General features: G+C 33.9%; 5 protein-coding genes, 1 non-coding gene and 1 pseudogene across 7 annotated transcripts; 3 read left to right on the top strand and 4 right to left on the bottom strand.

Annotated features, from left to right (window-relative positions):
* Positions 1-14,608: 14,608 nt before the first annotated feature.
* LOC115695634 (uncharacterized) lies at positions 14,609-16,334 on the top strand. Its single transcript, XM_030622686.2, has one exon. The coding sequence runs from the start codon at positions 14,884-14,886 to the stop codon at positions 16,126-16,128; it is 1,245 nt and encodes a 414-aa protein (XP_030478546.1). The 5' UTR covers positions 14,609-14,883; the 3' UTR covers positions 16,129-16,334.
* A 2,652-nt stretch (positions 16,335-18,986) lies between these two features.
* On the bottom strand, positions 18,987-20,294 carry LOC115694954 (uncharacterized). Its single transcript, XM_061117989.1, has 3 exons — positions 19,824-20,294; positions 19,590-19,746; positions 18,987-19,438 (listed from the first exon to the last, which is right to left on the bottom strand). Exons 1-3 carry the CDS (start codon positions 20,292-20,294, stop codon positions 18,987-18,989), a joined length of 1,080 nt encoding a protein of 359 aa, XP_060973972.1.
* Positions 20,295-20,472: 178 nt separating this feature from the next.
* On the bottom strand, positions 20,473-23,770 carry LOC115724735 (L10-interacting MYB domain-containing protein-like). The gene is made up of 3 exons (XM_030654070.2): positions 23,395-23,770; positions 21,260-21,613; positions 20,473-21,173 (listed from the first exon to the last, which is right to left on the bottom strand). The coding sequence occupies exons 2-3, from the start codon at positions 21,611-21,613 to the stop codon at positions 20,574-20,576; spliced, it is 954 nt and encodes a 317-aa protein (XP_030509930.1). The 5' UTR covers positions 23,395-23,770; the 3' UTR covers positions 20,473-20,573.
* Positions 23,771-31,046: 7,276 nt separating this feature from the next.
* LOC115696123 (small nucleolar RNA R71) lies at positions 31,047-31,153 on the top strand. Its single transcript, XR_004007718.2, has one exon. It is a non-coding gene; the product is annotated as a small nucleolar RNA R71 (small nucleolar RNA).
* Positions 31,154-42,605: 11,452 nt separating this feature from the next.
* Positions 42,606-47,488, bottom strand: LOC115724746 (translocase of chloroplast 90, chloroplastic). Of its 2 annotated transcripts, none has more exons than XM_030654085.2 (3): positions 47,007-47,488; positions 46,200-46,330; positions 42,606-45,379 (listed from the first exon to the last, which is right to left on the bottom strand). In XM_030654085.2, exons 2-3 carry the CDS (start codon positions 46,324-46,326, stop codon positions 43,113-43,115), a joined length of 2,394 nt encoding a protein of 797 aa, XP_030509945.1. In that variant the 5' UTR covers positions 46,327-46,330; positions 47,007-47,488; the 3' UTR covers positions 42,606-43,112. The 2 variants fall into 2 exon arrangements, with proteins under 2 accessions (XP_030509945.1, XP_030509944.1); XM_030654084.2 differs by lacking the exon at positions 47,007-47,488 and adding an exon at positions 46,428-46,748.
* Positions 47,489-50,023: 2,535 nt separating this feature from the next.
* Positions 50,024-55,548, top strand: LOC115725689 (ubinuclein-2-like; annotated as a pseudogene).
* On the bottom strand, positions 52,937-57,018 carry LOC115725690 (ubiquitin C-terminal hydrolase 22). The gene is made up of 3 exons (XM_030655280.2): positions 55,702-57,018; positions 55,421-55,545; positions 52,937-53,794 (listed from the first exon to the last, which is right to left on the bottom strand). The coding sequence occupies exons 1-3, from the start codon at positions 56,655-56,657 to the stop codon at positions 53,022-53,024; spliced, it is 1,854 nt and encodes a 617-aa protein (XP_030511140.1). The 5' UTR covers positions 56,658-57,018; the 3' UTR covers positions 52,937-53,021.
* Between the last annotated feature and the right edge of the window lie 3,930 nt (positions 57,019-60,948).

The following is a 60,948-nucleotide window of genomic DNA, read 5'->3' as shown; positions in this document are numbered from 1 at the left end:
GCAAATTAAATAGGTCCATATATGGGCTTAAGCAAGCTTCTCGCTCATGGAATAAAAGGTTTGATGAGATCATCAAGACCTACGGCTTTCATCAGAATGAAGATGAACCTTGTGTTTACCAACTCAAGGAAAACCAAGTGGTAGTATTCCTGGTCCTTTATGTTGATGACATTTTGATCATTGGAAACAATATCAAGAAAATGACTCACATCAAGGAATGGCTTGACACTCAATTCGACATGAAAGACTTGGGTGAGGCAGCCTATGTTCTTGGTATTCAGATTGTCAGAAACCGGAAGAACAGATCCCTTGCTCTCTCTCAAACAGCTTACATTGACAAAGTTCTAGAGAGATTTTCCATGACCAATACCAAAGGGGCAAACATGCCCTCTAGACATGGTATCCGTCTATCTAAGGAACAGTGTCCTACTGATCCTCAAGAGATAGAAGACATGGCAAAAATTCCTTATGCTTCTGCAGTTGGAAGTCTAATGTATGTTATGCTATGTACTAGACCTGACATATGCTATGCAGTTGGAATCGTGAGCAGGTATCAGTCAAATCCAGGAAGGGTACATTGGAATGCTGTTAAGTATATTTTGAAATACTTAAAGAGTACAAGAGATTATGTATTAGTCTACAAGGGTGGTGCTTTAAATCCCTTAGGCTATACAGACTCAAATTTCCAGGGATGTCTTGAAGACAGGAAATCTACATCTGGGATGGTGTTTACTCTTGGGGGTGGAGCAGTGGTTTGGAGAAGTGCTAAACAAACTGCGATTTCGGATTCTACCATGGAGGCAGAATACATAGCTGCGGCTGAAGCAGCTAAAGAGGTTGTCTGGCTTAGGAAGTTCTTCACCAGTCTTGGTGTAGTTCCTGGAATATAAAAGCCTCTAGTCCTGCTTTGTGATAACACTGGAGCTATAGCCAACAGTAAGGAACCTCGGAGCCATAAGAGAAGTAAGCATATAGAAAGAAAGTATCATATTATCAGAGAATATGTGGAAAGAGGGGATGTACTGGTGGAGAAAGTGGATACGCAGGATAACTTGGCTGATCCATTCACCAAAGTCTTGGCAGTAACTTCATTCGAAAAGCACCGTCAGAATTTAGGATTAATTGAAATGTACTGATTTGTTTTATATTAGTGCAAGTGGGAGTTTGTTGGGTTTTATGCCCTACATAAAACTCTGTTTCAATGTAATCCAAATTATTCAATATCAATAAAGTAACAGAAGTAATTTTTCATTCACTTGTGTATGTTTTGGTTCACTTAATCAATTGCTTGTCTATTTGATTTATAAATTCATCCAAACCCCTTTCACATACTTGAACATGTTTATTGTGTTGTCAACACAGTGGAAAATAAACATGACTATGTGAATAAAGTATTCCTAGATTTATCAGAACACTGGGTTTCACTGATATGACAATCTACAACAGAGTTTACTTACATTTGGAGAAATGTTATGTTCTTTCCAGAACATAGGTTAAAGTAAAGCTCAGGTTGGATGCATGGAGTATGCATTGGAATAGACCGATATTGAACTTTGAATTAGATTTTGAAACTTACCGTAAACATCTATTCAATTCAATATCATAAGTTGATCCTAGATCACATGATCGAAATCCTGATATGGTTAGGCTTAATTTCAAGAGTATTATTCGTGTTCTTTGATTTGTTAGTTAAGCCTAATCTTTAGTCTGGGCAATACATACATTTTGGGAACACGGTAGTGCGATTGAGTGGGAGCGCTAACATAAATATGGAATCTATAGCTTCTATCTGGCGAATAGTAAGCAAATGGTGATTTCCTTCGAGCTTAACCAAACGAGATAAATGATTGAGTACTCATTTCACTTAGTTGAAATATCATTTATACAGGGTTAAGTGTTTTAAGGATAAAATACATTGTAGGGTGTTACGGTAATTTAAGTCCCTTTACAGTGTAAATCATCCATATAGAGGATCATTGATCACATTAGGATTATAACAATGGATAACTAATAATGTGTCTATATGGTGGAACATATAGAGCATTCTATATACTGAGAGTGCAATTCTGAGTTCTATGTGTGGATTCAACGAAGAATTAATAAGTCGGTGAATTTAAGTGGTAAATTCTAGATCTGTTTATTGGAAGCTCGGATATATAGACCCATGGTCCCCTCACTAGTTGAGATGATATTACTTGTAAGACTCATTTAATTGATTTTAATTAATCAATTAAAAATTCTCAAGATGGACTTGTCTATTTGAGAATTTATCACTTATTAAGGGCAAAACAGTAAATAGAGATTTTGAAGGGCATATTTATTAATTAGGAAACTTTAATTAGTTTCATTATTAATAAAATAAATGATAATATATTATTTGATAATTAATTTTAATTATTAAATAATTAGATTTGTCATTAATGTGGTTGAACAATGGAATTGGCAGTTTTTCACAAAACAGGAAACTATCAGTGTAGGAAAAGGAAAGTTAGAAAAGTGGCAAGCCTTGTTTCCACAATGCCTAGGCCGGCCACTTAGCTTCCTTTTCTCTTTGATTTTTTCAATTCCAAATGTCAATCATAGCCCTTGGTGGTCTTCTATAAATAGAAGGCAAAGGCTTCAGAGTTGCATACAACTGTACAACCTTTTCACAGCATTATTCTGAAAGAATTTTCTCTCAGAAAATTCTCTCTGAGCCGCCACCCTCTCTCTCTCTCTTCCTTCACTGTTTCGAAATGTATAAGTGCTAGAGTAGTGCCCACACACATCAAGTAATACCTCAATCATAGTGAGGAAGGCTGTGTAGAATTCAGAAACAACAAAGAAGGACTATCAGGCTCAGATCTTGATTATACTCTGCTACAGAAAGGAATCAAGGGTTAGAGATCTGAGTGGGAGGAGACATATATTCCGCTGCAATCACTGTAAGATTTCTGATACTCTTATGTGTTTAATTTCATATCATTTTAGAAGTTCATATTTAGGTTGTTAAATCAACATACTTGTGAGTAGATCTAAGTTCCTAGTAAAATAACTTCCAACAGTTATGTCGCCAAAATTTTGGTTTTTGTGGTTAAGTGTTACAAAACGTAAAGTTCAGGTGGTTTAGCCGCCAATATCCCTTAAAATAAATATTAGATAAAAATACACTTTAAATAATGAGCTTTATTATAAGGATATTCGATCCCCATTGTTGGTTCTACATAATTCTTGTTTTAGTGAGATTCATCCCTAACAGATGGACGTTTATTAGAAATTTAACGTCGTAGAATCTTGAAAGATAAGTATTATTGTAAGTGTTTTATTCTTAGTAACGTCCATTCGAATAGTGGCTGCTAAGAGTAGGACTTATAAGGTATGAAACAATGGTAGAAGCTCATGAAATAAGAATGACATTGACTCTCAACTAAAACGAAGCAACGTCAGATTCTCTTTTCGATTGAATAAAATGTTACTAGAATGGTGTCCATTTTAGTTGAGCTGACTGCTCTATTCAATGATTGATATCTTTGACTCTCGCCCAATACGAAGCACTGTATCAGTTTGTTGAAAACCTTAGAAATTATTTAGGATTGTTTGTTTTTGTATTTTCACTTGGCATTCCTACTTGCTAAGCGCTTAATAATTTCTGAATGTGTATGATTTTGTATTAAACCTTATTTGATTTCTATAAATTGATATTTGTAGTACCCAATATGACTATGAACAACCCCATGGTGTCACTGTTGACTGACAACAAGATCTCTGGAGCTAACTTTGTCAAATGAAAAGAGAACATTAATATTGATCTCATAGGTTAAAATGCCTTGTTTGTGTTGACTGAAGAGGCTCCTGAGCAGCCAGGTGAGAATGCGACCAAGGCAGTCAAGGAAAAGTTCGAGTGTTGGCAGAATGATAACAACAAAGCTCGATACTTTATGCCGTCTAGCATGGTCGACACCTTGAAAACAAGGTTTACCAATACTCTCACGGCTGCAGATATCATGAACCAGTTAACTGAACTTTTTGGGATGGCATCAGATCAAGCTTGGTTTGAGGCGACCAAGAATTTTATCAATGCACGGGTGAAACGTCATCAGATGGTGCGTGATCACCTGCTCCAGATGGCAAGTTACTTCTAGGAAGCTGAGAATCATGGAGCTATTCTAGATCAGGAAACTCAAGTGAGTTTGATCTTGAATAGTTTGACTCCAGCTTTTCTGCCCTTCACCTTAAATTATGTCATGAACAAGTTGAATTTTGACTTCCACGAGTTAATCAACAACCTTCAGACATTTGAGAATTTGATTGGAGGACCACAGAAAGGAGGAAACAAAGCTCCTAGTTCTGGCACTGGTAATGGTACGGCCAAGGCTGAGGCAAACATTGCCTCAACTTCGAAACCCAGCAAAAAGAAGAAGTGGAGGAATAGAAAGAAGCATCTTAAAGTTGTTAATACATCTAATAAGAAAAAAGTTTCTAATCCCAATGCAAAGCAAAAAGGAAAGTACTTCTATTGCAACGAAAAGGGCCACTCAAAACCCCAGTGTCCTAAGTTTTTGGCAAAGAAACAAGGTATTTCTATCTTTGTTATAAAATCATGTGTTTTAGAGAATTATTATTCTCTTTGGTTATTAATTCTGGATCTACTAACCATGTTCATTTTCTTTTTATTTCAGCTTCAGCCGCTTAAACTTGGATTGCTATCCCAGCGAGTTGAGTCGGATGGTTGGACAGGAGGATGGAGATTGTCCAAGTGAAGATGAAGCTCGAAATCTTCTTTAATTTTTGAATTAATTGTTTTAGTTTATGAACAATTTAGTTTCAATTAATTAGTTTGGGATTCTAATCCCTATTTCATATTATTACAGACAATTCATTATGACATTTTTGAGATTATTAATAAAAAATTTCTTTAAGAAATTTTCGTTGTGAATTGCTTTTATGAAATTGGGCTTCATATTTCTTTAACTTGTATGCCAATACCAATTTTATTTATATATTTATCATGATTGTATGTGTTTGTGTTTTATTATTGATGCAAAATCTATGGTATAATATTCTCTGCAAAGAGATATATCACATAAACACTCAGAATTTAAATTCAATATTTATGAATAATTATTTATTCTCAAGAAATTTTTAAGGTTTTTCTTAATAAAAAGATCTTTTGATTTGATAGGGTGGAAGAAGTTAAGAAGTAATATATGCAGTTCAACGATCTTTTATATCTTTTGAACTCTAGATTATATTCATAACTGCACAGGATCTCTACAACACTTAGGGGTGGAAGAAGCTATTGACATATGTAGTTCATTTTATTTTAAACTCTAGACTATACTCAATACACCACAGTATCTCTATGACACACATATTTTGATTAGACATGGATTTAATATAATAAATAAATTAGCAAACTATTAGAACTTATTCTTGATCCTATAATTGTTCCAATTAATATGTTACCGTAGTAATAGAAATTGATACCAAGGAAGTTCTTGGACATAGTATCACAGTACCTTATCTGAGTGGGAAAATTTTAAAATTCTAGTCCATCTTTATTTGGATGACACTAGTGATAGATACTATGTTATGATCATGATAAGAAATTTAGAATATAACTGAGAAAGTAAATCTAACCATTCATATGGATGGAAATAACTTATTAGAATTATGAGGATAAGATAGGAGAATTTTGCAATGTCTATTCGAATGATTTAGTCAAAATCTCTAATCCTTATGAAAAAATTTATGGTATCTCTTTTATGATTACTTAATCTTAAGCAAGTATTTTACTTTCATGTTAATACTAGAATGCTATGTTGGTGACTTAGTCTAGAAGGAACCTATAGTTTCAGACTAAGATAAAATGTCACAACAAGATGTCCCTGAGAACCAATAGTAAGAGGCTAAGTGTACACTTGTGTACGAACTTAACTAGACTCCTACTGTTGATTGGGAGTCATCTAAGATGTAATCAAACAAGGAACATTAGGAGACAATCAAGGAAGAAATTCTGAAAGTTACATATATGTGAGATAATAGGGGTGTATATTAGAATCCTTTTATCTACGCCAACTCATAACTTATTAGAGATGGTGGTTACTCTGGGGGTGGAGGAATTATTCTAGACGGATGTAAAAACTCATCTATAATAATTTAGTTCCACCAGTGAAGCTAAATAACTTAGTTTTTTTTGAAAGCACTGGAAAGTTATTCAAACTGAAGACAGTTCTTAACTGTGTTATCTCTATTCCATTTTTGAATAGAATTAGAGATTTGTCTTCTATATATTCAAATGCACTAAACAGTATAGAAAAAAAAAACTTGTTGCTCAATTTATAATCACTACGCAAGTATACGCAATCAAGTAGTAAACTCACACAGGTGAGGTCGAACCACAGGGAATTGGACTAATTACTACTAAATTATACTATTGATTCTATCTGGTAAAAGAATGCTTTTTATGAATTAAATAAGACAATTCAGAAAATTAAAAATAATAAAGGAAGATTAATCAAGATAAGAAAATAGGGAGACGAATCCTGCTGTTAAGTTACCAATGTTAATGTTTAAATGCTATCCTTCTCTTGAAGTGAATGACAGATTATGAATTAACCTAGCTCTTTTCAGATCTTCTAGGTTCTAAATCTCATGCTCTCTAATTAATTTCTTAATTAAACCAACATGAAATCAGCATTAAGCAATAATCTAAATGTCACAAAGGCTATGTAAATACTTTCGTTTCACATCAAAACCTAGACTATCCGATTTTAGCATTCTCAATTCTCACTTTTCAGATTTTGAATTGAGATCATAAAACATGTAAAAGGTGATCAATCTTGCACATGGAAATTAAACACAAATATGAATAGTGTTCACAATCAAGATGGAGGAATGGCAATTAATCATTAACTAGGAAAACTTAAACAACATTCATCATTCTCCCTAAATAGGAGTTTAGTTCAAAACATCCATAATCAAATCCATAATTAACATTGAAATAGAAAAGAACATAGAAAAATTAAAGAGAAGAGAAAGAACTAGTTGAAGCAATTGATTCGGGTCGCCACAAGCCGCTCTTCTAGCCTCCTCCTTTGTTTCTAGGGTTCCAATTCTGAATAAACCCTAATTTTCACGAACTCCCTCTATTTAAACCAATTCTCATCTTTAAAATTCGTGAAATTACGAAACTACCCAAAAATCCCGTCACTGGGTCCCCGTCGCGACTGGCAAAGCCCCCGTCGCGACGGGAGTTCAACTTTGAATTTTTTTGAAACTTTCTGCCAGTTCCCGTCGCGACTGGCAAATTCCCCGTCGCGACGGGAACAGGCAGCGACACCAATTTTGGTTTTTCTTCTCGATTCTTTCACCATTTTTCCTCAATTCTTGTACATACTTTCTTTAAATGCCCGAGGACCTGAAACAAACGAATCAAGCGTAATATAGCCCTAAAACTAGAAACAAAGAGTGAAAACTAACCGAAATATGACCCGAATCTTAGACTAATTTTAGCCTAACAAATTCCCCCAAACTAGATTCTTACTCGCCCTCGAGTAACATAAATACTACTAACTACTAACTACTAACTACGCTATCAGATAATCATAATACTACTGCCTCATGTGTTGTTCTCTTCTATTGCGCAAACTAGAATTTCAATTCTACCAACTCTAACAATTAATTTAGATGCTCAGTATATAACACTTATGTACAACTGCAGAAATTTATTCAAATGTGAAACATCGTTATAAAAGTTTTACTCTTTCTAACAGTTCCACAACCCGATAACTCATAAGCTTGCATGCTTACCTTTCTCCACTAATGTTGACTGTATTCTTTGGAATCATTAGGTCTTTTCAAGGCTTTAGGTAGTATGGCTCAGATATTCAGGGATAGGCAAAAGACAACTTTTGCTCAAGATATCATAAGCACACGAACAGAACCCACAAGCTTCTTACTTTTCTTTCTTCTAAGATCCCATAATATTCCCGAATTCACCAAGATTGATAGAAGACATCTCTATTATTTTTCAACATCACTGAATTTTTTTTTTTCGCTTTTTTTTTTCTTCACACATATTTTTACTTTTTATTGTGTTTTTTTTTTCATATTTTATTTTTTCTTTCAGTGACATTGAATGACACAATTTTTTTTCTTCTCAATCTTACAAGCTTTTTTTTTTCTCCCTCTCACTATTTCCTCCAACTAAATGTTTCTCCTCCCCCAAACTAATTATGTAGCTTATGATATCATGGATAACATGGTGAAGAAAAATTAATAGCGTGGTTGCAATTTTTCAAATCGATGGGTGAAAAACATAACAGGTTTAGGCTCAAAAGGTTAACTAGGGATACATCTTATTACGATAGGCTTGAAAGGCTCAAACTATCCAACAAATGCCTAAATCATATTCCAATTGAACACTATCAAGGATTTCGTCTCAAAAGAATAAACATGCATGTAATATCCCGATAAGTTAAATGGTAAATAATTAGGGTTTATATTGATATTATGAATTAATCAGGTAATAAGTGGGATTATGATCCTACTAATTTATTTCAGCATAAAATTTAAATTTTGCTATAAGTGAGTAAATAATCGTAATTTGTTAATTACGGAGATTTATATAGCATGTGTGAATGTAATATGAGCTATATGTGGAATATAGAAAATGAGTAGTTAATGGAGGCATCGATCTAATTGATTCAAATAACAAAATCTTTTGTTTAGAAGTGATCTAGCGTTACCAAAGGTGAGACAATTTATGAGTATTGTCTGGAATCCCAGATGAATTGAAGGTGATGATTGTGTAGTAATTTTGAGATTATGTAGTCGTGGGACTACCTATGTTAGCAAGAAGCATCTTGTTTTTCGGTAGCCCATCTCGAAAGAACTCCACAGTTAAGCGTGCTTGGCTTGGGGTAATTTAAGGATGGGTGACCTCCTGGGAAGTTTTCCCAGGATGCGTGTGAGTGAGGACAAAGCACGCTGAAAACACTCGTGTTGGTCTGTAGGGTCAGTCATCAGTCCATGAAGCAGCCAGAGTGACGTACTCGTGTATAAGAGCCATTCATTCCGTGGGTGTAAGGACCCAATGGAGGCTTGAAACGGGGACGTTACAATGCAAGTTCTAAACTATCCTGTCAATCTTACCACAAACCATAGTAAAACAATTATAACAATTTTCACAGATTGAATATTTGCAGATAAACACAGGTTTCTAAGCATCCAAACTAATCCAAAGAGTTAACAGAATCAAGCACACAGTTATTTTACAATTTCAGATCACATCACACTAATCAACAGTATACAACTATCGTCAAGCTTATTGCCATTCCTTAACTAAAACAGAAAAAAAAAACTAACACAAAAAATTAAAGTGCAGAAAATAAAATTTTTAAATCTCTCCCCCCAAACTAAATATGACATTGTCCCCAATGTGTTAAAATAAAATTGTGGTTGAGAGATACTTACCTGCGCACCACATCAACAAGCGGTTGACGCCCGTAATAAGCATCATGCAAGATAACTTGAAAATTATTGTTGTACTCGCCCTCCAGCTTGGCAAGCGATGAGTTTGAACAAAAGTCAGCACCAACAACATAAGACTTTGGATGATGTGCTTGGGGAGAAGCCTTTAGTAACTCGAAGAGAATACAATATGGAGAATGTGGCATTAGTGGAAAATAAGGGTCCATTGGTGATTCATAATATAGTGGTGTTGACAACCTCAAATCAACAACTACAAGTGATTCTTCTACCACCAATGGCACCTCTTTCTTGCTTTTCTCAAATAACCTCTCAATTGGTTGTTCAGTTTCCTCATGACCATCTACATCCTTGACTATGATTTGATCTTCAATAATTTCATCATTGAGGATGGATGTTTCTTCATTCACCAAATTGAGTTCATCATTTGTTGAGCAAGCATCCAATGTATCCAAATTGTCAACCACTTCAAAGGATTCTTTCTCTTCAATTCTAGGCTCAGTCTCTTCTATGTATTCATCTGATGGTGCTTCTACTGTATTCAAACAACTCTCATAACTTTCGTTATTTGAGTTATTATCCTTAAAACTCTCTGAATCCTGCGCCATTAAATTATCACATAGAGCTTTTACCATGTCCGCCAATCGATTAATCTCTTTTGGAAGTGATAGTATATCCTCCTCTTTTTCAATTGGTTGGGGTGAGTTTGGACAATAAGGAGGGTATTGATGACTCCAACCTTGAAGTGATGGATTCCAATGCCAATCATAATCAAAATCTGCCATATCATTCAACAAATTTACTACTTCATGGCCTCTCCTTAACAAAGGCTCTCCAGTAACCTCTGCTCCATAATCCACCCAACTTTTTGTTTCATCATCAAGTCCATTATAAAAGAGCCACGTAAAACATCCACTTGAGAAAGTGGGATAACATCTCTCTCCAAGCTCTTTAAATCTCCTCCAAGCAGAATAGAATGATTCATTGTGTTGTTGGGCAAAATCCTCAAGATATAGCATCTGGATTTATCTTGCAGGTCAAACTCATAAGTACAACATTAGTAAAATAAAAAATAAAAATAAAATAAAACTAAATTAGTACTAAAAAGATAAAAATTTGAAACAATAAAATTAATACTAAAACTAAAAAGAAAAACCAAATCAGAACAAAATTTAATTTTTAATAATATTACAAAATTTAATCTAAAAGGAACAGATTAGAAATAAGCAAAAAGAATTAACCAAAGTAGAAGTTAGTATAATTTTATGTAATATCAATCTTTATACAATTCCCCGGCAACGGCGCCAAAAACTTGTTGCTCAATTTATAATCACTACGCAAGTATACACAATCAAGTAGTAAACTCACACAGGTGAGGTCGAACCACAGGGAATTGGACTAATTACTACTAAATTATACTATTGATTCTATCTGGTAAAAGAATGCTTTTTATGAATTAAATAAGACAATTCAGAAAATTAAAAATAATAAAGGAAGATTAATCAAGATAAGAAAATAGGGAGACGAATCCTGCTGTTAAGTTACCAATGTTAATGTTTAAATGCTATCCTTCTCTTGAAGTGAATGACAGATTATGAATTAACCTAGCTCTTTTCAGATCTTCTAGGTTCTAAATCTCATGCTCTCTAATTAATTTCTTAATTAAACCAACATGAAATCAGCATTAAGCAATAATCTAAATGTCACAAAGGCTATGTAAATACTTTCGTTTCACATCAAAACCTAGACTATCCAATTTTAGCATTCTCAATTCTCACTTTTCAGATTTTGAATTGAGATCATAAAACATGTAAAAGGTGATCAATCTTGCACATGGAAATTAAACACAAATATGAATAGTGTTCACAATCAAGATGGAGGAATGGCAATTAATCATTAACTAGGAAAACTTAAACAACATTCATCATTCTCCCTAAATAGGAGTTTAGTTCAAAACATCCATAATCAAATCCATAATTAACATTGAAATAGAAAAGAACATAGAAAAATTAAAGAGAAGAGAAAGAACTAGTTGAAGCAATTGATTCGGGTCGCCACAAGCCGCTCTTCTAGCCTCCTCCTTTGTTTCTAGGGTTCCAATTCTGAATAAACCCTAATTTTCACGAACTCCCTCTATTTAAACCAATTCTCATCTTTAAAATTCGTGAAATTACGAAACTACCCAAAAATCCCGTCACTGGGTCCCCGTCGCGACTGGCAAAGCCCCCGTCGCGACGGGAGTTCAACTTTGAATTTTTTTGAAACTTTCTGCCAGTTCCCGTCGCGACTGGCAAATTCCCCGTCGCGACGGGAACAGGCAGCGACACCAATTTTGGTTTTTCTTCTCGATTCTTTCACCATTTTTCCTCAATTCTTGTACATACTTTCTTTAAATGCCCGAGGACCTGAAACAAACGAATCAAGCGTAATATAGCCCTAAAACTAGAAACAAAGAGTGAAAACTAACCGAAATATGACCCGAATCTTAGACTAATTTTAGCCTAACAGTATCCCTAGATGAGTAATGCATATAGAAAAATGATGTTGCATAATATTTTATGAACACAAAGGAAGTAAGGGTAGAGAGAGCAGTTGCTTACCACAGACTTACAGTTTCTGTAATTTGGGTTTAGGCAAGTACACTACACTTGATATGGATATCAAGGCAATAGATTGATTAAAATGCACTACTTGTTTTATGTTAGTGCAAGTGGGAGTATGTTAGAGTTTTATGCCCTAAATAAAACACATTTCAATATAATCTGGTTTGTTATCAATAGAAGATTAAAAGTCATTTATGTTTATATGTAGTTTTCATGTTTATGGTTTAATGTGTACAATTTCTGTTGAGTCAAGAACATATAGTTATTCATAATTACAGTGATGCCAACACAGTGGAAGATAATTGTGATTATATGCTTCAAAAGTTAATGTCCCATAATTCATCAGTGCACTAGATTTACACTGATGTGATAGTCAGCTATAAAGCTTACTTACACCTTGGATAAGTGTTTATCTTCTTTTCAGAACACTGGTAAAGTATGCTAGTATCAAATGTATGGAGTATACATTGGACTGCGACCGATATTGAACTTGGTAAAGATATTATAATCTTACCGTTGTATCTATCTAAGTCAATATCACTGGTTGATCTTAGATCAAAAGATCTTAATCCTGACATGGTTAGGTTCGATCTCAAGAGTATTATTTGTGCTATTTAAGTTGTTAGTCAAAGCCTACCATTTGGTTCAGGTCACACGTACATCTTGGGAACATGATAGTACAATTGAGTGGAAGCGCTAGTCATAAATATGGAATTTATAGCTTCTATTTGGACATAGAAGTGAATTGATGATTTTCTTCGAGCTTGGCTTAATAGAGATAAATAGAAGAGCTCTTATTTAAGTGATTATATTAGAACGATGGTTAAATTTTCATAGCATATCTATATCGTGAAACATATATAGTGTTCTATATCATTGAGCGTGGAATTCCAAATCTACAGTGGTGTAAGGAGGAATTAATAAGTTAACAAATTTACTTGGTAAATTCTAGATCTGCTTATTAGAAGCTCGGTAATATAGGCCCATAGTCCACATACTAGTTGATATAATACTGCTTGTAAGACTCAGTTAGTTGATTTTAATTAATCAATTATAATTCTAAATTAGACTATGTCTTATTTATGAATTTTCACTAAGCTATGACTTAATTGTGAAAAAAAAAGAGATTCTAGAGTTTATTTGTTAATTAAGAGACTTTAATAAGTCTAATTAATAAATATATTAAATGACAATATTATTTGATAATTAATTTTAATTATTAAATAAATAGTTTTGGCATTTAAGTGGTTGAATTGGAAAATATGGCATTTATGAAAGAATAGGATAAATAGTTAAAAATGGCAAAATTACAAGTGGTGGGCCCACATCCTATGGTCGGCCACTATTGGTTATTTTTACCATTTATTTATCAACTTTTTAATGCCAAATAATTCAAACCTAAACCTAGAAGGATTCCTATAAATAGATAGTGATGGACTCAAATTGAAAGATGATAACAGTTGATGCACTTAAGCCTTTCAGTCAAACTTTGAGCCTTCTATCTCTCTTCAATTTTGAATCCTTCTCCCTCTATTTCTCTTCAATATTTCGAACCCTATAGTGATAGAGTACATGCCCACGCATAGCAAGTTGGTACTCAATCATAGTGTGTAAGACTGTGAAGAATCCAATCAACTGAAGGAGAATCGGGCTCAGATCTTGGTGATACTCTTCTACAGAAATGATACAAGGGTTAGAGATCTGAGTGGAATGAGTCATTTAATTCCGATGCAACCAATGTAAGGTTTCTTGAACTTTATATGTGTTTAAATTCTATTGTTTTAGAAATTCATATTTAAGATGTTAAATAACATACATGATAGTAAATCTAGATCCTAGTAAAATAATCTCCAACAAAAACAAACTTTATTTATTTAAGAGTTCCTTGTAGCTAAACCTTCTCAACTATCACTTCACTTGCAATTAACCCTCTAAGCTCAAATTTTGACGGTAAAACCCTCCAAATTACTGAACTGCTTGCAAATTTAAGGCGTCATCTATTTTTTACAATTAACTGTCAATATAGACTACTTATGGGTACACTTTTGTACATGGGTCAAATTTATATTGGTACACCTAATATTGTTATTTTAAAAATATAAAAATTATTTCAAAATTTATAATATATATTTTTTAAATATTTTATTTTTATATTTTATAATTTTATTTAATTTTAAAAATAATTTTCAAATAACAATATTAGTTGCACCATTATAAATGTATTATGTATACAAGAGTGTCTATATAAACAGCTCATAGTGACAGTTAACCGAATGACACCTTAAATTTGCTAATAGTTTAGTAGCAAATAAATACAAGAGCTTAGATGACAATTGAGAGGGTTTAACCGAAAAAAAAAATATATATATTTATTTAATTAATTTTTGAAAGTTCCACCATATTCTCCTTAAAACCTTTTTAAAATCTTCAAAAGCATTATCATGTCATGATTTACCCGTTTCATTTTTGTTTGTTTTAATATGTATAAAATAAGACAGAGAGAAAGATAGGAAGGACTAGAAAGCACATAAAAAACCAAAATTCTATCATTATATATAAAATTAAAAGAGCAGAATCCAAGTGGCTGTCTTATTAATAGCCAAAAATAATACTAATAAATAAACAAAAAGAAGCTTATTAACAAACGTGTTTGGTAGTTCTACTTACGAAAATAATATTATTAAAATTAAATCAAATAAATAAAAACATGACTGGTTGTTGAGAGAGAAAGATTTTGGAGAGAGAAGAGTCAAGACCAAAACAACTGTGATAAAATTCTGTGTAGAAGAAGAAGAAGAGCTTAACATCCATGGAGGACTCGCAAAAACAAGAGCCCCCATCAGTCTTGAAAGTCCTCGAAGCTCTAAAACAAGCTTCCCACGACTTACAAAACAATCCGAGTCTTGACTCGGACGATTCCAACTCGTCCTCCATTAAACCTCTGCTTGAGCTCGAGACCGAATCCGACAACATCCTTTCCAAAGACCCAAATCTCTCTACTCTATCAAAACACCTCTCTCACCTCAAAGCTCTGGTCCAGTCCCTCCAAAGCTCCCGTGCTCGCCACGGACTTGCCTCGTTCGTAACTCGCCGACTCACGACTCACTCCCTGTCCCGAGTCGCCGCCGCAATCGAGTCGGAAATCCAGTCCTGGATTGACAGAGAGAGCGTTGAGTGTCTAAGCCGATGTCTACGAGAACCGTCTCAGCACAACGAGGACGAGTTAGTGAAGCTCTTGACTCAGTTCGAGGACCGAGTCTCTCAAGGGTTCAATCGCGAGTTACAGGATTTGATACTGAAATCGAAACTGTTCTCTTCTCTTGAATCGGTTCTCTGTAACCCTAACATTTCCGTATCCATGATGATTCGGGAACACTCCGCCATGGCCATCTCGGCTCTGATTCGATTCAACAAAGACGTGTTTGTTGGCCAAGTGTTGATGGGTCAGACGATCAAAGCTCTGATCACAACAATGGCGTCCGCAAACTCGATCGGAGTACTCTGTTCTCTGATTCGTTCAATCAAGTCCCCTTTGGTCGATGAGATCGAATCCAACGGCCAAATCCCCAAAATCATTAGCTTCCTGAGCAGCCCAGACCTGCAAATTCGAGTCCTGGCCTTCGACTGCGTCCTCGAAATCGGTTACTTTGGACGCAAGGAAGCCATTGACGCCATGCTCGAGCAAGACCTGATAAGAAAACTGGTGGAGTTGCAGAGATCGGAGCTGGGTGGGGATTTAATCGATTTGGGTCGGTTCGAAATGGACGAAGAAGATAATGAAAGTGAAAATGAGAATGAAAAGAGAGAAGTGAGCGTTGGCAGAATTGAGAGTAGGATAAGAGAGAATAGTAGAGAGAAGAGGTTTATGGCGAGTCATCCATTTGCGAGCTGTGTAGCTAGGTTTTGGGTTCAGCTAGAGGTAGGAGAAGGTCTGAGACAGAGAGAGAAGAGAGCTCTGAAGCAATTGATTTTGGTTAGAGTGAGAGAAGCCTCTGCTTCTGATGCTGAAGCTGCCACCATTGTTGCAGAGGTCTTATGGGGTTCTTCACCTTAGAGATTCCAAAAAGAAGAAAGAAAAAAAAAGCCAAATTCATTTTTGTTTTTATAACTTAATTAGATTGTTATTTTGGTTTATGTAAATTCATATGTGTACATTTTTTTTTTTGTTCATAGATGTAAATTATTAGTTTTTAGAATATTCTTTTCTATGGTTCAAAGATTAAAAGAATGAATAGAAGGAGGAGAAGCAAATTTTGTTGATGGGGTTTTGTTTTTTAGATTGGTTCACATGCAAAATGCAGCAATTCTGAACTTGTTTATCTTGTGAGTTTGTAAGTTTCAAACTTGGTCAAACCTTGGACTGGTTTGTACAAAATATTATATTGGGTAAATAGCTTTAGATTGTGATTTACAAAAGTTAATAATTTGATTTTTTATTTTATTAAATAATAAAATAGACAGGATATGTTGAAAAATATTTTTTTTTTATCTATTAATTAAAAATACTCTTATATTATATTTTATTAAAATATACTTACTTTTTTTGGGTGGGTTGCCCAATATACTTTCATTCTCTATTTAATTCTAGCATATAATTTATATTAACTTAAAGAATATATAAAAAGAGATAAAAATTAAAACAGATAAAATAAAGTGGGTATATAATATACAAAATGGACCATATGTTTTCCAAAATTGTACAAATAGGACCTTAAACTGATTTTTTGTCAAAACAAAACTTGATAATAATCTAATCTAAAGATGTTATGACAAAACTAGTTGTATATGTTCGTATTAGAAATTGTCTAAAAGTTGATTATATTATAAAATAAAATTGTTAAAAATTGAACTCAGGATCCTATTTTACTGTTTTGGAAAATATAGGGTCTATTTTGTCATTTAACAAAATAAAAGGTTTAATTAATAATTTTTGCAAAACAACGGGTCTAAAATAGTATTTATCCCATTATATTTAAAGTTAAAAAAATTCTATGACTAAAAGTATTACGTTAAAAAATAGAGATTATATCACAAATACACAATAACAACAAAAAAATTACAAAAATACGATTTCACATAATTTTAAATATTTTACGATTTTTTTAATTTTATTTACAGAAAATACGTTCTTTTAATGTTGTACTCTTGTTAATTTGTTGTTCATTTTTTGTTATTTGTATGTTATTTTTTGTTATTGTTTTGATGTTATTTAGATATTATTTTAATGTTACTTTTATGTAGTTTTTTTGTTATTTTAGTGTTGTTTCTATGAAAATCGTAAAAATATAAAAATATAATTTTTTTTACAAAAAAATAGTATTTTATGTAATTATCCCTTATATATATTACACGATCATTTAGATCAATGCAATTACTATAATATTTTTTTTTTTTTTTACATTTTTACAGCATTTTATAAAATAACACAAAAATAATTATAAAACCATATAAGAATAACAGAAAAATAACATTCAAATGACATTAAAATAACAAAAAATAACATACAATAACAAAAAATCAATAACAAAATAACAAATGTAGAATATAAAAATACATTAAGGGCTTGTTTGTAATGTCGTATTAGGTCGCATTGTATTGTATTGTATTATATATCATATTTTTATATAATACTATGTTAAACTTACATTATACTAAAATATTATATATTTAGGTGTCCATAAAAGTTAATATCACATATAATTTTACATAAAAATATTACATAAAGTACAATTCAATATAATGTTATACAATATAATATGGTGTAATACGACGTACCAAACGAACTCTAAAAGACTATATTTTTCTGTAAATAAAATTATAAAAATATTTAAAATTCTATACAACTATATTTTTGTAATTTTTTTTATTATTTGTATGTATTTATGAAATAATTCTAATAAAATTTAGTATTCACTAAGTTTTTTTTAGCACACCGAGTTTCGGTATACCCCTACCAGTTTTGGAATTTTTTTTTTTTTTTTTAATGGTATTATATGTAGACTTTCCCTACCTTCTTTTAATCTTATTTTTTACTCTCCAACTCTTTAAAGAATATGTTCTTTTAGAAGATAGAATATTCTCTTTGTTATTTTTCTTGACTAAGTCTAAGAATTATTTGTTATTATTTTATTAATGAATTCAAAATACAAACTCACCCATTAAAATATTTTGATATTATATGAATTAAATATCGTACATACATAGGGTGTTTATAAAATAGTTGACTAAATTTAATTTGCACGATTTAATCCAATCAATCAATTCATAAAGTGCGGATATATGCACTCTACGGATTGGATTAGATTGAAAAATTCAAAATTCACACTTGTACGGATTGGATATTGATTCACATGTAAAAGTAACCGATCCAATCCAATCTATACATATTTATAAAAAAGTAAAAAAAAAAAAATTATATGTACAATTACCATTTTAATGTGAGGAAAATAGTTGTTTAAAAGTCTAAGGGCCAGTTGCTTGTGTCTTGTGGCAAAAAGCAGTAGTATCTTTGTGAGAAAAAGCATTATGTAGTGCTGTGAGAAAAAGCTGCTGAGTGTTTGGTAAATATAATTTTAAAACAACTGTGAGTTTAAAAAGTTTTATAAAAGTGTTTGGTAAACTAAATGATTATATAGTTGTCAAATATACAATGACCAAAATAGGTATCATATGTATTTATTCAAATAAATTCATACATATTAACATATATTTATAATTTTTTTTTTTATTTTATTGAAAATAATAATAATTTTTTTATAATATTTAATTTTTGTATATATAATAAAATAATTAGTAGACATTTAAAAATAATTAAAAAATCAACATAAATATTATCTATTAAATAATTTTAGATTATTACAAATTTTGCTCATAACAATCAATTTAATTTGACAAAATATATATGAATATATTTTAATTATGTCCCATTAAACTTGCAGCAATCATATCTCTGATATTGTTCATTTCATTTAAATTTGAAGTTGTAATGGTCTCATCTTCATCTTCAATATTCGTTTGATTATTTGCACAATAATCTGGATTGTCTCTAATTTTCTCAAAATGTCGATCACGTTTTGCATGCCTTCGAATGTAATTATGCAAGGCCATTGATGCAATCACTATTTTTACTTGCTTCTGGTATGGATAACTAGGCATATCTCTTAATATTTTCCATCTCTTCTTCCATACTCCAAAAGTTCTTTCAATAACACTTCGAAGAGAAGAATGTGCCTGGTTGAATACCTCTTTATAGCCAGTAGGTTTGCTACCTCGTTGAAATTGTGGAAGATGGTATCTTTGGCCTTTATATGGTCCTAAAATACCTGTAATTTGTGGGTATCCCGCGTCTACTAAATAATATTTTCCTGTTAAATAAAATATAAAAACATAATTAAAAAATTATAAAACTTTAATAATTTATAAATGTGTTTAGATGGCAACCTTGGGGAGGTTTTGGAAAATTTGAAGTTGAACTACGTAAAGCTAAATAAAAAATTCTTGTATCATGAGCAGAACCTTCCCACCCGGCATATGCATATATAAATTGCATATCAAAATTACATACTGCCATGACATTCTGAGTTGGTACCCCTTTTCTACCAACAAACGGTACTTGATCTTCAGGAGGAATTACGGCATTCACATGTACACCGTCTATTGCGCCAATACAATTCTAAAAAAAGAACACTAAATTATAAAAATATACTATAGCTAGAAAAAAAAAATGTATAATTTTAAAGTATGACTTACCTTAAAATGAGGCATGTATCTAGAATCTCTCAATATCTCTTCAGGAACATCTTTAGGTTTTAATACATCTACACTCATATGACATAAAACATCTAAAACCTTATTGAAATATCGACTAACTGTCTCGCCTGTGTGCTGGAATCGCTCTTGTGTCAACCGGTTTCCAGCACCGTGACCTAATGTAAATAAAAACATGCCTAATATTTCAAGAGCACACATTCTCTTCGAACCCTTAAATCCATAATTAGCTTCCAATTCATTGCATAATTTAATGAAAACACCCTTCTCCATCCTAAACATTCTATGACATCTACTTTCATTTCCTTGTAATATTTCCATCAACCACATATGACCAGTTTGAGAAGAATTCATACAATGAGTCTTTTCAATGTATGTTGTATAATAATGTTGAACTAGATATGTAGCTAGATACGCCGATTGTAACTCAATCTCCTCATCAGTTTCTGCCATTATTTCTAATTTAAAATTATCCTGTAAATATTAAAGAGTATATGAAATACATATGAAATAGCCATAAAGTCTTTATAGCAAATGCAAGTTAAAAAAAATAATAAAGCATATTCATACTCGTGATAACACCAAGTCTGAAGAACAAATACAATTAAAGAAAAAACATAACAAACATATATTAAAGTCTTGAGAGCAATACGATTAAAGAAATAACATAACAAAAATATATTAAAGTCATTACACAAAGTTTAGAAAATAAAGGCTACTATTCTGAACGATTTAAGCATTATAATTATATTCCAGAGTATACTCATTCTTGAGCCAAGTAAGCATTAACTCAGGTTCTTCCAATGAAGCAAACATCTCTCTCTTCTCTTTCATGATAAACAAGCGCGTTGCAAATAAATACAAGCTGCTCCCTTTCTCGATTTCAGGCAAAGAATTTAACATTTTCATAACTTCGGCAATACTATTCTCTTTTCTAGCTATTTCAATATTTCTACTTCTTGTCTCCACGGCATCAGCAAGGCGACCAATTTGTTCAAATATCATTACGGGCCCTGTCTTCTTCATTTTTCCTTTTCCATTTTTCATTTTTTTATTTTGTTTCTCAAGTGGCTCAGTTGTTCTCTTGCTAGTTTTCTCTTTAGAAAATCTATCAATATTAGGCATCTCTATATCATCATCACTACTCTCAAGTTGTTCATGTAAGGTTTCAGTATCATTAAAAGGCTTTTCAGACTCAGATGGAATTATTCCAGATGAAGGTGTCCAAGCATACTCTCCTGTAGCAACAGTGTTCATAAAAATCTTATCTAATTTTTCCTCTACTTCTGGTTCAATTCCCCGAATGCGAAACTTTGCAGCATCGGGATGAGTCTACAAAAGAAAGTTTGTTGATTAAATGTACCATTCATAAAAAAGTCTTTTAGTTCATATAAATATTTAACAAGATTATAATGTACCTGTAATTTACTATTCCACCAATCTTCAGTTGCATCAATTGTATTCTTTTGCATACTCCATCCTAAACCAGTTTCTTTTCCCTTGAGTTGCTTCCAAAGCTTCCATTCATTTTTCAATCCATCCCATTTATTTTTTAGCTGGGCTCTAGTGTAATCTCTTTCAGTTGCTTTTTTCATATTTGTAATCAAGTTTAGATATCCAATTTTATCTAAATAAGTAGTAGGACGATGTCCATCCTCAACCTCTTTGATACAGAATTCCAAGAAAAAATTCACACTCTCAGAATTCCATATTGCTTTACCTCGTGGTACTGCTACATCACCTTTAGTACAAATATTTTTTTCTTTCTCCATCTAATTAAATTAAAATAATAAGTTTTATTAAGAAGTAAAAAGTAAAATAATGAGTCATAAAGCTAAAGAATAATCCAACACGAAAAACACATAATAATTATGATGATAGCCTCATCATCATTCTATTCTATTTGGGTACTTAAAATTTTTATCATAAAGTAGAATTTTAAAGTGAGACCAAAGTAATGTAAACACTGATTTTCTAATATTTATATGTATATAATATATATATATGTTCTTGCATAGTTTTTTGTTAGTACTCTCATCAAAATATAGTACCAGTACTATAATTAACTAGTTATTATATAGATATGAGTAATACTATGATGCCAAGAGTTAAGGTCAGTCTATCTAGTTTACAGTAGTGGTAAGCTTAATTACCTTGATTATATATATATTATTTTTATATAGTTCTGATTTGATCTGTCTTTTTATATATAATTTTCAACATACACACATAAGGGCCGGCCCAAGCATTGGGCAGCTTGGGCCATTGCACAAGGCCCCTATTTTTTTAAGGCCCAATTTTTTTTTTTTTTTAAAAAAAAGGCCTATTTTTTTCTTTTTATTTTTTTTCATATTATATATACATAAATAAAAAAATCTATAATTAAAAATTTATGAAACAATCTTAAAAAAAAAAAGCTACTAATAAAATTGTAGTTATAATGTACATGGTTGTTTTTTTTTTTTTTTTTTTTTTTTTTTTTTTTCTAAAGGGCCCAATTTTTACATTTTGCACAAGGCCCCCAAAATGCTTGGGCCGGCCCTGACACATATATAAGACTAAGGTTTACTATTGACTTATTTATCTCTCTCTCTCACTTTCTCATCATATTGTAGAAAGAGAAAGTAAAAGTAAGGCTTGCCGATACATATATAGATATAGAATATGGGTATTTGGGGTTTAGGCTTTTAAAGCTTTACATTTTTCAGTTTCATGGCATACTAATAAAGAGTAAAGTTGTGATTTTTATTCTACTTTATTTTTCTTGGAAGAATAAAAAATGACCTATTTTGATGAGGTTCAAGACCTACAAAATCCTTCAATGGTTCTTGATACCTTGTTCTGTGAGGAAGAAGATTTTGAAGATGAGTTTGAGGAAAAAGAAGAAGAAGAAGAGAGTAAGAACTGTGATAATGGGTGTGAGAAAAAGTAACAATTTTTTTCCATTGGTTTTGCTAGAAAATGATTTATTTTGGAAAAGTGATGAACTTTCTTCTTTGATAACTAAAGAGGAACAAACCCATTTTTGTTACAGTGATCTAAGCTTAGATGAATCATTAATGGAGGTGAGCGTCTTCTTCTCTCTATCATTCCTGATAAGTATCTAATCTTTTACTTAATGCCAAAATGGTTCTATCATTTTCTAATGTTAAAGTTGGTTTTTTTTTTTTTGTCACTTTGACATTAGATTCAAGATTTCTGGGCTATCAATATTATCTACTACAACAATAATGAGATTGAACCATTTAATACAGTAAAGTACCATTTGAATGTATTAAAAAGTACACATCTAATCACATGACTTTATTTGTTATTTTTGAATTATTACTATTCACGGTTTTGCTTCTTTTTTATTAAACATAAATGTTGTGAACTTATTGTAATGATATAGGAAGCCCAGTTGAACCTATCGATGCATCATTTTACAGTGAACATTTTATCATCTAAAATGATAATCACATAAAAGAAATTGAAAAGAAAGAAATTGGTTCGATTGAAAAGAAAAATCAAAAAATATTTCTATGGCATTCAAAGGAAAAGTTAAGAGATAAACCTTAATTGTGCAGAGTTATTGATGACGGTGTTGGCAAACGGCGGTGCGAGTGATCGGGGAAGGAGAAGATTCCTGCGATTGAACTTGAGGAGCCGCAATATACAATATGTCTGGGTTGATTTTACGATTGAAAAAAACCCTCAATAAAATGATAGTTTTTTAATTTAAATGAGGGTAATTGGGTCAACTAAAAAATTCATTAAACCCAAATTTCAGCTTCCCGTAAAAGCTAAAATCTAAAAGTTGGTGTGTGCCAACTTTAACTAAAAGCCACAATTTTAGCTTAAATTTTAAAATAAGCTATTTTTTTTATTTTACCAAACACTTTTTAAGCAACAACTTTTTCAAAAAGCACTTTCAACTTTTTAAAAAGCTATTCCAAACGGGCCCTAACACATATAATACAATTATATTTCAAAACTTAATAGATCAAATATATATTTCATTCTTATATACAACTTTTTTTCTACATAACAATTTAAAACAAAATTAAATATTTTATTTATATATACAATTTTTTTTCTTCCTTTGAATTTGTTATTTGTTATTTTATTTATTCTAATTTGTTGTTGGAGACATAAAATAACAATAATTTGTTTTATTTTATTGCTAGTTATGTGAAGAAAAAAAATATTTTTTATTCATAAATATTAAATAATTTAATATTAAAAAGTAATTAATTCAAAATAATCGATCCAATCAGTACTTTTGCGGATTAGATTGGATTGGATTTAAGCTATTGTGTGAATTGGATTAGATCCAAAATATGAAATTCGCACTTAGTGTAGATTGGATGCACTATGAACAAAATAGTACGGATTTAATTGAATAAACACCATTGAATATTACTTATAATGCAAAAATAAATCATTAAATTTAATTGAAAAATAAACAATTAAAATTTCATTTCGAATGAATATTACTCTTTGAATTATTATATATGTTCAATTTTTTAATATATATAATTTTATGTGAGTTTTTTTGTATTTTGTTTAATTATAAATATTATTTATTATTTTTGTAATTATTTTACTAAATTTTGTCTCAAATTTTATAAGTTTTTTTTAATGAAAGATGTAACTTTATTAAATCAATTTTTAAACAATTACATCGGAAACTATTTTTAAATTTTTTCTCAAATTTTTAATTTTTAGTTTATGGTGTAAGGTATAAAAATAATCTAAAGATATAAAAGTAATTTCAATATAGTAAGAATGTGAAAATTAATAAAGTCATATAGAAGTCATATGCCAGGAAAGAGAAAATGCATTGTGTCACTTAAAAAGAAAAGAAAGCGGTGATTACAAGAAGAGTGGAGTTGAGTTCAACGTAGCTTGAGGAATAGAGCTTGGTCAGCAGAGTAAAGGAGAAAGCGCACGAAGGAATAAGGTATTGGAACCACGTGGACCAATCTGAAGAGAGAATAGAGAAGACGTGACACTGATTCCCGCCTATAAATAGAGAACTCCAACATTCAAACGGGGGACAAATTATTGACGACACTAGCCAAATCGTTATTCTGCTAAATTGCTCCTCCGAGAAGTATTCTTTCCTTAAATCAAAGATCACCGACCGAAGACGAACCACTGACTATTTAGGAGAAATTGAGAAATAAAGCAAATTGTAATCTTTTATTGGGATAATCCTAGTGTGAAGAATTCGAGTGTTAATACAAATTTATTGTTGAGTTAGTTTTTAGAATCAACAGTCAGTGTTGTCTATGGGAATCACAAGAACAAAAATGCTGAAGACTAGGCTACAGTCTAGGATGGGATTTAAGAAAGTGTTGGAGAATGCGTAGAATACTGTGGTTATAAGTGAAGGAGATGCATAAAATCAAATTGTTGATCCAACTATACCTCTTTAGCAATAGAAATGCAAGAAATCAAATAAAGGATGACTGCACAAAATAAGCACAATGAGGAACTGTGACCCCTCACCAAGGAGAAATTTTAACAAGAACAACGTCTCGCTGAGGAGAGGCATCAACATGATTAGGATGAAAACTCACCACATCATTAGGACGTTACACAGTGTTTACAGAAATTCATGTAAGAAATAGAAGACATGCACACACAAATGAACAAAATACAAGCACCGCATGACACTAGACAAACAAGTAATGGAAATCTAGTAACAAATGAAGAGATACTTTAGGAGCATTTGCAACAAGTATGAATCTCTCTAAACATTGCAAAATAATTAAGAAATGAATCATAGGTATAGCAATTAATAAAGAGCTTCCTGAAGAGATAGGATCAATCGTTGCAAAAAAAGAAGGATCTGATTCCTTATCGACTTTTGAAAACGTTGTTGGAATAGAGCAAACACCTCAGAAGTACTTTTCATCAACAAGCAATGACAAATAAAAGGAAGTAGAACATTGCATTGCACAAGACAAAGAAACACAGAAGATACCACTAATTATGATTCAATCTCAGCTTTTGAATCCAGTGTAGTCTAAACATGACTTGTTACAATGGAAAGAACATGTTATGAGGGAGGTCGTGGCTAAAATTGGAGAAGGAAAAGTCGTGAAGCTAGATGATTTAAAAAGAGGAAGCATGAGGAATGTAGCTAGATCTCCATTCGACAAATGGATCATTGAAGAGTCAAAGCCTTAGGACTTCACGATGCTAACCTTCACATTGTTCGATGGAGAAGAGAATCCATTAGAGCATGTGCTTCAATTCGAGCAAAGGATAGTATTGGAATAAAATTTTAACCCTATGATTAGATGAAAAGCCTTCTCCACCACCCTATCAGGATTGACTCTATATGGTTCAAGTAGTTGAAGGAAGAGTCAATTAACTCCATTGATGAGCTCATACAAGATTTCACCATGCAATATGGGGGAAATGCAAAAAGTAGTCAAGAACGTAAAGACCATTATCATACTGAGAAGGAAGAGAGAGAGAGAGAGAGAGAGAGAGAGAGAGAGAGAGAGAGAGAGAGAGAGAGAGAGAGAGAGAGAGAGAGAGAGAGAGAGAGAGAGAGAGAGAGAGAGAATCCACGAATATTGTTACAAAGGTTCTTAAACATAATGTATCAAGTTAGTGAAGTGACCCCAAAGGATGCATTTGAGTATTTCACCAAGAATCTACTCAAGGGATTATTATTAAGTGAGCAGCTCGTACTGACAAAATCAAAAAAAAAGACAGAAGTAATAGTGACAGATGAAGGAGTCTTTGAGTTGATGGAGCAAAGAGAAGAAGATCAGAAAAAGAGGGAACAAGAAAGAAAAAAGAGACAAAGATAAGGGAGAGTTTATGTAACATCCTAACAAAAAGAATGCCATGTTCTACGACTAATCATACACTAATCCCGCTAAATTGGGATTTACTAGAGCCAAGAGCAAAAATTAAACTTTAAAAATACAGAATAAAAATAATAACTTGTAATTAATATACTTTAACATAAATCTAAAAGAGTACATTTTATTCCGAGATCCAGTAAAACATTTCCAAAATATTACAAGTTATTAATTGTTGCGAAAATTATGATCACTACGCAAGTATACGCAATCAAGTAGTAAACTCACACAGATGAGGTCGAACCATAGGGAATTGGACTAATTACTACTAAATTATACTATTGATTCTATCTGGTAAAAGAATACTTTTATGAATTAAATAAGACAATTCAGAAAATTAAAAATAACAAAGGAAGATTAATCAAGATAAGAAAATAGGGAGACGAATCCTGTTGTTAAGTTACCAATGTTAATGTTTAAATGCTATCCTTCTCTTGAAGTGAATGACAGATTATGAATTAACCTAGCTCTTTTCAGATCTTCTAGGTTCTAAACCTCATGCTCTCTAATTAATCTCTTAATTAAACTAACATGAAATCAGCATTAAGCAATAATCTAAATGTCACAAAGGCTATGTAAATACTTTCGTTTCACATCAAAACCTAGACTATCCAATTTTAGCATTCTCAATTCTCACTTTTCAGATTTCGAATTGAGATCATAAAACATGTAAAAGGTGATCAATCTTGCACATGGAAATTAAACACAAATATGAATAGTATTCACAATCAAAATGGAGGAATGGCAATTAATCATTAACTAGGAAAAACTTAAACAACATTCATCATTCTCCCTAAATAGGAGTTTAGTTCAAAACATCCATAATCAAATCCATAATTAACATTGAAATAGAAAAGAACATAGAAAAATTAAAGAGAAGAGAAAGAACTAGTTGAAGCAATTGATCCGGGTCGCCACAAGCCGCTCTTCTAGCCTCCTCCTTTGTTTCTAGGGTTCCAATTCTGAATCATCCCTAATTTTCACGAACCCTCACTATTTAAACCAATTCTCATCTTTAAAATTCGTGAAATTACGAAACTGCCCAAAAATCCCGTCACTGGGGTCCCCGTCGCGACTGGCAATGCCCCCGTCGCGACGGGGTTAAGCAACTTTGTCTCGAACTTCTCTCTGCCAATCCCCGTCGCGACGAGGATATTGTCCCGTCGCGACGGGATTTGGCAGCAACATATTTTTTTGGTTTTTCTTCTCAATTCTTTCACCACTTGTCCTCAATTCTTGTAAATACTTTCTTTAAACACCCGGGGACCTGACACAAAAGAATCAAGCGTAAAATAGTCCTAAAACTAGAAACAAAGAGTGAAAACTAACCGAAAATACGTCCCGAAACTTAGACTAATTTTAGCCTAACAAATTCCCCCAAACTAGATTCTTACTCGCCCTCGAGTAAGATAAATACTAACTACACTATCAGATAATCACTACGCTGCTGACTCATGCTCTGCTTACTTCCTTGTATAAACTAGAATTTTGATCCTACTAACTCTAACAATTAACTCGAATGCTCAATTAATAACACTATGTACAACTGCAAAAATTTATTCAAATGTGAAACATTGTTATAAAAGCTTTACTCTTTCCAACAGTTCCACAGCCCGATAACTCATAAGCTTGCATGCTTACCTTTCTCCACTAATGTTGATAGTATTCTTTGGAATCATTAGGTCTTTTCAAGGCTTAGGTAATATGGCTCAGATATTCAGGGATAGGCTAAAGACAATTTTGGCTCAAGATATAATAAGCACACAAACAGAACCCACAAGCTTCTTACTTTTCTTTTTTTCTAAGATCCCATAATATTCCCAAATTTACCAAGATTGATAGAAGACGTCTCTATTATTTTTCAACATCACTGAATTTTTTTTTTTCACACATATTTTTACTTTTTATTGTGTTTTTTTTTTCATCATATTTCATTTTTTTTTTCAGTGACATTGAATTACACAATTTTTTTTCTTCTCAATCTTACAAGTTTTTCTCACTCTCACTATTTCCTCACACTAAATGTTTCTCCTCCCCCAAACTAATTATGTAGCTTATGATATCATGGATAACATGGTGAAGAAAAAAAATTAATAGTGTGGTTGCAATTTTTCAAATCGATGGGTGAAAAACATAACAGGTTTAGGCTCAAAAGGTTAACTAGGGATACACATTATTACGGTAGGCTTGAAAGGCTCAAACTATCCAACAAATGCCTAAGTCATATTCCAATTGAACACTATCAAGGATTTTGTCTCAAAAGAATAAACATGCAAGTTTTAAGCTATCCTGTCAATCTTACCACAAACCATAGTAAAACAATTATAACAATTTTCACAGATTGAATATTTGTAGATAAACACAGGTTCCTAAGCATCCAAACTAATCCAAAGAGTTAACAGAATCAAGCACACAGTTATTTTACAATTTCAGATCACATCACACTAATCAGCAGTATACAATTATCGTCAAGCTTATTGCCATTCCTTAACTAAAACAAAAAAACTAAAACAGATAATTAAAATGCAGAAATTAAAGTGCAGAATTTAAAAATTTTAAGTCTCTCCCCCCAAACTAAATATGACATTGTCTCCAATTTGCTATTATACTCAAGGTGAGAAGGACTTACCTGAACCCCCATCAGAAGGGGTTGGGCGGACCCTTTTCATCCAAAAGAGCCCTTGTACTAAATGAAGAAAATTTACCACCAATCGTGGTGATTTTAGAGTTTCGCACAAGAGTAAGCTCACCTTCAGAACTACCACACATCAATCTTTTCCAATGACGCCGAATCGTTCGAAGTCGCTCTTTAGGCTTTGCTTTCTTCTTATCAGCTTTAACAAAAGAACCCTTCACCATCTCAATCTTGCAACAGGTAGGAATGTCGGTTGGGGAAAAAACATTAAAATTGACCTCTTCATCTTGCACTCTCAACTTTAACTCTCCCTTTTGAACATCTATTAATGCTCGGCCTGTGGCTAAGAATGGTCTTCCCAAAATAATGGGAATAGTTGAATCTTCCTCCATATCAAGAATTAGGAAATCAGCAGGGAAGATAAACTTACCAACCTTCACCAGTACATCTTCAATTATCCCACGAGGATGAGTCAAAGAATGATCCGCTAGTTGTAAAGTCACTGTTGTGGGCTTTGCTTTTCCCAATCCTAGCCTTTTGAAGAGAGACAAGGGCATTAGATTAATGCTTGCTCCCAGATCACATAGAGCTTTAGTTTCCACCGAACCCCCTATAGAGCATGGAATATTGAAACTACCCGAATCTTTAAGCTTGGGCGGTAGTTTCTTTTGCAAAATGGCGCTACACTCCTCAGTTAATGCCACTGTTTCATAGTCCTCCAATTTTCTCTTCTTAGACAATATCTCCTTCATGAACTTCACATAACGGGGCATTTGTTCCAAGGCTTCAGCAAAAGGAATGTTGATGTGTAGTCTTTTAAAGACCTCTAGAAATTTTGTGAACTGCTTGTCTAGATTGGTCTTTCGGAGTCTCTGAGGATAGGGTATTTTCACATGATGATCAATACTGATTGGTGGAGACTGCTGTGGTGGTGCTGGACTATCAGTAATCTTCTTATCTGATGATGCTTGAGTTGGTGTTGTTTGAACTTTAATCTCTTCATCCACTGATTGTATCATCTCAGGCCCATCATATTTCTTTCCACTCCTTAAGGAAATTGCTTTACATTGTTCTTTTCCTTTTGCATCATTAGTGCTAGGCAAATTTCCTTGAGCTTGTTTTTCCACTTGAGTAGCCAATTGTTCCATTTGAGTTTCTAGAGTTTTAATAGAGGCTCTAGTTTCCATCATGAATTGGAGCAATAAATCAGCTTGGATAGTGGAGCCTCCACTAGAACTTTGTTGTCGCAATTTGTTGTTGGTTTTGTTGGGGCCGGTTTCTCCGCCGGTAGAACCCCGTTGGTTGTGCCCATAATTATTGTTTTGGGAATAGTTTCCAATGGCTTTTGCTTGATCCATTGGCAAATCATCCACATCTGCCTGACACTCAGAAAAGTGATGGGGACCTCCACATATCTCACAAACCACTTGAGCTTGTTTGGCTTGCACTGCGATCAGCTTTGTTAGGGCCTCAACCTTAGCTGTCAGCTTTGTAATGGCATCCACCTCTAGCACACCAGCTACCTTCTTAGTTTGACTCCTTTCAGTTGGCCACTGCTGATTGTTTAGAGCCATCTCCTCCAATAGATCATAAGCCTCATTAGCACTCTTTCTCATAAAGGCTCCACCAGCTGCTGCATCTATCAGGGTTCTAGTGTTACCAACCAAGCCGTTATAGAAATTATGAACCAGCATCCACTTCTCAATACCATGATGAGGACACTTTCTGATTAAGTCCTTGAACCTCTCCCAAGACTCATAGAGAGACTCATTCTCTTGTTGACAGAAATTGTTGATCTCTCCTCGCAGCTTAGCAGACTTTGCTGGGGGAAAGAACTTAGACAAAAATTTAGTTGCTAAGTCTGTCCATGTTGCTATGGAATTTGGTGGCAAGGAGATTAACCAACTCTTGGCTCTTTCTCTAAGTGAGAATGGAAACAGTCTCAAACGAATGGCATCATCACTAACTCCATTGACTTTAAAAGTCTCACAAAGTTCCATGAAGTTCGAGAGATGCAGATTAGGATCTTCAGAAGGGAGGCCACCAAACTGAACTGAAGACTGCACCATTTGAAGGATGGCAGGTTTAATCTCAAAGTTGTTTGCATCCACTGCCGGTGGCCTGATACATGACTGCACTCCCGTCAGAGTAGGGAGAATGTAATCTCTCAAGCTACGGCTATTAGCTTGATCTTCCACGGCGCCTCCATTATTACCGTTATTACCCCCATTGTTTCCAGCATTATTGTTCACATTGGCAGCCATGATTTTTGATGTTTCAGCAGTTGCTGAAACTCTTTCTTGCCTCTTGTTCTTTCGATTCCTCCTGCAAGTTTTCTCGATTTCAGGATCAACTGGTAATATGACTGCTTGTCCTTGACGGCGCATACACTTAGGATTCCTGAAATAGATCAAGAAAATATTGCAAGAAAAAGGTTAGAAAATCAGCAAGAGAAAATATACCAAAGTAGAAGTTAGTATAATTTTATGTAATATTAATCTTTAAATAATTCCCCGGCAACAGCGCCAAAAACTTGTTGCAAAAATTATGATCACTACGCAAGTATACGCAATCAAGTAGTAAACTCACACAGATGAGGTCGAACCACAGGGAATTGGACTAATTACTACTAAATTATACTATTGATTCTATCTGGTAAAAGAATACTTTTATGAATTAAATAAGACAATTCAGAAAATTAAAAATAACAAAGGAAGATTAATCAAGATAAGAAAATAGGGAGACGAATCATGTTGTTAAGTTACCAATGTTAATGTTTAAATGCTATCCTTCTCTTGAAGTGAATGACAGATTATGAATTAACCTAGCTCTTTTCAGATCTTCTAGGTTCTAAACCTCATGCTCTCTAATTAATCTCTTAATTAAACTAACATGAAATCACCATTAAGTAATAATCTAAATGTCACAAAGGCTATGTAAATACTTTCGTTTCACATCAAAACCTAGACTATCCAATTTTAGCATTCTCAATTCTCACTTTTCAGATTTCGAATTGAGATCATAAAACATGTAAAAGGTGATCAATCTTGCACATGGAAATTAAACACAAATATGAATAGTATTCACAATCAAAATGGAGGAATGGCAATTAATCATTAACTAGGAAAAACTTAAACAACATTCATCATTCTCCCTAAATAGGAGTTTAGTTCAAAACATCCATAATCAAATCCATAATTAACATTGAAATAGAAAAGAACATAGAAAAATTAAAGAGAAGAGAAAGAACTAGTTGAAGCAATTGATCCGGGTCGCCACAAGCCGCTCTTCTAGCCTCCTCCTTTGTTTCTAGGGTTCCAATTCTGAATCATCCCTAATTTTCACGAACCCTGACAATTTAAACCAATTCTCATCTTTAAAATTCGTGAAATTACGAAACTGCCCAAAAATCCCGTCACTGGGGTCCCCGTCGCGACTGGCAATGCCCCCGTCGCGACGGGGTTAAGCAACTTTGTCTCGAACTTCTCTCTGCCAATCCCCGTCGCGACGGGGATATTGTCCCGTCGCGACGGGATTTGGCAGCAACATATTTTTTTTGGTTTTTCTTCTCAATTCTTTCACCACTTGTCCTCAATTCTTGTAAATACTTTCTTTAAACACCCGAGGACCTGACACAAAAGAATCAAGCGTAAAATAGTCCTAAAACTAGAAACAAAGAGTGAAAACTAACCGAAAATACGTCCCGAAACTTAGACTAATTTTAGCCTAACATTAATACACGCAGACTTAAGCGACAAACCCCAGCAAACCCAACCCTCGTGGTCTAGCTTGGCCTGAACATGTACAATGCATCGCAAAAACCCTCAACCACATCGCTACTCAACTATCGACTTACCCTTTCCTCCATAATAGAGTACCCATGAGCTAAGGCCAGCAAGACAGTATAAACAATAATATGAACAACAATTATAACCACTTAAGTGATGATGCCACTCCATCCATAGTCTATTTGACATAGACCTACGTGTTACGCTCACATGTTTATTTACAATAAGGCCTTAAAGTAGTTTATCTCGAGTCTGAGTACCGAATCTAACCTAATTATGCCTTAACTGCATAATTCTTTATATCAACGTATATATAATATATTATGGCATTCATATTCATTTAAATTCTAGAGTAATAATCCTATAACACATAACCGCTAAATTTAGGGTAATAACCATAATCTCAATTTCTCGTATTACATACAAAATAATTATTGGGATTTATTTTACCAGGATTTAGATTTACTAACATGTATGTTTAATTAACACCTTAAATATGAATTCTCTAAAACAATAAAACAAACACATAAGAGTTTAGAAAACCTTACATTGATCGAAGCGAAATAATATAACTCCTTTGGGTCAAAATTACGAAAATGCCCCTAATACACCAACTGGGTCTTAAAATGAAATAAATCATAATAATTTCACATATTAAATTATATAATAATATAATTCCTCATTGATACATAATTAATCTAGTTAGGGTTGCTAATCCAGTTATTAAACCTTAGGATATTACACAATACTTGTCGCAATGGTTGATTTGTAAGGACTTTAATAGGGTGTGCTTGAAAATAAGGTCACATTTTTCAGGATGCATTTATCAAGCAAAGTGTGAGTGTCTTGAGTGGTGGGTATCTTGATTCTGCCCCCAGTAACCTTTTACTCAAATAGTAAACAGGTTGCTGGTTCCTGCCTTCCTCTCGCACAACTGTTGCTCTTATAACACTTTCTAAGATAGCCAAATAAATGAACAATGTCTCTCTAGTGATTGGTTTGGCCAAAACTGGTAGTGTAGAAAGATGTTTCTTTATCTCTCAGAACGCTTCTCCACACTCTTCATTCAACTCAAATTTTTTATTGCCTCGCAAGATATTAAAAGTTGAGAGGCATTTATCAATTGATTTTGAGATAAATTTGTTGAGTGTCACCATTCTTTCAGTTAAAGATTGAACTTCCTTTGGTTTAGTTGGCGAATGCATCTCGAGTAGTGCTTTTATTTTATCGAGGTTAGCTTCAACTCCTCTTGCATTCGCAATGAAACCTAATAATTTCCCCGAGGAAACCCCAAAAGAGCACTTCTTGGGATTTAATTTTATATCATATGCTTTTAGTATGGCAAGCATTCTGCGAGATCCTTTGTATGGTTCTTATTTTTGACATTCTTTACCAATATATCATTGACATAGACCTCCATATTTTGCCCTATCTAGTTTTCGAACATACCATTCACGAGGTGTTGGTATGTTGCTTCAGTATTTTTTAATCCTTATGACATGACTTTATAACAATATAGTCCCATATTTATTACGAAGCTTGTATGTTCTTGATCTAGTACATGCATTTTAATCTGGTTATAACCAGAATATGAGTCCATGAAAGTCATTAATTCATATCATGTCGTTGCATCTACCGATTGGTCAATCCTCAACAGTGAAAAGCAATCTTTAGGGCATGCTTTATTTAAGTCGAAGAAATTTATGCATGTTCTCCATGTCCCATTTGGTTTTGGGACAACAACTGGATTGGATATCCACGAAGGATAAAATACTTATCGTATGAAGTTATTGGTTAATAGTTTATCAACCTCTTCTTTTAGTGCATTTTGTCTCTTAAGGATCTAGAGGCCGTCGTTTTTGACGTTTTCAAGGATGATTTGGATCAATGTTAAGGTGATATTATATTACATTCGGGTTTATCCCGACCATGTCTGAATAACTCCAAGCAATTTGATCTTAGTTTGCCTTCAGAAAGGCGATTAGTTGCTATTTTAGTTCTTCCTCCAAACCCTTCCCAATATTAACACATTTAGTGGGATTATTTGGATCTAAATTCACCTCCTCTAACTCTTCGATTGGCTTGAGTTGGTTGTTCTCATCATGGATCCTAGGACCCAAATCTTCTATCTATTTCTCATTTTCTTCTGCCAAAATCACCATCAATTGATGATTGGTCCTTCTATTTTTTAATTCCACGCTATAGCACTACAGAGCTAATAGTTGGTTGCCTTTAATAGTACCTACTCCAGAGTGAATGGGGAATTTTAGTGACAAATGCTTAATTGAGCCTATTGCCCCCATTCCTATTAAGATATGGCAACCTATCAGCACGTTGCAAACAGAAGGGATGTCAACAACTAGAAATTCTTGCATTTTTGAGTTGTGGATAATGGTGGTTCCTCTAGTCCTATCTTATTTAAAGTTTCCTTATAAAGAATATTGACAAAACTCCTATTATCCACGAGAACCCTTTTTACCCTCTTATTAGCGAGTTGCACCATTATTACTAGATGATTTGTGTGAGGGTACCTACGAGTGATGCATCTTCATCAGTAAAGACAATGGAAGTTCAACAAATTTAACTCTTTTTAGAAATTCTGGAGCAAAAGCTAATGTCTCGTTTTTCACTTCATTTATATACCTCTTCTGTGCGTTATTGTTTTTTCCTGTGAGGTGTGGCCTTCCAGAAATAATCAAGATATTCTCGCCCTCAACAGAGGGAGGTTGTAACCTTGGGTTATTCGAGTTATTAGTCAAATTATGTTTGTTTCCTTGTGGCCTCACATATTACCTCAAATAATCTCGTGAGATGAGATTTTCAATTTCAACTTTCAGTTTACGACATTCTTCAATGGTATGCGTGATATCTCTATGGAAACGAAAATATTTATTAGAATCTTGCTTGTTTCTTGCATGTTTCATTGGGTTAGGTCTGCGAAATGTGACCTGGTTTTTGTTGGCAATATAGATATTTTCACGAGTTTCATTCAATTCAGTATATACTGAATCAATGGGAACATATTTCTCATGCTTCTTTTGTTTCTTTTCGTCCTTGGATGAATCTCTCGACTCATCCTTCCTCTTGGTATTCGAGCTAGTAGGATTTGGATTTCCTACTTTGGTGGTAACAGTGCTCACTGTTGTGGTACTTGTGCTAGGCTTATCTCCCAAGCTGGACTTTAACAACTTAATTTCATTTCAAGCCTCTTCCTCTCACACTAAATTTTTTGCTCTTTCATTGAACTCGTTGATATTTCTAACAGGACAACCTTGCAAGTCATCCCATAATTATGCCCCTACAGTTGACAAATCAATTGTTATTCTAGCTTGAAAGACTGTAAACTGAATGTTGTCATTTAGATTCCTGTCTTTGGCTGCAGCCATACTAAAATGACTTAGGTACGCCTTAAAGGATTATCCTAGTTGCTACTTGACATTGATTAACGAAGATGCTTTTGATCTCTAGTCTCTCACATCTTGGAATTGCTTTTTGAAATCTTTCGATAATTATTCCCAGGAAGTTATAGAATGGCTGGTAAATTTGTCAAACCAACTACTTGTTACTCCTATTAATGAAGTTGGAAATAATATGCATTGCAAGTTGTTTGAAACATTACTTGCTCGCATTATGGTACTGAAGTTGTTCAGGTGCGCTACAGGATCAATGGTACCATCATATTGTGCGACATTTTTGAATCCTTAAGGAAATTGCGAATTCAAAATATCATAATGGAATAGTTCTGTCTCTTCATTTGAGTCATATTCCAGTAGTTTCCCATACTCTATGTCATGGTATTTCCTGAACTTATCTTCCCACTATATTACTCGCAATTGTATTAGATCCATAGACTGTTGCTGTATGGGTTGTATGCAAGCATTTTGATTTAGTTGATTACGTAAATCTGGTGCATTACCATTTAGATGCTCACGTAGGTTAGGTTGTCTTTGGTTTAACTATTTGCGGAGATCAGGATCACGATGTATTTGATTATAATTACTCTCGGATCTTGTCCTGAGTAAATTTTAGATTGGTAACTGCGAGAGTTACTTATACTTTCTTGGTCATTATAATAACACTGTGATCCACCTTCGTCTCGTGTCTTCCTATCACAGGCATGAGCTCTGGTTAATCTACTGTGCTTGTGGGTCCTTGACCTTGATCCAGTTGGATTCGTACTTGAGCCAGTCTCATGTGACTCTTCTTGCATCAGCCTTCTCTTTTGGAAGAGATTTGACACACGACCCCTACTCAAGTAAGTGTTGTTGGGTTTTATGCCCTAAATAAAACTCATTTCAATATAATCAGATTTACTTATTAATAAAGATCAGAAATAACATTTAATGTTGCATGGTTCACATGATTTATTTCATGATTATGTATATAATGTATGAATTCTATTTAAGTCCAGAACATATCAATTTGTTAATGATTATAGTGTTGTCAGCACACTGGAATATAATCTTAATTATATATTCAAAAGTTTATTCCCTGATTTGTTAGAACACTGGATTTAGACTGACATGATAATCAGCGATAGGTATTCTTGCACCTTGGATAAGTGTTATGTCCTTTCCAGGGCATTGGCAAAGTTTACCAGTATCGGATGTATGGAGTATACATCGGAAGGGGCCGATATTGAACTTTGATTAGATATATTAAATTTACCGTAATATCTATTCAATTCAATATCACCTATTGATCCTAGATCAAATGATCTTAATCCTGATATGTTTAGGTTCGATCTCAAGAGTATTATACATGTTCTTTGATTTGTTAGTTAAGCCTACTTTTGGGTCAGGGTGATACGTACATTTTGGGAACATGACAGTGCAATTGAGTGGGAGCGCTAACATAAATATGGAATTTATAGCTTCTATCTGACAAATAGAAAGTAAAGGATGATTTCCTTCGAGCTACCAAACGAAAATAAATGATGGAGTACTCATTTCACTTAGCTGAAATATCATTTATACGGGGTTAAGTGTTTTAAGGATAAAATACATTGTAGGGTGTTACGGTAATCTAATCCCTTTACAGTGTAGATCATCTATATAGAGGATCATTAATCAAATTAGGATTATAACAATGGATAACTAATGATGTGTCTATATGGTGGAACATATAGAGCGTTCTATATACTGAGAGTGTAATTCTAAGTTCTATGCGTGGATTCAACGAAGAATTAATAAGTCAGTGAATTTAAGATATAAATTCTTGATCTGCTTATTGGAAGCTCGGATATATAGACCCATGGTCCCCATACTAGTTGAGACCATACTGCTTGTAAGACTTAGTTAATTGATTTTGATTAATCAATTATAATTCTAAAGTTAGACTATGTCTAGTTTATGAATTTTCACTATGTTATGGCTTGATTGTGAAGAAATAGTGTTTTGGGGTTTATTTGTTAATTAAGAGACTTTATGGAGTCTAATTAATAAATATTATAAATGACAATTTTTATTTGATAGTTATTTTAATTATTAAATAAATAGTTTGGCATTTATAACGTTGAAATGGAAAATATGGTATTATTGAAAAGAAGAATAAGTAGTTGAAATAAAATGGTAAAATTGTAACTAGAGATTGGCTCACTTAAGTGTACGGACAAGAGTGATTTATTGCCCAATATTTTATTCTTTTTTAATCCATTTAATTCAACCCTAACCCTATTAAAGAATAGTATAAAAGGAAGGTTATGGTCTCATTATCCAACTAATGCCTGAAAAGCTAAAAACCTAGATGAGACCTCTTCCTTCTTCTTTCTTCTTCAATTCGAAACACTAAGCCTTTCTTCACACTAAATAATTCCAGCCATTAGTGAATGAGTGAGTGCCCACACACATCAAGTGGTATCTCAATCATAGTGTGTAAGACTGTAGGAGATTCCAAACAACAAGAAGGAGAATCAGCATCAAAGGAAGGAGAGAAAGAGATCCAGGTTTAGATCTTGGTGATGCTCTGCTACAGAAAGGAATCAAGGGCTAGAGATCTGAACGGAAGGAGTTATTATATTCCGCTGCACCCAATGTAAGGTTTACTAAACTTTATATGTGTTTATTTCATTGTTTTAGAATTCATATTAGGATGTTAATGAAACATACTTGTTAGTAAATCTAGATCCTGGTAAAATAATTTCCAACAAGTGTGTGCACTGTCTCTATCGTTGCGAGCAGGCCTTTGCAAATGCCTTGGGGTTGACCTGTTCCAAGTTGATTTCTAGCATTTCTCATGTCATGCTGCAGAATTTCTTGGTTTTTTAGGTCGCGCCTACCTGGCATTCACATTCATGCGAGATGACTCCGGTATATCAAGTTGTTCATTTTCTTGGTTTGCGAATTCACGGGAAGTTCTCAGAATGTCACGTCGAGCCTCTTGATTTCTCGTATTTCTAGTGTTTACGGGTTTTCTCTATCCATTGGGATATCCCTCACATTTTTAGGTTGTTCTTCCGAAGTGTTTGTGGGGTTCCCTTGATTGTTTTCTTGTCTTCTGGTCCTAGCACCTTGGGGCCTTCCCCATGATCGTCTTACAGATGGATCAGGTTGAGTTTGAGGAGTGGCTCCCTATGCAACCTTGGCTGTCGCTGCTTATCGTTTTAACTGGACATTCCTCCGGTTTAACTTAGCCAGGCATTATCGAAGTTTCTTATTTTCTAGTTCCACCAGTGGGACATATCTTGTTGGATCATAGGCATCTTCGCTTCACCTTTCTAGAATTTATTCACCAGTTGGGTTGAAATCTCCATCATTCCTTCCAGAACTAGGAGTTTCAGTTGTGTTGGTTCTCTACAAATCCTGAGGTTCCTTTCCAGGGTGACAGGTTGGCTCCTCTAGTGGATTCTCTTCATTACGCTGAGTATCGTCCGCCATAAGTACAAATTTCGAGTTGTTGTCTGTGAGGAGGGTATTTTTTGAGTTTTTACTACAAAGGCTCTCAATGAAAGCACCAAACTATTATCACGAATTTTTCGTTAACCAAAGATATTAGTCTTTTTGTAATAAATGAACTATTAAATTAATTATAGCAATAAATGAACAACAGAAAGTTTTTAACGTGGTTTTGAAGTTAATTCTTCATAGTCCACGAGTCCATCTTATTAGGGATAATATTTAGAATACAAAATACAATAATATCAGTAATAATAATATCTTGATTTTTCTCTCTAGATTTGTCGTCCCCTTTACCCTAGATCTTGTTTGTATTTATAGATGTGTAGGGTGACAATTATTCCCTTGAGATCTTATTCATTCATAACTGATCATGAAACGTAGACATTTCCCACATTTCATTATTATGCATATGGGATAATATTAAATAATTGCTCAATTGCTCTTTTGTCTTTATCCATAAACAGTTATGCTGATTGTATTGGATGATTCTTCTCAAGTATATATTATCCTTCTTTACCATCTTTGTAGAAAAAAATACAAAGTGCAGAGATACAACATTTATCGCGGTTCTCTTTTGCAATTTTGGTAGGTATTAGCGAGGCGGTTACTTCAATGCATAAAGAGCGAGATAAATGTATGTTATTATCACTCTTTGAACATACTCACGAGTATGTGGGTCAATTAGCTGCAAGCTCTTACATATATGTGGGTCAATAAATTACAAGCTCCTACTCATGAGTATGTGGGTCAATGAGCTACAAGCTCTTTGTTTACTCATCTTGAACAACTTTCATTATGTATATTATTCATTCCGAGATGGACTTGTTGTCTCGCCTATCTTATTCGTTAATAGTTATTATTTTTATTTCGCTTTTGTCTATGTGGTAGTGAGTTCAAATATTTCTATCAAGTGTAATTCTTGAGGCGAGTTATTTAATGTGCATTTAACAATATACACTGCTTTGGCTGATTCGTATTCCTTCCCTGGTACATGTGTCAGCTTCTCATTATTAGCCGAAATTTGGGTAAAACATGTGTATTTTTTGGGATCATACTTAGAAGATTTTTCAACCTAAGGTATCCAATTCAATCAAATGTGTTGATGATTAAACTTTGTGTGTAATTAAATCATTTTGTTGTGAAACCAGTTCTATTTTAATTTATGTCTCAACTGATTTTTTGTTTAAGTAATTTTAGAAAACGGTTCTTGAATTATTTACTTCAAAAATTAGTTTTTGATTTAATTGATTTAAGGAACTAGTTTTTAATTTAGTTATTTCAGGAACTAATTTTTAATTTAGATAATTTAAAGAACCTTTTTTTGACTTATTTATTTTGTTTAACTGATTTTTGTGTGTAAGTTTTTATCTTCATTGCTTTACGGAACTAGTTTCTTCATCTCAAATTTTTAACTAGTTGATAAATATAATCGGATTCTTTATCTTATATTTTGAGTTATTGTGTGTTCTTTATTTTTATTTATCTTAATATAACCAGATCAGTTTATATTTATGTCTTAGTATTTTTAGAATTGATACATATTTTTTTTTAATTATAACCGGTTTATGAGGTATTATGTGTTTTGTTGTGGAACTCGTTTTTATTTTTAATTTATGTTTTAGTATTTTAGAAACTGATTTCCTTTGTTTTATAATTATAACTGGTTTGAGTTATTCTGTTTGTTTTCATAGAACCAGTTCTATTTTAATTATAACCGACTTGAATTATTGCGTGTTACTTATTTTAATTATTGAGTTATTAAATTCTATAACTGGTTCTATTTTCATTTATATTTAAGACATCTAACTTCAGTGATTTTTCTAATGATGACACAATTCCGTTAACTTTTTCAATAATTTTTTCAACGAATTTTTCAATACCAGTGTCTTCTCCAAAAAAAAAAATCGACTAAGTTTTATTAAATTTATTTATAGTTTTTTTAAAAAAAAAAATTATATTTTAAACTTTAATTATTTTTTAATTCTATATCTTTTGCATTACTTATGCCATATAAAAGCAAACTACATTCATTTTCCCCATATTTATGAAGAAAAAAAACCCAATAACAAATCTAAGAAAACCCTTTTGAGAGGTAATGTAATCCTGAGCGCATCTTACACCCACCAAAAGTATTAATGTTTCTATCTGGAAAACTGAAAGCAATCCTATAATACAACCAGCACACCCTATACAAGAATCTATATTGCTATTGTTTTTGTTGTTTTGTTGGAATGCTTTCAGTTGAATGCATTTCTACTGTATTTTGTATTTTAATTTTGTCTGAATATTTTATTAAATTAGTTGGCTATTAGGGTAAATCGGTCACACCGCACTTCGTCCTATTTTTGCGATGCAATTTATGCTATTCTAAAGTCTATGTGGTGCAGTTGCAATTCTATTTATTCATGGCTTCAAGGAATAAATCATTTGTTTCTAGTAAACACCACAAAAGTAAATAGAACAAATGTACAATTTCTAATTCTAGAAACGAGCACATTTCGACAAGTCACTCACTAATCTATGTCATGGAGAAATCTTTCAGCATAATCAATGGTTGTGCCAATCAAAGAAAGGTGAAATGGAGAACAATCTTGAGTAATAATATTCCAACTATACCTTATTGCTTAGCAACAACACGAAGAAGCTAAACAAACATCATTCATTCAAATTATGATTTACTATTATTTAGATTTACCTTGCTATCAAAATGAAAATTCATCTCCATGATTCACTGTACACTTTTTTGCCTCATTTACTTTGAAAATATATATTATATCAAAGCGAAAAAAGATGGCTGTCAACTGGACCCTCAGAAGAAAGAAACTGAACTTGAATTTGTGGTCATATGGACCAAAAATGATCACGCCACTCGGCAGCATCATTGCATTTTCCAGTGAAGTTGTCTTCAATCTCATTTAAGATGTCTCGAGAGAAGTTGGAGCATGGAACAATGGGAATGATAATCTCCCAGTCTTGCCTCCTCCTTGATAGAAAAAAACACCCGAACTCGGCTCTCTGTCAATAAGATGGCTACTGCCCACTTGAAACAAAAATACTTCGGTACCAAATAAGGAATGGAATTTCCATCAGCTCTCAATTTCTTCCTCTCTTGAGCTTTCAGTTCCTTTTCTTCTTCGAGACAAGGTTTTGACGAGAGTAAAAGCTGCAATTAGCGCAATTTGCAAATGTTCTGCACTACTTGTTTTGACGCTAATCCTCCCCATTTTCTGACTATTCATGTTGGCGTTGACTGATAATTTCAAGTTCCTATTAAGTCGAAACTCAGACTGTAGATTTCCAGTCAATACCATCTCCTTTTTTAAAGAGAGAAGAGTCATTGTCAGGCTGACCATGTCATTCCTGACTGGGTAGTCTCTTCCCCTAATAATAGCTTCAAAGCTCCCACCATATGCTGCTTGCCCAGGACCACTCATTCTACCAGCATTGACTAAGAATTTCAATCTCTTCCCCAATGAAATGGAATCTCCAAGCTTGGCACCAATGTAATACTTGTTATCAAAGGAGGTCAATGAAACTCCACAGTCACCAATGTTGTGCCACAAGTTTGGAAGCCTTGTATTGCTGTGGACTGTATACATCAAATCCTTTCCAGCAGACTGAACATCTAGACCAACAGAATAAGTAGCTCTCCCAGGTCCCGAGTAAGATGCAGCGCACTCAGATTGAATACTAAAATCCTGCTTGTCCTTGCTCATCTGCCCACTGACTGAGGCAAAGAGATCCTGGTTTATAGCCATAGCTGCTTCAACACTTACTCCATCAAATCCAACATCGTGATCCCATCCTTGGGGATCAAGGACTGGTCTCACAAGCCATGGATCACTTGTAACAAGGCAGCGGTATCTATGCACAGGGAAATCTGAGTCAAAACTTGGAGGAAATGCCGCATCTGGTAGCGAGACATCTTCTGGGGATGCTTGCCGACTATCTGCATTATCATCATTTGCCAACTTTTCCCCCATGTGAAGCGTGCTCTCCCTTTGCTTGACATACTCCTCTTTCAATTGTTTTTTCAAATATAGAGTCTCTCTATAATCCAACTCATCAAGATATTCTTTTTTCTGTGACTTAGTCAGTCTCTCAAACTGAGATTTTGTCAGGATGCGGATTGGAGGCAGTTGGTCATACTCATCTTCTTCCTCGGCATCAAAGATTAGGCTTTCGTCAATCTCACCGTCACCTCCACTTGGATTCACTATCGGACGATGCCTAAGGAGCGATGAGAGGAGATGCGGAAGCGAAGGTAGCCTAGTAGCATTCACTGGCCCCAGCTCAATACTCTCTTGCAATTTCAAGATGACATTGACATCACTGAGAACTTTAGTACAAATGCATAATAGCAAAAATTGTGATCTCCAAACCTGTCCATTTGGAAGAATCTTTTCCCCCATCGTATTTTTCTTGCACTGAGGATGGTTCTCAACTAAAAGTACAGGGGTTTCAAGCCTTGGGTCAGCAACTGCCTGCTGTATATTCTGCTGCACAAAATCTGTGTAGTGGGACACATAAGATTCAAAGGTTATGGGGTAACCATTAGGTCCCTCTGGAAGTGCAGAGGAAGAATGAGTCATGACAAGAATGGTGTTGAACCAAATTGAAGCACCAAACACATCAGTAATAAGTTTGAAAAGAGGGAAGTCATCAGAGCTCATACTGACAAGGTCTAAGCGATCAAAGTATAATACTATGTCAGGTGGGGATTTTCTTATGAATCTCTTCACAGAATGTAGGATCTTCTTATTTCTTTTAGCATTACTTGCAGATGGGGGTAAAAGACCAGGAGTATCAATGATGGTTATCCTAATTCCATTAACAGTTCCCACAACCTCTTGAATGTGGTCTGTGGCAGGTCGAAATGCATCCGTCGTTGTTTTTGTCTGATCAAATATAGAATTTATTGTAGCACTCTTGCCAACACCTGTTTTTCCAATAGTAAGTATTTTGATAGGAAAATCCAATTCAGGCAGGCCAGCTGCTTCTCGTTCGGCTACGATAGCTCTGGCCTTGTTGCTTACATGGTAGACTTTTTTTAGATCTGATTCCTCTGCCCGTATCAAAGTTGCTAGGTGAATTCGATATAGAACCTTTGCAACTAGAAGATTGTTCTCTGGCAGCCCAAGCCGGCGGAGAAGAAGCAGAAACTTAACTTGAAGGTCCTCAATCTTTATCAGTGGATCAAACTTTTTTCCATTGACACCATGGGGGAAATTGTTAGAATAATTAATCGCAAGTTGTGGTGTTGAGGGCTGTGGATGATTTTCTTGATTACTATTAGAAGAGCATGGCGCATGAGAGACAGGTGTTGCCTCTAAATTAGAAGAATGAGTTTCACCTACAGAATAAGGAGATCAAATACAAATTATAATTAAAAAACAATTAATGATAAATAACAATGCCTATAATAAAATTCACGGAAGATGACAGAAAATTGGCCCAAATGGTGCAGGAAAATAATCAAAGTAAATCGCAAAGTACTCATGAACAGATCCAAGTCTCTAACTGGCCCAGAGCTACTATTAGTTTACATCACAATGGAACAGAACAGAATGAAGAGAAACAAGCGAAACAATTCTCTTGCCTTAAGTATATCTTTTTCTTCATCTTTTTTTCTTGATATGATAAGTTATATTTATGAGAGATGATGAATTATCATATGTAAGAAAAAGCAGATTCATTGAGAAACATCATATAATGTCATAATTTTATATCTTGTTAAACAAGTAAAAATGAGGGGAAAAAACAGAGCATTGATTTAAGAGTGCCAAACACAGTACAAGAAATTGCAGTGAAGAAACTAATCCAAATTAGGAGAAAGCTTCATTCCCCTATGCAACCGTGTTAATTTCAATTAAAATACATCCGCACAAAATTATCTTATGTGAGTTATTTTTAACTCCAGTCAATGATAGATAGTCACTTCCAACCATGCTCAAAATTACTTTGCCCAAGTTTTAGAAAAGAAAGCAATAAAAGGTAAACTAGGTCTGCATCGTTTCTAAATTTCTTTCCTAAAGCCTCTCTCACTCCTTCCCTCACCTCACTAAAATAAAATAAAAATAAATAAATAGTAAAATCTTCAGTAGGAAACCATCTGCTGTTCACTAATCCAGTCAAAAAAACTCACAAGCAGAAGGTTAACAATTGTGCAATACCTCGGTCATCAAGCTCTTCTTCAACAGGTTCCTCATCAAAGAAACTGTCACTACCTGATAGTGGTCTAGAAGAGACCACTGACTTGGATACTATCTGAGAAAAAAACCATTCCCGAACACTCTTCATCTTTCTGAGAAAAATTTCAAATATTAGCAAATAAAACAATTACTGAGCTAAATCTTTTCAAAAGGAGTATAAAGAAAACAGAAAGTAACAAAAAGATAAACCTGTATAGTCCCAAACATCAGAATAAAAAACAACATCAACATGGTACACTACACACTCAGTAGGTTTAAAATACCAATTTTGAATAAAAACAAACTTTCATAAAACAGTTAGAAATTTTAAACCCGACAATTAATCTTTAAGAAAAGAAAAAAGGTAGCTTGAAATGCATATTAATGATATTAGGCAAGTTAGGCATTGCATTTACGGCTCTTAGTTAAGATAATGAAATAATTTCAGCTATACCTAGATGCTCATGCAAGCTAATTCTACAGTTTGGTATAATATTACAATTTGATTGGTACATAATGTAAAAATTAATCTACTTCCAAAGATAATCATAACCCCCTAAAACCAACACCAAAAAAGATAATTGTTTTATACTGAACTGAGCAGAGCCATAAAACCATTCTAATTAATAAAGAAAATTATTTTGTTTTGAAGCAATAAAAATCTCCCAGCAAAATAAGAAGCCCAAACAATTTCCTCGAGTCTTTAAATTTTGCGATTGTTTCTGTGCAATAGAGTGAAATACGAGTATGTGTATAAATATAATATATTTTAAAGAAGAGAGGGTTTACCTAGAAAGGAACAAATTAAGCCGAAATCAATCCAAGCTGGAAGCTATTCCTCTAAACCGAACAAACATTGGAAACCATAATTTATAATTTGATTAAAGAAAAGTTATAAGAATTAGAACATGGAAATCCCAATTGAAATTTAGATGAAATCGGAAGTTGTTGAAAGTCTGGAAGTGAATGTGTGTTGGTGGTCGGTGAAAACGAAGAGCGAGAAAGTTGTGAGGCTGAGGAAGAAAACGAAGAACCAGACCAAGATCAAGGATAGAGATTAGAGAGAGATAAGACAACAGCGATTTTTTTTTTTTTTTTTCAAAGAAAAAGAAAAAGAAAGGCAAGAGGGATTTTTGATAAACGAAACCGAACCCGAATCTCAAACCCAAACTGGGAACGATCCGACCCGATGGTGTGAGTGAGAATCAAGTGCTCACCGACCACGGTTTCTTGTTCTCTTTGTAATGCCACGTGGAGGATAGCTAAATTGAATATCAACAATCAATAAAGAAAAAATATATATTATTAAAAAACTGAGCAAAACAAAATCTTTTGGAAAAAAAAAAAAAATCAATTTGGTAAAATGGAAATGGAAATTAGGATATAATAAAATAGGATTAAAAAATATATATTATTATAGAATAATATTATTTAAAGAAAGAAAATAAAGAAAAAATAAATTTTTTTGAGCGTGTTATTTTAATGGATTGATCTCCTATTTATAAAATATGTGAGTCATAGATTAAAAAATTAAAGAAAAGAAATAGTAATTAAGATTTGGATATCCACAAATAGTTATTATTTATAAGACTCCTTCTTATATGTTTATAATAGCTGTCTCGTTAAAAATTTTACCCAAAAAACTGAGTGGGACAAAACTCGGTCAAGGGAAAAATAGTGCAATATGAAATTACTCCCCCTCATTTTGGTATTCTTTGAGATATTTTAATTGACGTATTCCAATCTTGTGAACTATCTTCTTGAATGTTGATTTTGATAATGATTTCATAAATAAGTCCGCAAGATTATTACTTGATCGAATTTACTGAACATCAATATTACCATTTTCTTGAAGGTTGTGTGTAAAGAAGAATTTTTGTGAAATATGTTTAATTCTATCTCCTTTAATGTACCCTCCTTTCAGATGAGTGATGCAAGCAACATATCCTTTGGATGAAGAGCAAATCTATTAAAAAACACATTATTCCTTTAATTCCAAATGGTCCACATAAAACACATCAATAAATCTGCAGAACCTTTATCTAAACTTGAGAACACATTAGAGAGAAAATGCATAATATCCAAATGGTTATTTTGTAAATAAAACTGAGCAAAATCAGAAGCCTTCCAAGCTTTCCGAGCTCTAGAGCACTCTAGCAAAGCATGCATAACAGTTTCTGGGGAGTTATTACACAGAGGACATAAAGGAGAAGAAATAATGTGGCGTTGGTAGAGTAAAACAGCAACCGGCACTGAATTAGAAACAATTCTCCACACAAAATGTTTAACCTTAGGAGGAATGTTAGCATGCCAAATTCTTGCCCAGAAAGATTTCATATCAAATAAAGAGGAAGTAGAAGGGATATCTCGAGATTGAAGAGCTAAGTGATAAGCAGATTTAACAAAGAAAAGCCCCGAACTCTCCCTCCCCCAAATTTGCTCGTCTTTACCCTCAAGTCCAGAAAAAGGAACATTTAGGATGTCATTGATAGTAGAATCATCAAAGCAAGATCGAAGTCTATCCATATTCCAAGACCCCAAAGGGTCAATAAAATAAGAAAGTTTCGACTACTGATGGTCCAGGTCACAAAGGGTCTGTTTATACCTAGAAGTAGGGATCCAATGATCTTTTAAAGTATCAATAGTCTCCCCATTACCCACTTTCCATACCAGACCAGAAACCAACAAATCTCTACCCCAAAGGATACTCCTCCAAGAGAAAGAAGGGTTATAGCCAAGTTTAGCCTCAAGAATAGAGGAATTGGGGAAATACCTAGCCTTAAGAGTTAAACTCAATAAAGAATCAGGCTGAGTGAAAATACGCCAAGCTTGCTTAGCAAGCATAGCTTGATTAAAATGAATAAGAGACCCCAAACCCCCTACAAACTTGGAACGACAGAGAGATTGCCAATTTTTCCAATGAATTTTCCTAGAATCTCCTGAAGAACCCCACCAAAATCTGGCCATTACACCCTCAATTTCCCTGCAAAGTTTAACAGGCAACCTAAAACAAGCCATTGCATAAGCAGGAATAGCTTGAATGACTGCTTTAAGAAGGACCTCCTTCCCAGCCTTAGAAAAACACTTAGAATGCCAGGATTGAAGAACAGAAGAAACTCGGTCTTTAAGAAAAGAAAAAGAGTGATACTTAGATCTATCAAGACATTGAGGTAAACCTAAGTACTTACTAATAAAAGGTTTATCCTGTAAATTAAGATTAGTAAGGAAAAGATTTTTATCCTGAGCAGTAACATTAGGAGAAAACAGAATAGAAGATTTATTAAAATTAATAACCTGACCAGAAGCTTTAGTATAAATATCAAAAATTCCAGTTAAAGCATCACAAGACTCACGAGTAGCAGTGCAAAAAATAAGACTATCATCAGCAAAAAACAAATGAGTCAAAGAAGGAGCCCTACGAGAAATAGAAATACCCTTCAAATGCTATCTAGCCTGATGGAACCTAAGCAAAGAAGATAATCCCTCAGCACACAAAATAAACAAGTAAGGGGAGAGAGGATCCCCCTGTCTAAGACCCCTAGTAGGTTGAACACTACCAGTAACACTACCATTAATTAAAAAAGAAATTTGAGTAGTAGAAATACACCTCATAATAAGAGACACAAATCGTTGGGGAAAATTGTAATGGGACATAAGACTGTGTAAAAAGTGCCATTCAACCCTATCAAAGGCCTTGGCCATATCAAGTTTAAGTGCAGCCCAACCTAATTTTCCTTTTTTCCTATTGTTAATAGCATGTACAACTTCCTGAGCCAGAAGTATATTATCAAAAATAACAAGTTTTATTTAAATATTTGAAACGAAACACAAAATTTGTCTATATCCATTACCCAGTTCGTTTTTCTTCGTTTTTCTAGGGCTGGGCTGGGCTGGGGTTTATACGAATTTTATGTTGCTCGCATCTTAATTCTCGAATCTTCGATCCCCAAATACCCTAGAATTCTCCGTAGCCCTGAAACTTTCAATTCAAATGGAGGAAGACAAGTGCGGCGGTGACCGTCAAATGTTCACGATGGAGCTTCGTCCCGGTGAGACTACTATAGTCTCGTGGAAGAAGCTCATCAAGGACGCTAATAAGGTCAATGGATCTTCTTCTACTACCGTTGCTCCTGTGGCGGCGCAACCGGATGGTGAAGAAGTTAAAGATGAGACTGCACCGAGTCGTTTTAGTGCTGTTATTGAGAAGATTGAACGACTTTATATGGGGAAAGACAGTAGTGACGATGAAGGTCACAATGACATACCTGATGATGATCAGTATGATACACAAGACTCTTTCATCGATGATGCTGAGTTGGATGAATACTTTGAAGTTGATAATTCAGCCATAAAGCATGGCGGATTTTTTGTTAACAGAGGACAATTAGAACGCATTGAATCATCCACTGCACTACCTAGCCAGCAACCAAAGAAAAGGCGAAGAAAGGATTTGGCAAAGGGTAATGGTGAAAATATACAATTTCAGAGTCAGTTGAATTCTACAGTAGTTTGCCCTAAGAAGAAATCTTCAGATTCAAAAACAATAATAGATCCTAATTCTGTTCTGAAAGTTTCAAATGGAGATGCTGCTATGATATTAACTGAGGTAAAGGATTTTGAAAAGCAGAAGACAGGATCCCTCTTGTCTAAAGATCCAAGTAGCAAGTTCAAAGAAATGGCTGTATTCTCTGATTCTTCACATTCTAAACATCATGGTAAAAATGTCTGTGCACAATCCAAATCCCAATCTGGGAGACCATCTAGTGGCGCTGATGAATTGGATTCAAACCGTGAACTTTCTGATGTTAACACCTTTGAGGGAAAGTACTCTGCACCAACAACAAAAACACCACACATGCACAAAAAGCAGGATGGTTCTAATGCAAGGCCGAAAGGTTCAATACTTGAAAAGGCTATAAGGGAGTTAGAGAAAATGGTAGCAGAATCAAGGCCACCTAATGTGGAAAATCAAGAGGCAGATAATTCGTCACAGGCTATTAAAAGGAGATTGCCTAGAGAAATAAAAATGAAGCTTGCCAAAGTTGCGCGATTAGCGGCTAGCCATGGAAAAGTTTCTAAAGAACTACTCAACCGTCTTATGAGTATTCTTGGTCACTTAATTCAGCTGAGAACATTGAAGAGAAATTTGAAAGTTATGATTAGTATGGGTTTGTCAGCTAAACAGGAGACAAACGATAGGTTTCAACGTGTAAAGAAGGAAGTCGTAGAAATGCTTGAAGTGCGAGCACCCTCTATGGAGTCAAAAGCCTTGGAGAAACAAGCTGGAGCATCAGACGATTTTCAAGAAATTGCTACTGAACCAAAAGAAAATTCTAAAAGAAAGTATAGTATGGATGCTGCATTGGAGGACAAGATCTGTGATCTCTATGATCTTTATGTTGATGGTCTGGATGACGACGCAGGTCCTCAAGTAAGAAGGTTGTACGCAGAGCTTGCAGAATTATGGCCTAATGGTTTTATGGACAACCATGGGATCAAACGTGCAATATGCCGGGCAAAAGAGAGGCGAAGAGAACTATATGGCAGGAAAAAGGATCAGGAGAAAATGAAGAGGAAAAAGATGTTAGCCTCTAAAACTGAGGAGGGTGTTCGAGTTGAGTGCGGTTCCATTTTGCAGCCTCAATACACGCGAGAAAGTTCGGCTACTTTATCTGGTGGTCATTGTTCAGCAAACAAGTCAGTTCCTGCTTCAACAATGGTCATGCAGCCACCCAGTCCAATAAATGTTCAGAGCTTCGACAAGGTTAAACAAGAAAAGTTCAAGGGAACTTCAAGCCACTCCCCAGAAGATGCTAAGGTGGGAGACAGTATAGTGGTGACAAAAAAGGTGAGAAGAAAGCCAGAAGTAGAGTTGGATGAAACTCATCTCCGGTCAGAGGAAAGACAGAAGTCGCTTAAACAATCCGCAACTCCACCACTAAAACAAACCATCAGTCCACCGCCCTCTCAAGCCTCGAACAATCAAGCTGACATTATATTATTTCCACACTTAGAAAAGTAATTTTCATCATCAAAGCTCTTGTAAGAGAGTCTTCATTTTTTTTCTTTTTTTGTTTCAGTAGTTCTCTCATGGATTGGCTTCATTCTTTTGTGACCAACTTCTTGTTACCATTTTTGTAATTAAGTGTCGTTTCGTGCTACCTTTTTTATGGCTTAGATGTATGCGTTTATATAAAGATATCAGAAAGCTGTACTGTAATTCCTTAATGCTGGTGCAGTTTTATAAACTTTTCACTTAACATGTTTCTTTCTTCAAAAAAGAATAAAATGTGAGCAAAGAATCTTGTTGAGCATAAAAATCCAACATCAATTCAAGTATTCGAAAAAAGAATCTAAACTCAGATTTTTGGCCTGGTTGTGCCATTCAAGGAAACATTCCAGTAAAACATGGTAAACTTCGTAACTCCAAGCATTGTAAACTTCTGAGAAAAAAATAAATTAACAAACCTGAATACTAAACGAGGACATAAAGCTATATTTAAATAACTTAAAAAAAAAAAAAGCAAATGAGAAAATTATTTTCCTGAAAAATCCTTACCTTGATAAATTAATCTTCCCCAATGCAAAATACTGCCTCAAAAATTTAGCAATCTATGCTGCAAAGAGCAACGGGAGTAGTTGCCTAGTCAATTACCAATGACATTGCTTTCAATGTCAACAAAACTGGCCATGGTAATTTCTTGTCCCATTTCTCTCTCTTTTTTCTTTTGTCTTTTTTTTTTTTTTTAATTAGTATATGCAATCCTTATTTTATTTTTTATTTTTTGTTTTCTGATAAGCATATCATCTAGCAACCTGTTTCTCGCTTGCTTTGTAGTATAGCATCTTCTGTACATAAAACAACATGTATCCTTGAGCTGCCCGGACGATGTTCTCGTTTACACGAGTGATCCAAGCATCATCACACTTGTACCATTGATTACATAACCGCAAGTAAGTCACGTAATGGCCAGCGTCTAGCTTCCCACTGTGGGTAACAACAGCAAACAGCTCGAACTCTGAGGACAAGTCGTTTGAAGCATCTGGCTCATCCTCGTCAAAAGGGAAAACTCTATTCCCGTATCGACTCCTCAAGATTGAAGAAGATAGATAAGGTGCCATGTCCAATGAAATTGGGAATTGCAAGTAACGATCAACTTTTCTTGATGTTTTCCTGATTGAAGAATGCTCAAATCTTTTAATGTGGAAGCACGAGACAAGTGGAAGTTTTCTTATGGACATTTGTTTGAGGGACTCTTGCCTAATCTGACATTGTTGGCAGAAGAATTTCTGGTCAGAGCCTAATCTCTCAGGTCTTGTGAAACGGTCTAAGCATCCCATCAAAGTAGATGTACCCGTGTGTTGCCTTGAATTTGTGTAACCTGCCTCGCCATTGCAAGGATGACCAGCCTTTGTGGATGACATCTTTCCAGAACCCCCTTGGTTTGGTTCCAAATCCAGTGAGATGTCAACACAAGGGTCATATGTTGTCGATGTGAAACCACAAACCATGCACATGACATCAGATCGCAAGATGCCGGAAAATACTCTATGAGCTATACAGCAGTCTCCATTGCCTGCACCATAAAGAAATACTGTCATCAGACATACCCAATGACATATCAAATGCTTCTATGAAAAATATAGAAAATAAATAAATATATTTTAAAAGAAAAACAATAAAATTTTAGTTAACATCCATCCTTTTGGGGATACAAGCATGGAGCGCTATTCAAAGCATCAGATTTATTACGATAAGCAAAGCCATCCATGGAAAAGAACAAATCCAGTCACTAACATTCTAATCAGGCACAGAATGATCCGCTGCAAAGTTGAGATTATTTACCATAGATTCTATCCAACAGTGCCCCCTACAAAGATCCCAGAATTACTTAAGTGTATCCAATACTTCAAAATCTAATGACAGTATGATGGGTAACCGACTGAGTACCAAAAGTTCACGAATTGTTTACAAAATAATCTATGTTGGCTGTAAGTCTAAGGTATCCTCTCTTTGGACTCAGATTAACTGTGCATAATAAGACCACAGAGCATGACAAAATGCCAAGTTATCATGAGAAGCATGTAACACTAGAAAATCCTAAGATGAAACAGGCTAAGGAAAATTAGACTTACTGGAATGAAGCAGATAGAATCATCAAGCCACCAAGTTGAGGTTGATATTTAGCCCTAAATCTGTGAGCACTTTGTCAACTCCTAAGGCAACAAGCAACATAACTAGACCCACGCCCTGCATTTAAATGTTACAATTACTTCTTAATCTTAAAAAGTACTTAAAACACCTTGACTAAAAAAAATTCCACAAATTGAAACATAGGGGCGCAAGTTGCTCATTATGGAGTTCTTTATAGATCATTCACAGTATTAGTGGCCACAAGTTTCAAGTGATGCATATCATGATTGTGTAGCCAATCATCAGGTGATTCAATGAGAATATAGTGCCCAGGATTCTCGTCAGAAAACTAAGGGTATTCATATCTTGGCCACCAGGAAAATGCAGGGAGGTTAGAGATTTCAGAATGTCTATGAATATCAATATTAGACTTCCTACGTTCCACTACATCAATCAAAGCTAGCTATACAGTTATACCAAGATAACTACTTTTCCCTTGAAAAATTAGAGGACAAAATTGATACGAGATTCTAGTAAGGTCAATCTCAACCTAGAAATTGTACCAAATACACAATTGATTAATATCTTACAGCTTCTAAACATCCAAATTTAACATCACGTACATAAACTCTACAATCTATCAGAACTATAGGTACTCCTTACGACTATACATCAAATTCAAATGGACAAAAGGGAACAAACTCTACCAAGTGTGCAAAGATTCGACCTCCCCACCCAAAATATTAAAATAAAACTGAAAATAAAAGACCAACAACCCCACACCAAACCCAAAAAATAAATAAATAAATAAAACACTATTAAAGGCGAGATCTTGGGCTCATTTTACAGCTGTTCCTCTCAAGATTTTCCTTCCCTGATTTCTTTGGGGGAATAAAAAAGAGTAGCGAATCCTTATATGGGCTATCTTAACTCTTGACTAGACAAGCTACAGAGTAAGAGAAAATACGTTGAACAAAAACAATTTTTCTATGTGATTCGAAGTTTCATTCCCACCCGAACCAACTCCTATAATTAATTAAAATATGAAACAAGTGAATGTATAATTTACCTTGACTATGTGGTTTCCTCCGATCCTTGTCCACCTTTTCATGAATCCCATCAAGCATTGAAATGAAAAACTCGTGTGCATCCTGCTGTTCATAACTTGCCAAATTCGCCGCGTGTTGCCACCAACTGCAACCGAAAAAACAAACCCACAAATATATAACATACCAAATTAAGCACTCCCAAAAAAATTCATCTTTCTCATGACACCAATACACCTTTTTAAACCAAATCCAATGCTGATAAGAATCCATTATTTGAATTCACAACACATCAATTGCCAACCTGAACAAAAACTTTGCAGGGCTGTACGGCATCCGATCCTCAGAAAACACTGCCGAAAACATGTCATCCAAATCGCAAGCCAAACAATTTCGACTCTTTCCATTAGAATCCGTGTTCGTCGTTGTAACGGCCACCTTTCTCCGGCTCGCATTAACGCCCGCCGAGGCAGAAGCTGAGGCGGCGGCGGAAACGTTGCTCCTATCCTGGCAGAAGTAACGATTATGGCGGTCGCTCAAGAAATAGTTCCTTAGTGGAGGAGTGTGAAGCAATGCTTGGAGAACCGAGTTCATGAAGCAAGTGTTCCCCAAATTGTTCAATCCTCGCAATCCTCGGGGGAATTCCGGCGCCTTATCGGGTCTCTCTAGCGGACTCGATCCGTTCTCGACCAGAGTCCGCTCCCTGAGATCGGGTTCCCAAGGTCGGTAATCAACACGTCGTCGTTTTCTGAGATTCGCCGGATGCTGAAACCGAATCACCGACGCCACCTCCGTCGCAGAAGTCGAAGAAGACGAGCTCAACCCAAGCGTCGACGCCGCTGTCTGAGCCAAAACAACCGCAGCGTCGAAATCCCGATCGTAGACTTGATCCCTACAAGCACAGCAAAAGAGTTCAGCTCGATCAACATCGACGGCGATCTCATGCCCAGGCGGCATCGACTCAGCGTGGAGCACCGCATGAAGAGGTCCAGAAGGCGCGTAACACGACACAGAAGCGCACGAAACGCAAGCGTAGAGCCTCGCCCGAGCCGCGTCACCGCACGCGCCGCAATGAGGAACCTCGTTGGGTTCACGCCGGATCGCAGCTCGACCTCCGGGAGGCTTGACACGTAGACAATCCTGGAAAGCCCGGAACGGCCTGGATTCGTTGGTGGATCGGAACTCAGCAAGGTGAGTACACGGCTGGGGTAAAATCTGACCGTTGATCCGGTGATGATTGATCTTGGCCGTCGACGACATAATAGTCTAGTAAAAAAGCGAAGCAGAAATGGGGGAGTGAAACCCTAGAAGCGAAGAACATAAGGTACGTGAAATCGGAGAAGAGATCAAATCAACGGCTGAGATTGGAGCAATGGGAGTGAGAGACCATTGATGATGATGATGATGATGAGGTTGTCTCTCTCTCCTACTACTACTATACTACTATTACTATACTCCTCTCTCAGCTCTTTTGGGTTCCTTCCAGATCTCCAAAGCTTAATAATAAGTTTGCAAATTTAATTTCTTACATAAATTTAATTTAATATATATGATATGATTAATAAATAAAAATAATTAAAAGTCATTGCTATAAATTTGGAATTTTTTTTTATATATATTTGTCATAAAGTTTTTTTTTTATTATTTATTAAATTTATCTCAGTTTCTAGACTCTTGAGCATAGTCATAGCTCCCATTTCCGCTCTTCAATTTGTCATTATTTTTACTTTTGGGAATAGTGAAAAGACAAAAGTGAAAAAAACTGAAAATATAAAATCGTATTTTATGTACGGATTATTTTGGGCCATGTGTTGGATGGCTGACATCATAACCTCAACCATTAACTTTAATTCTTAAAAATAATAATTATATTTCATAAAAAAATACTAATTATATTTTTTATTTTTTAATAAAAAGAAACTAAAAATAGTAATAACAAAATTCACATTATTTTAATAACAAAAAAAAAAAAAAAACAGAATTCACATTATTTTTGCATTTTTTCTTTTAAAAAAAACATATATCTTAATAGATAAGTTGAATTTTTCTTACCCCCTATAATAATTTGTTTTGAAATATTAATTTTGCCTAAAACATTCTTTTTTTTTTTCTGTGAGATGCCAATATAAAATTTAAGTTTTGTTAATAATAATGACTAAATTTTTGAAAAAAAAAAATAATAACAATGTATAATGAGACTATCAAACATTTTATTTCAACATTATTCTCAATCTTTGCATTCAAAAACACATGTGAGAGATTTATACGTATATTTGAAAGATTTACACAAACATCTTGAGCAAGTGAAATGGTAAAACATGTAAATGAAAAAACTTGTGATTTTTTTTTAACAAATATTTACTCAAAATAATAATTTACAGCTCTTGAGAGAAAATTACACCACAAAAAACTCAAAAAAAGAACTTCTTTTGACTCAACATGAGTTTTCTCTCGAAGAGAGTAACCTTTAGGGTTTTTGTTCGCTCTTTGCTCTACCGTGCAATTTTTCTTCCTTTCTCCTTTATTTTTGAGTGGATTTCTTTGTTCTATTTCTCTTACCATGGATGATCCTACATTGAACGAGGGGGCTCCAGAGGTAATAAAACTGCGATTTAGGGGTCTTCTTTGGGTTCCATGCTCTTTCAAATAATTTATTCCATGATCTCCTTCTGGGGGTATGGAAAATAGCCAAATAATTAAATATTCTCTATAAATGATTTACATCGAGTATGGATAAATTTATCGTTCTACCCTTCAATATATTTTATTCTTAAAATACTTAGCTTCCTATAAATGATATTTCAGTAAACTTTATATAATTAATGAAATAAGAGCTCTTCTATTTATCTCTGTTAAGCCAAACACAAAGAAAATCATCATTTTACTTTTATGTCATTATAGAAGCTATAGATTCCGTATCTATGATTAGTGCTTCCACTCAATTGTACTACCATGTTCCCAAGATATAAATATTGGGTTGATCCATTCAGTCAATTTTATCGAACAAGTTAAAGAGCACAAATAATACAGTTAAGCTAGAACCTAACCATATCAAGATTAATATCTATTGATCTAAGATCAACTAAGTGATATTGACTTAGAAAGATATAACAGTAAGTTTATGATATCTTATCCAAGTTCAATATCGATCCAGTCTGATGTATACCCCATACATTCGATACTAGTATACTTTATACAAATACCTTGGAAATGTCATACCACATATCAATGTGTAAGTAAATTTTTATCGTTGATTATCACGTCAGTGTAAATCTAATGCACTGATAAATCATGAGACTTAAACTTTGAAGATATAACCACAATTACTTTCCATTGTGATGACATCACTATAATCACGAATAACTACATGTTCTGGATTTATCAAAAAATTGTATATGAAACCATTAACATGAAAATAACATGTAAACTTAAATGATTTCTAATCTTCTATTGATAGAAAATAAGATTACATTGAAATAGGTTTTATTTAGGGCATAAAATCCCAACATCTTTTCCATTGTCAATATCGGTCAAATGTGATGTATACCCAATACATTCGATACTAGTATACTTTGGTAATGCCCTAGAAAGGACATTCTACATATCATTGTGTCAGTAAACTTTATCGCTAATTATCACGTTAATGTAAATCCAGTGCACTAATAAATCATGGGACTAAATACTTTGAAGCATATAATCAAGATTATTTTCCACTGTGTAGACAACACTATAATCATGAATAACTATATATTCAGGATTTAATAGAATTTATATATTAAACATACAATTAAAAAAGTAATCATGTGAACCATGCAACATAAAATAATTTCTAATCTTTTATTAATTAGTAACTCTAATTATATTGAAATAGATTTTATTTAAAACATAAAATCCCAACAGATTTGTCGTTCACAGAGTGGGAAAGAATGGGGGTAGTTGTTCGAATCTTATGGGAGAGAGAAATTTGATAGAGGAAAAGTGAAACCTTTCAAATGGGATAAGTATTTTGGGAACCTAACGAACAATGAGCATAAATTTGAGAGGGTGAAAATCAAATTTCCCGAAGAGAATTATCTTTTTTGCAAATTCTTTATATTTTGGATGTGATATGAGGTAATCATTCAATGATTAATGATATTAACCCTAATTGAGATGTGAACAAAAACAAAGACAATAAAAATAGTTTTGTGATTCACAATCACCTCAATCCAAGATTAACACATTAAGAACTCGAGAAACAAGATTAAAAATGAACAAGACTCAATATCTGATCCACAAACAATGAGAATAGACAAGAATTGAATAACAAACTAGAGATACAATACACAAGGGAGGATGAAATATGACTTTATTAATCATTAAGAACTGAGCTTATGTAAACAGAAAAATAAAAGTAGAACTGAAAGAATGTATATACATAAAAATTCAACACGAGGACTTGGTGATCAAACACACCAATCCTGCACAACACTCAAAAACTCTCAAAAACTTTCTGTTTGCTTAATTGGGGTGAATGACAAATGAGTCACCCATTATATAACTTTTGGAAAGCTGGAGATACCCCCTAGGAAAAGAGGAGTTGTCCTACATGTAATAAAATTAACTATCACTTAATTACAAAAAGTAACTGGTAACTAATAACTAAACATAACACAGAATTTTAGGGAAAAAATTTAAGGATATGGGTATATATATTAAAAAAAAAAAAAAAAAAAAAGAATGAAGGCTTCATTCTCTTATTTCTATTTCAGATTGAAAGCCAAAATGATTGCTAAACTTAATGATGGGGCATCCCATGTCTGATCAAATGTATATATAAAGGAACCCAATTGTCTCTCTCAAAAGGTAACAAAACCAAAGACCAGACCACCACTACAATGATTTTGTTGTGCCATCATCACAGTAGTTGGCATGACTTGGAAGTAAGGAATTTAAAATATCCAAATGGTTCATGGTTAGTGGTCTTCTTCAATTCACATGTACTTATTTATTCAATTGTCTACTAAATTTTGGCACAAACTCAACTGTATGAACATTGATTTCACTTTCTTTCTTTTTATGGTAAACCAAACAGTTCCTCCGAATTTTCCCTTTCAAAAAAATGTATAAGATTTAGATTTTTATTGTTGCAAGCTTATATGCCTATTATTCTTATACTTGTTCACAATATTGACACCTTCCTATGGATTGTCTTGCTCAGTTTTTGATTAGATGGTCTCTTAGAGCAATATTCTTTCTACTCTTTAATTTATTGCAATGGCTGATTTGACTGTTTAATGAAGCTTCATTTTCATTCAAAAAATAAAATGAAAATAAAAAATACAAGAAAATGTATTGAAAGGATGGTAAAGTTGCTCATTTATGTAATCTACAAATAATGGTAACGCATCTTGTCCCAAGTTTTCAAAAGCCAAAAATAATTAGGGTAAACACTTATTTTTTACCCAAGTTTTGCTAAAATATATCTTTGGTACCTTCTGTTTTGAAAATTTTAATATTCTCAAACTAATCCTATTTTAATATTTAATGATTATAATATATCCCATTATAT

Source organism: Cannabis sativa, chromosome 6, assembly GCF_029168945.1.
Source record: "Cannabis sativa cultivar Pink pepper isolate KNU-18-1 chromosome 6, ASM2916894v1, whole genome shotgun sequence".
NCBI classification, from domain to species: domain Eukaryota; kingdom Viridiplantae; phylum Streptophyta; class Magnoliopsida; order Rosales; family Cannabaceae; genus Cannabis; species Cannabis sativa.
Note: the sequence above shows the minus strand (reverse complement) of the source record. Positions and strands in the feature narration are given on the sequence as shown.

Bases quoted from the DNA above. Each gene is read 5' to 3' on its own strand.
- LOC115695634 (XM_030622686.2), top strand. From the start codon at position 14,884: ATGGAGGACTCGCAAAAACAAGAGCCCCCATCAGTCTTGAAAGTCCTC.
- LOC115694954 (XM_061117989.1), bottom strand. From the start codon at position 20,294: ATGGCAGAAACTGATGAGGAGATTGAGTTACAATCGGCGTATCTAGCT. The intron at 19,747-19,823 runs GTAAGTCATACT...TTCTTTTTTTAG, and splicing joins GATACATGCCTCATTTTAAG to AATTGTATTGGCGCAATAGA. The intron at 19,439-19,589 runs GTTCTGCTCATG...TTTATTTAACAG, and splicing joins TGCATATGCCGGGTGGGAAG to GAAAATATTATTTAGTAGAC.
- LOC115724735 (XM_030654070.2), bottom strand. From the start codon at position 21,613: ATGGAGAAAGAAAAAAATATTTGTACTAAAGGTGATGTAGCAGTACCA. The intron at 21,174-21,259 runs GTACATTATAAT...TTTCTTTTGTAG, and splicing joins GGTGGAATAGTAAATTACAG to ACTCATCCCGATGCTGCAAA.
- LOC115724746 (XM_030654085.2), bottom strand. From the start codon at position 46,326: ATGAAGAGTGTTCGGGAATGGTTTTTTTCTCAGATAGTATCCAAGTCA. The intron at 45,380-46,199 runs GTATTGCACAAT...CTTATTCTGTAG, and splicing joins AGAAGAGCTTGATGACCGAG to GTGAAACTCATTCTTCTAAT.
- LOC115725690 (XM_030655280.2), bottom strand. From the start codon at position 56,657: ATGTCGTCGACGGCCAAGATCAATCATCACCGGATCAACGGTCAGATT. The intron at 55,546-55,701 runs GTTGGCAATTGA...TTTCGGTTGCAG, and splicing joins CCTGCAAAGTTTTTGTTCAG to TTGGTGGCAACACGCGGCGA. The intron at 53,795-55,420 runs GTAAATTATACA...TTTATGGTGCAG, and splicing joins GAGGAAACCACATAGTCAAG to GCAATGGAGACTGCTGTATA.